Source organism: Archocentrus centrarchus, chromosome 21 (assembly GCF_007364275.1).
Source record: "Archocentrus centrarchus isolate MPI-CPG fArcCen1 chromosome 21, fArcCen1, whole genome shotgun sequence".
Lineage (NCBI taxonomy): Eukaryota > Metazoa > Chordata > Actinopteri > Cichliformes > Cichlidae > Archocentrus > Archocentrus centrarchus.
In genome coordinates, this window is record NC_044366.1 from 31637421 (window position 1) to 31709210 (window position 71790).

Genomic DNA, 71790 nt, shown 5'->3' on the forward strand with positions numbered 1-71790 from the left:
CCTGACATCTCCTGCACACAGTGGTTACTGTCCTCAGCCTATTGCAATAGCTGAGCTCCTCCTAAGCTGAACATAGATGAAATGTCAACTGGCAGCTTCAACAAGCAGTCCTGGTCACCCTGCTGGAGCTGAGACTGGGACAGCCATAAATGACGTTACACTACCCAGGACAATGCTAAGGCCATGCCAGCTGCATCTGCCTGCTCCTTCATGATGAAAGAGAGATTTGAGGAAGCAGCCTGGAGCTCACCCAGTCTGCTGGTGTCTCCAGAACCTCCTTGTACCTGATGAGACAGGTGACGAAGGTGGAGGGACATAATGGCCCCAGATGGGTCTGGGTAGCCATGGCACTGTGTAGTTTAGTCAGCAAGCAGTTCCAGCTAGGGCTAGTGGCTTTGCCAAGAAAGGAGCTAGAGGGGGAGACCAACAGAGCGAGACCTTGATCCACAGGGGGAGTGGACAACAGGCAGTCTATTCCCAGTCATTCATATTAGCAAATCTCCTACATGCAGTTGACCACTTGTGTGTTGCAGTGGGTGAGTCAAACTGTCTAAAAGCCAGGTCTTTAAAGTCAGCAAGAAGCAGCACCTGGATTGGTGAGTGCTGTGACTGTACAGTTTCCTCAAACCTTTAAGCAGATACCACAGGGTTCTCAAAGAGGGCAGTATTCAAAGGTCTGATTGCTGTACAAATAACCCCCGAAAAGACCTAAAATCAGGGGGAGGCAAAGACACCTGCCAGGGCTTGAACACGGCCCCCTCACATGTAAGGCAGCCACCTTCTAAATTTTGCTTATAGGAATGTTAGAAAGTAGAGATCCTGCACACTTCACCCCAAAAAAGCAACAGCGTGCCTCTCTAGATTGTGCAGGCATGATAAAATAGTCCATACAGGACAATGGATTTTCTTGGGTCAGCATAGCATACTGCTGTTCCAAACACAGCACACATTTATCATGCCCATTCTCTAAGGGCAAAGAAACACCACATCCCAAACAAAGTGACCCTCATGGCTTGCCATACTTGCAGGGGCTGAGACAACCACTAGTAACAAAGGAAGCTTGAGCTAACAGCTGACACAGCTCAAGACTTGCTACTAATAAAAACACTCAGTAGAAGTGATTTTGTTTCTGTTTTCACACAGTGTGCAGAGAGTGTGGGTGCTTGGTAGTAAAGGTGACAGAGTGAAATGCAAAGGATGTGCGTCAGTGAGCATTAAGCACTGAAATGAAAAAAGTAACAATCACTAATGACCTACAGCTAAAGAAAATACAAACAAGTTATTTTGAAGGAGATTTTAATGGTACCATTCACAAAATATCTTCTGTCCCTTAGTCTAATGGACAAAAGATATTTCCACTCTGTGTCCTCTCTCAGAGGACAATAGACTAAGTTCACACCCTGGACACGGAGAGGGATCTTTGCGCGAAGGGTTGGAAATAGTGGTCAGCGGCGGCTGGGAGAGCTGTTTGCATGGAGACTGGGTTGAATGCTGATTCTCTCCTACAGTATAGTACCTATCAGCATATACAACTTTTTGCACCTAAAAATAAATAAATGGATAAATACTGCAGTAGGAGGTTGTACACTGGTGGGGACATGTACAATACTGTATTTTGCGGACCATAAGGTGCACCGCATTATAAGGCACAATATCAATGAACTGGTCTATTTTCATACATAATGAGCACCGGGTTATAAGGCGCATGATAAAACATATGTAGAGTGAAGCAAAAGCGTCAGGTAAGTCGAACTTTAGAATATTGTTCAGTTGTTACAAATACAGAGAAATATACTCACATTTTAAATACTTCATCGTCCATAAATCCATCAAATTCCTCATCTTCAGTGTCTGAGTTGAACAGTTGGGCGATTTCGGCATCAAGCATGCCGGGTTCCCTCTCGTCATTATCCGAGTCAGTGTCGTTGTTGTTACTGTTTTGTTTTGGTTGCGGCACACAGCAACCATTTAATTGTTAATAAAAGGGCAACTTTTGCTGACAATCTCTCACCATCTTAGTCAACGTCTTAACGGATGCAACAATATATTCTTGCAAGCCAGCATAAGTGAAAACAGGCCAGGAACATGCAGAATAAAATCCATCATCGTTTTCTGCGGTTTACTGCGTATGTTTTCCATTTTTGGAACAATACTTCCACTTCTTGTTGAATTTATCTCTGGCAACTTTGGCTGCTTTCCACACCTGCTGCGCTGCACTCACAGCTTGTTCCTGTCTAATATCATCAGTAGAGTCATTTTGTGACTTGATGATGGCCTATTTTAGAGAATTCAGTGAGGCCTTTGAACTGATCTGCCAGACCAGAGGAAATATCGCTGCAGACCACGCAATGGTGCAGCGGTGTGGATGCCTCAGCCATCGGCAGACGGCAGTGCTCAACTATTTGAAAAGCGTACGCTGGGTGTTACCGCCCTGTCGTACGCTTTGTACTCTCTGGAAAATGTTGATATTTGTTAACAGTCTCTTACCAATTTCGCACTAAAACTAAAACAGATTTTTGAGCGCAGTGTACCACATAAAATTAGTTCAAGGTCAGTAAGCACAACAAGAATTCATACATAAGGCGCACCGGATTATAAGGCGCACTGCCGATTTTTGAGGAAATCTAAGGATTTTAAGTGCTTTATAGTCCGAAAAATACGGTATATTGTTGCATTTGGAGTATTCCTTTTATAGAGCATTGATTTCAGACTATTAAAATTAATCACACAAAGGAGATACACACTGTACTAAGATTAGCGACAGACATCTTAGTGTACTGAGTAATGCTAAACATGCGTGACATTGACTGGTGGAGCTATGGCTGTTGCTGAAATATATCTGGAAAGACAGCGTTTCAGTGTCTGTTTTGCTTGTTTGGTGTGCACTTCCTATACTTTATTTGCTGCAAGCAAGTATCTATATCAAATATCTATATCAGTGTTTTACAGGGAGATTCACCTTAATGATTCTGTTATAATTATAGAACCCCAGAGCAAAAATAAAATGTATGAATATACAGCATAGCAGGCTGTAAATGAATGCACTTCCATTATCACTCCTGCTCATGGTGGATACACAAGACATTACCACCAGTTTTCCTAAAAGCACAGTAGAGCTAGACAGGTGGACTTTGAACCAAGTTCAACATAGCCAGGCTTTCTTTGCATTAGCTGACTTGACTAATTGCTAATAGTTAAGCGGCTAACATTAACATGTTCACCAGCTACAACATTCATGATCACTGTTCAGTATTTCAATATTTTGTCAGGAGCTGTGTGAATATCTATGTCAACTGGACAAGGCAAAGATGGATGGCACTGTGGGTATTGATACTGCTGCTAATGAGTATCTAATGATTTATCAATTTTTGAAATTGATTAGTATCTGAGAATGGATTTTTCTTTACAATCCTATGATCAAGACTTTAGTCTTACATAGAGTCAGTAGATAATTTCACTAGTTTGAAAAATCTGTTATGTTCACAAGTGTTTCCCACGTCAGTAAAAAGTGCAGTGGCTCACTGAATCCTTGTGAAAAAGAAGGTCCGGGCCCAGGTCATGTTTGTGAATGAGAACTGGTTCTCAAACATTTTACCTGGTAAAATAAAGTTTGTTTGTTTTTTAAGTCACTGTAAGGAAAAAAGCAGCTGAAGTTTAGCACTACCCGCTAGCCACTGTGGTAGTGCACATCATTTTTCAGACAGGTCCAAATGAATGTTTACTTTTCATATGAAGTTCAACCTTTGGCATTGACGTCCCATCAAAGTTAATGCCGAGTTGCTGCGATAGTTTCACTTGATTAAATGATGACAGTTAAAATGATTATTTACATAAAACTCTATATCTCCACCCTCCATTGCTAATATTACACAAAAATGGCTAATTGTTACAAGTTTGTATTTGATTCTTTGCTCTCCTTGTGAAACTATCAAAGGCGAAGGCAGTGACATTTGGCAGGGCCATGGTTTCCTGGATGAAAGGCTATCCCAGTCCAGGCTTCAAGATGAAGATAAGTCTTGTATGCTCAAGCTGCCTCTGGTATCGTCTGAGGACGTGTTAAAAATAACTGAGAGAACAAAGTGAAAGTTCAGCAGGCTGTGTAGAGGGTGAGGGGTGGGGGGATTAGAGTGTATAAAATCAGCGCTTTGAGAAAAAGTTCTGATCAGAGCTGCAGAAGCTGCAGCTGCCTGATGATGGAGATACAGAAAGCAGCTGAACTCTGTTTTCCACAACTCCTCAACAGTTCCTGCAGGAAGCCGACACTTCACTGGTCCAGAGCTGTGCTCCTAAACACTGTGCTGTCCTTCATCTCTCTGATCACTGCTGCATTAAACCTGCTCGTCATCATCTCAGTCTCACACTTCAGGCACAGATGAACTCAACTCAAGTCTTTGAAACTTTAACACCATGATTTAGTAATGAAGTGAATATTACACATTCTTGGTGCATTTTAACCATGACTGTAAAGTTTTATTTTCCTAAACTGAATCATGCCTCACTTATGGACATTTTAACTCATGGAATTTACACTGAAGACATTCTGACATTATGTGTATTATTTTCTTTTCTTGTCTCCTTGCAGGCAGCTCCACACACCCAGTAATATCCTCCTCCTCTCTCTGGCTGCCTCAGACTTTCTCGTGGGTCTCCTGTTGATGCCATTAGAAATGTTTAGAAACACAACCTGCTGGGTACTTGGTGATCTTGTGTGTTCTGTTTATTGGTATCTGTCCGCCATTCTAATCTGCACTTCAGTAGGGAACGTAGTTCTCATATCAGTTGATCGCTATGTGGCTATTTGTGACCCCCTGCATTACCACACCAGAATTACTGTAGCAAGAGTCAAACTCAGTGTTTGTCTGTGTTGGTTTTATGCTATTTTGTACAGCATTCTTTATACAAAGGATTTCCTACTTAAGCCAGGCAGGTATAATTCCTGCCATGGAGAGTGTCTGGTTGTTATCACTGAGATTGCAGGGATTGTTGACCTTGTTTTAACATTTATTGTTCCAGTTTCTGTCATCATAGTTCTGTATATGAGAGTGTTTGTGGTGGCTGTGTCTCAGGCTCGTGCCATGCGCTCTCATGTTACAGCTGTCACACTTCAGCTTTCACTGAATCAAACAAACAGATCTGAGCTGAAAGCAGCCAGGACTCTTGGGGTTCTTGTAGTTGTGTTTCTCACATGTTACTGTCCATCTTATTGCTATGCTTTTGTTGTACAAGACATAGCCAGTAATCCATCTACATTTTTGTTTATCATTGTCTTTTATTTTAACTCTTGTCTAAACCCTTTGATCTATGCCCTGTTTTACCCCTGGTTTAGAAATGCTGTTAAACTTATCATCACTCTGAAGATACTGCATCATAACAGCAGTGAGGCCAACATAGTATAAAAAAGACCATGAAACCTACTCCAGAATATTTCAGATGTTTTACTTTGTTTAAATTATGACAGTTAATTGAATTTGAACATCTAGAGTATTTATAAATTTTTTTGGATTAAAAAATAAATGAAATGCCACTGATGTTAACAGTTTTATTGAATAAATTCAAAATACTGACGTATTTTATTGAGAGAAAAAAATACATTAACATAAGTAAAAGTATATTATGTATCTGAGGAGGAAGGAAATTACCATTAAAATGACTGAAGTACCTTTTCTATTTTCTGATGTCCTGAGTAATTAAAGAATGTTTATTTCTGTGCTTTTCATTTATTTGTTTGTTCTTACTATTATGTACTGCTGTTATATTTGTTTCATAAGCACTGATTTATCATGCATGTAATTTTTGCAGGCCTATATCATGTCATGATAAAAAGAGATGTTAGAGGCCCATAGCAACAGTTCCTGCATAACACAGCAACTGCTTTACAAACAAGGGATGGGCTGTTGGCCCGTTCTCTTGGGGGGTGTTGCCTGGGGGTGGCTTGGGCCTCTTCAGCATGGAGGAGGCTCTGCTGGGTGTCGGGCGGTTCTTGGGCGCCCGGTGCTTTGAGGCCACGTTCTCGGCTTGCGCTGGGGGGGCCGGCCTAGGGGGGAGTGGGCTGCTCATTGCCTCTGGCTCTCTGGGGCTCTTGCCCTTTGGCCATGAGAGCACCTTCTAGGATCTCTCTCCTTCCTCCTCTGGGGTGTGCGCGCACTTATCATTGGGATGTGTGGCCACAGGTCTTCTGAGCTCCTGGTGGGCTGTGGATGGCCTGGATTCCCTGGGTCTTTCCCTATTTACCTCTAGATCCCGGCTTATCACCCTCATTATTGAGTACATTTCATGACAGAGACATGCGCATGCATACATTACAACATAACACAGCAAGATTGTGTGTGTATATATAATATATATATAAATTTTATATATATATATATATATATATATATATATATATATATATATATATATATATTCCGTGAACAATGACCAAAATGAATGAATAAATAAAAGAAATAGACAAACATTAACAAGAATAGCCTATAGACAACTTATGGAGCTCTTCTTGTAAAAGCAAATACGTTTGGTACAACAATGTATTAGGATCACGATTCTGTTTGTGAAAACTGACAGACATGACAGGCTAAAAAAAAAGTATCATGTTCCAACAGTAATGATTGATGCCCCCTGTCACACGAGGATGACCAGTTAGATGGCCGTGTGACAGCACTGCTACAAATGTTGTCAGATAAATACAAAGCTAAAGCAGACAGTGGTACAGTGGTAAACTGCTGCACCCAGGGAAAAAATATTGTTTAGTTATTATTGATGCATTCTCTAAATGGGTAGAAGTTTTTCCATGTGCAAATCCAGATGCACAGACGGTAGCAAAAGTGTTACTTGGAAGTATCAGTCCTCGTTTTGGGATACCAAAATACATCTATTCTGATAATGGTACTCATTTTGTAAATGAAATCATAAAAAATTAGCTACTGCCTTAAAAAAAAACATGGAAAACATGGATTGACTGCCTCACCTTAGTAACGCTGCACATGAGAATTACACCAACCAAACATAGATTAACACCTATTGAAATCATGTTTGGTAAGCCTTACAGGATACCTGAACTAGGACAATTTAATCCTGATCCTTTAAAGGTAGAGGGGAATATTGCCGAGTACATGAGGAAAGTCTGTGTCAGGGCTGGCTGTGTGGGTAGCAGGACTAGACCCCAGGATGCAGACTCCAAGATCTGAACTTAAAGGTGAGACAACACCAAGAGAAAAACAAAACAAGGCAGGGCGCAACACAGGAACAGGCCCAGGAACACAACAAAAACGGGCAAAAACAAAAAGCGCCGACACAAGGCCGGAAAAACACAGTCCAAATCTGGGCGTCTGAATGAGGTAGAACAGAGGTGAAACAGTTCAGGGGGGCCTTCTGGCCAAGGGGCCAGAACAGAAACAAAACAAAAACAGCAGCAAAGCTGCTGCCGAGGCAGTGCAAGGCCAGAACAGTCCAAAAGTTCAGGGGGCTGCCCAAGCGAAGGGGCCAGACAGCACAGTCCAAACAGGTCGGGAGGCCGTCCAGGCCAATGGGCCAAATCCAAGAGCTGGGGAACCTCACAGAGGCCGACTGCAGCCCCAGCAGCAGTGGTGACGAGGCAGGAGAGGATGCCAACCGCGATCCCTACCAGTAACATCAGAAAAGTGACTCTTAGGCATATTAGGAAGTGGAGAGTCTGCACCCTTCATCCCAATAAACCAACAGCCGGCCTCTCTAGTTCGTGCTGGCATGATAAAACAGTCCATGCAGGACTGTGGATTTCCTCTGGCCAGCAAAGAGTCCTGCTGTCCAAAACACAGCATGCATTTATCATTCCCATCCTCTAAGGGCATAGACACACTACATTCCACATAAATGGGGAATGTAATGTTCCACGTAAATGGGGAATGGGGCTTCCTGTTGAGTGAATGCTAGCGTTTCTTGCTGCCGTTGCTTGCCAGTGTAAACTTTTGGTTGTTTTGATGGTTTTTGTGTTTTGTTCTTTGGTCGAATTGAACTTCTACACACGAGCTGCCATTTTCCCCCTAACCCACTCCCACCATCATTACCACAGTTTACCACCCCCCGAACCCACACAGTGACTTCCTGGATGATTTTGCTGCTCTTCTCTCTCATCTGTCTGCTCTCTCACCTAATGTTATATTACTGGGGGACTTCAATATTCACACTGACAACAATAAACTTTCTCTCACCAAAGACTTCACCCTGCCTTGATAGTTTTGGATTTCATCAGTTCACCAATTTCCCTACTCACACCAAAGGACATACTCTGAATAGTTGTTGCTCTGGCCTCACCCCTTCCAACTGCTCTGCAGATGAACTTCCCTTTAATGATCAATTCTTGCTCTCATTCAATGTTTCACTCAGTCTCTCCCTAACTAAAGCACCATGGCCCATCTCATTCAGGAACATCCATCTCATTCAGGATATCCTTTCTGCTAAAATTGCTAGTGCTCTGATTCCTGACCATTTTTCCACCCCAGATGTACTGGCTGCTCAATATAACACTTGTTTAACTGACAGTCTCAATTCTCTCGCCCCAGTGAAAACAAGGTCTCTTTCCTTCACTCACCCTGCACCCTGGTTTACCCCTGAACTCAGGTCATGGAAAACCAAAGGGTATCAATTAGAGCATCTCCATAAAAAAATGGTCTTGTTGTCTATAAAGACATGTACAAATCTCACATATTGCATTATAAGGACTCAATTACCCAAACCAAATCCACCTACTCCTCCTTATTTCCTCCAATGGAGACAACACCAAGACCCTGTTTTCACTGCTACGTAACATTCTCCACCCCCCTGACTTATTTCCTTCTCATTTTTACTCCACTGTAATCTGTAACTCCCTTAGGTTGTTTTAAAAAAAAAAAAAAAAAATTCAACAAAATCCACCAACACCTATGTCCCGTTTCTCCTCCCCTCCCCTCATCTAAACCTCCCCACCTCTGTCAGCTGCTCTCTGGCTTTCAGCTACCATCTCCCTCTGAAATCTCTGACCTCATCCAGAAATCCAATCCTTCTACATGTCTACTTGATCCTCTCTCCACAGCTCTGGTTAAATCCTGCTTCTCCTCTCTCCTCCCCTTAATATCTGCCATTATTCACTCATCTCTTACCACTGAAATTGTTCCCACTCTCTTTAAAACTGCAGTCATCCCCCCAATTCTGAAAAAACCTGGTTCTGATCCAAACAACTACAATAATCTTCACCCCATCTCTAATTTACATTTCATTTCCAAAATACTTGAAAAAAACGTTGATATTCAACTTCACTCCCATTTAACCCAAAACAGTCTGTATAAACAATTCCAGTCTGGTTTCCTCCCCTGCCATCGCACAGAAACTACTCTACTAAAAATCAATAATGACCCTTCTCATGGCAGCTGATTCTGGCCTACTCTCCCTCCTCATCCTCCTTGAGTGCGGCCTTTGACACTGTCTCCTACAGCATCCTTCTCAATAGAGCAATCTTCTATTGGCATCACTCACACCCCTCTTGACTGGTTCCGTTCTTATCTCACAGGCCACACTCAGTTCATCCAGCTTAAGTCTTTTAAATACCCCTCCTCTCCTGTAACTCCAGGTGTGCCTCAGGTTCTTTCCTGGGACCCCTTCTTTTCATCACTTACCTCCTTCCCCTTGGCAATATCTTCCTCAAATTCAGCATCCATTTCCATTGCTTCGCGGATGACACCTCACTCTACTTATCCACCAAACCTAACTCTTCCTTCCCGCCCTCCTCCCTCACCACCTGGTTATCTGAAATCAAATCCTTGTTCACCTCAAACTTCCTTAAATTAAACAGCAACAAAACTGAGTTCCTCATTGTCGGAACAAAATCCACCTTATCCAAAGTTGGCAGTTTTTCTCTCTAAATCAACAACTCCTCAGTTTCCCCCTCCCCTCAGGTTAAGAGTCTGGGTGTCATCCTTGACAGCACTTGATCTTTCCACTCCCACATCAATAATATTACCTGGTCTGCATATTTCCACCTACAAAACATAAATCGTCTTTGCCCCTTCCTTCTTCCTACATACCACCGCTATCCTTGTTCATAGTCTTGTTACCTCCCATATTGATTACTGTAACTCCCTTTTATTTGGTCTCCCTCACAAATCCCTCCAGAAGCTTCAAATGGTTCAAAACTCAGCCGCTCACATTATCACCACAACCCCCTCATTTCACCACATCACCCCAGTCCTACAGGAACTCCACTGGCTCCCAGTTAAATTCAGAATTCATTTCATAATCCTCCTGTACACATTCAAGGCCATCCACAACCTCCCCCCTCCTTATCTAGCCAAACTTCTTCACATCACCTCCTCCTCCTGCACCCTCCGGTCTTCCTCTTATATCCACCTTACTATGCCCTCTGCCCACCTCAGTACCATGGGAAACAGAGCTTTCTCCCGCTCTGCTCCCCAGCTGTGGAACTCTCTCCCACCAGACCAATATTGACTCTCTTCAAGTTTTCAAATCACTACTCAAAATTTACTTGTTCAAGATTGCATACTCGCTTTAGTTCCTTTGGTTTGTGCTTTATGTGCTTTGTTTCATTTTAACCCCTGTTAAGTGACCTTGGGTGTCACGAAAGGCGCTTACAAATACAATGTATTATTATTATTATTATTATTATTATTATTTAAGGTAATCCTCATGGCTTTCCATATTCACAGGGGGCAGAGACAGCCATGAACAGGACCTCAGCTTCACTGTTTACAAGTAACAGAGGATGCCTGAGCTAACGGCTAACACAGCTCACTACTTTCTACAGTGAATAAGACTTGGTAGTTATTTTCTCTGGAGCTTGAAATGGTCATAGTAGTCTCTGAAGCTTGAAAAAAGGCGAGTGGAGTTGTTTTTGTTTTTTGAAGACGTTTCACCTCTCATCCAAAAGACTTCTTCAGTTCAGGTGGAGAGACCCAGGTATTTAAACCTCAGTGGGTGCAGCCCCCTGGAGGTGGTTGGGACCTACTATTGTACATGTGCATAATCACATGCGCCAAGGTATGAAAGAAGGTGTGTGTCATGACAATCAGTGGTTTCAGGTGAAACCAATTTGGGACTTCGCTCCATTGTATCATGTGACCTATTGAGGTTACCAGAACAAAGGTGTGAATGGGGGTTGAGGGGAGGGAGCTCAGGACATTATTGTAGCGTGTGAAAGTTGGTGACATAATCCACCTCCTCTGTTCAATGGTTGTTCACAGTGGACATAGATGGCTTCTTTTACTCCTCTTTTAAACCATCTGTGTAGAGGCAAGATTAAGCTTGCTAATTTTCCTTTATTTCACTTTCTTCATTCTGACATATTCATCTTGTGGTGTAGTTTCAGGTATTGAAATTTAAGTAAGGGCCTAGTTGATATAAGTGTGTGTGTTTTATTGAATTGTTGTCTGTTATTCTTTTCTGCCTAAAACAGGCTGTTCCATTAAACTTTGTAATTTGGGGTACTGCAGCTTTAAGAAAGCCAAGGCTTGAGACGGGCCCATGAGCAGAGAGAGCCTAGACTAGCTGGGGAGAGACACGGTTTTCTTACCGTGTCCTGTTCTGTTTATTGTGTTTTCTTATCAAAGTCAAGACTGTGGATTTTGTGACACAGGTGGAATAAATGGTTGTTTACACCTTACCAATTGATCTTGATGTCAAGTTGATTTATGAAACACAATAGCAACAGAGCACGTGTAAACCAGGACAACCAGCTAGCGAACAGCCGGGAGCCACAATCTGTTTGTGAACATAGGGCACTCTTTTGAGGATGCCATTCTCCTTCAGATGCAGATGTACAGCTGATTCTTGTCCTGTCGAGGTGGCTCTTCAATGTTGTGCCATTGGTTTGTGAAGAGGCTGTTTGGTTTCTCCAATGTAGAGTTCTGAGCACTCTTCACTCCACTGGACAGCATACACTACATTGATTATCTTGTGTTTGGGTTTTTGTACATGATGGACCAGTTTTTGCCTTAGAGTGTGACTTGTTTTGAAGTATACTGGGATGTCATGCTTGGAGAAAATTCTGTTTTTCTGACAAGCCTGCCAAAAAAGGGATGACAATATTGTTTCTCTTGTTATTCCTATTCTCCCCAGTTTTACTTTGACCTTCTTTCTTGTGCATTTTGGCTGATTTGATGAAGGCCCAGTTGGGGTAACCACATGTTTTGAGGGCTTTTACATGTGTGTGTTCCTTTTGTTTCCCTTCTGCCTTAGAGGGAACACTTTCTGCCCAGTGTTGCAGGGTCCTGATCACCCCAAGTTTGTGTTCCAGTGGGTGGTGGGAGTCAAAGAGTAGGTTCTGGTTCATGTGTATGGGCTTTCAGTAAACATTAATGTTGAGGTTTCCATTTTCCTCAATAAGCACCGCACAGAATGGTAACCTATCATCCCTGGTGTCCTCCCTGGTAAAAGTTATGTATTTATCCACTGAGGCTTCTACTTCTTGGATTTTGATTTTGACTCAGGTGTCATCCACATATCTGTACCAGTGGCTAGGTGCCATCCCTTTGAAAGAACCAAGAGCTTTACTTTCCACTTCCTCCATGTAAAGGTTGGCTACAATGGGTGACACTGGGGAGCCCATGGCACATCCATGCCTCTGTCTGTAGAATCCGTCATTGTATTTGAAATATGTTGTGGTAAGGCAGAGATCTAAAAGTGCACAAATCTGATCTGGGGTAAAACTAGTTCTGTTTTGTAAGGAGTCGTCTTCCTGTAGTCGTCTTCTGATGGTCTCCACTGCCTCACTTGGATTTGCAAGTGAAAAGTGAAACCACATCAAAGGACACCATGGTTTCATCTGGATTCAGTATAAGATTATGGACCTTGTTTGTAAAATCTGTGGAGTTTTCAATGTGGTGGGATGTGTTGCCAACAAGCGGAGATAAGATGGTAGTGAGGAGCTTGGAAATGTTGTAGGTGACCGAGTTTAAACTGCTGATAATGGGTCGGAGTGGGACTTCTTTGTGGCTCTGTCCAGGGTACAGATGTTAGTAAGTGGGGCGTTTTATTCTTTTTGAGCTCTTGTAGGCAACAGATGACTTTTTACTTGTAGTTGCTTGTGGGGTCTCAGCTTAAGACCTCATAAGTATTGTTGTCACTGAGGAGTGTAGTAATTTTGTTGTGGTAATCAGTTGAATTCAGAACAACGGTGCACCTTCCTTTGGCTGGCAGTATGGTGATGTTTTGATCCTTACTCAGGGCTGTGATGGCCTTCTTTTCTTGAACAGTGAGGTTGCATGGAGGAATTCTTGTACTGGAGAGGGTAGCTGAAACTTTCATCCTGATTTGCTCTACTTCTGATTATGATAGTTTGTTATTTCTTATTGCTGTTTCTGTGGCCATGATGAGGTCATCTATGGGCAGCTGTTGTGGCCATATGGCAAAATTGAACGATTTGGTTAGCACATTTTCTTCTGGTTTAGTGAGGACCCAGTCTGATAGGTTCTTCACCCACTTCATTGATTGTGGTGTCTTCCTGTTTGTTTCCAGATGTTTTGTGTACTGACTCTGAATGGTATGTTTTTGTTTGCAGTGTTTGAAATTTACAGAGTTTTCTTTCCTTGCTTTTGATATGTTGTGCCAGCTGGGCTTTGTCCACAAACGTAGAAACTTCTTCTATGATGACGGGAGGCAAGAGTGATAAGAGTTTCTGCTGGGTCTGATGGACTTTGTTTTGGAGTGCATCTGTGGTGAAATGGACCTGTCTGATCCTTTCACTCAAAAGGTGGTTCTCGTTAGGATTTGTTCAGCTCTATGTCCTTTGACTGTGGACCCCAGGCGCAAACTCTTGGAAACCAGTCTGGACTGTGTGCATCTCAAGTTGAAATGGAAGTGCTTCCTGTAGTCCGCTAACTTCCTTGATTCCCTTTCATACTCCTTCACCAAGTGAAGGGTGTTCCTCCCAAAGTGCAAGGCAACATGTCTGTGTAGGTTCTCAGTCATCCAGGTCATAGTAGTCTCTGGAGCGTGAAAAAAAGAAAAACTGGACTTCTTTTTGTTTCTTGAAGATGCTTCACCTCCCAACCAAAAGGCTTAATAATTATTAAAAAACACAGAGTCTTTTAATAATTATCAGCCAGCCTAAAAGTGAAAGTTCTGTGTGGAGAGAGAGAGAGAGAGTGAGAGTGTGTGTGGGGAGATAAATGGGCTTTATGAGAAAAAGTCATCATCAGAGCTGCAGCTGCCTGATGATGGAGATACAGAAAGCAGCTTAGCTCTGTTTCCCACAACTCAACAGTTCCTGCAGGAAGCCGACACTTCACTGGTCCAAAGCTGTGCTCCTGAACATTGTGCTGTCCTTCATCTCTCTGATCACTGCTGCTCTCAACCTGCTGGTCATCATCTCAGTCTCCCACTTCAGGTGGAGATCAACTTTTCAACTGAAACTACAGTTTAAGTTTTACATATGTGGACACTCAGATTTACATCATATGATTTAGTGATAACAGGATGAAGTGAATTTTCTACAGTCTTGGTGTATTTTAACCATGACCTTAATGTTTTGTGTATGTAGTCTGCAGGATACATGCAATGCAGCATTTTCACTGAAGACATTTTGAAATTGTTAATGTGTATTATTTTCTTGTCTCTCTGCAGGCAGCTCCACACACCCACTAACATCCTCCTCCTCTCTCTGGCTGTCTCAGACTTTCTCGTGGGTCTCCTGCTGATGCCGTTAGAAATCATTAGAAACACAGCCTGCTGGGTTCTTGGTGATCTCATGTGTTCTGTTTATGTTTATCTGATGGTCAACATTACCTGTGCTTCAATAGGTAATATAGTTCTAATATCAGCTGACCATTATGTGGCTATTTGTGACCCTCTGCATTACTCCACCAGAATCACTGTGGGGAGAGTCAAACTCAGTGTTTGTCTGTGTTGGTGTTGTGCTATCGTCTACTGCAGTTTTTATACAAAAGACATAATGACTGAACCAGGCAGGTATAATTCCTGCTATGGAGAATGTCTGTTTATCATCAGCAATATTGTCGGTATAATTGACCTTGTTTTATATTTTATTGTTCCAGTTTCTGTCATCATAGTTCTGTATATGAGAGTGTTTGTGGTGGCTGTGTCTCAGGCTCGTGCCATGCGCTCTCATGTTACAGCTGTCACACTTCAGCGTTCACTGAATCAAACAAACAGATCTGAGCTGAAAGCAGCCAGGACTCTTGGGGTTCTTGTAGTTGTGTTTCTCGCAAGTTACTGTCCATATTACTGCTACTCTCTTGTTGAAGAAAACATTATGAATGATCCATCTGCATCTACTGTGATCATTGTCTTTTATTTTAACTCTTGTCTAAACCCTTTAATCTATGCCTTATTTTACCCCTGGTTTAGGTGCCGTTTACACGAGACCGTTTTCATTTTGAAACGGTGTCGTTTTGATGCGTTTCGGCCTTGCGTTTACACGACAACGGTGTCGTTTTGATGCGTTTCGCCCTTCTGTTTACACGACAACAGAGTGAAAACGATGTGTTTCAGAAACGGGGTCCAGAGTGGAGCGTTTCAGAAACGCACCAGCTTGCGTTTTCGTGTAAACACTTGAAACCGGGGTGATTTGAAAACGCTCGACTCGCACATGCGCACTATGGTTGCGACGGCCAGTTTTTCGCGCACGCGCAAACTGATAAACAGTACTCGCGGATTCACGAGTGCTTCTTATGCTTTTCCTGTGTTTTTACCGTTTTGTAATTCAGCGTTGTGTGCAGCAGCGATCCAACCTCATCATCGGTCCACACAAAACCTCTCACATTGGCCGTTTTGTAAGTAATGAACAATTTGCCGCACTACCTACTGTCACTCCACGCATGCGCGTCTTGCGTAAACAAACTTTGCAAAGAGAAAACCAACGCCAACTTGTGGCCTGGCATGGGAACTACATCGTTTTCATCGTTTCACATGTCCTCGTGTAAACGCGGATCGTTTCTGAAACGCCATCGTGTAAACGAAAGGCTGAAACGCATCATAACGACACCGTTTCCAGTGAAAACGGCTTCGTGTAAACGGCACCTTAGAAATGCTGTTAAACTTATCATCACTCTGCAGATCTTCAAACATGATATCAGTGAGGCAATCATACTATAAAAAGACTTCAAAATTTGCTCTACTATAGTACCAGTGGTGCAATGGTTAGCACTGTTACCTCACAGCAAGAAGCCACTGGGTCTGAATCCAGCCTGTGGTCCTTTCTGTGTGGAGTTTGCATATTCTTCCTTTGTCTTTGCAGGGACTCCAGTTTACTCCCACAGTGGGGTTAAGGTAACTGGGGACTAAAATGAACACAGATGTGAATGTGAATGTGACTGTGAATGGTTGTCTGTGTCTACTTGTTAGCCTTTGACAGATCCACATGTATCCTGCCTCTGCCCCTCAAGAAAAGGACAAGCAGAAGAGGATGGATGAACATATGGAAGAAAACAGATGGATGGATTTTCACTGTGTTACTGAAAGTGACTTTGAATTATGGCTGTATTTAATGATAAGATATAGTAACTGTGACTGGAGTATATATCCAAACAAGGAAATTACCAATAAAATTTTGATAAGTACTTTTTATCATTTGTTAAGCAAAAACTCTTGGAAATGTGGAACTATGTGGAAATTGTTACCTATTAGCTCTCAGTCCAATATTTCCAGTGTATTTGGCTTTTAAGACCACATATCTTTAAAGAGAAAGAAAGAATGAAAGACATAGACACCTTGGTCCTTCAGACTTTGAAAGACACGAGCTTTCTTACTACATTCAGGTGATTAGTAATGTTCAGCTGTAGATAGTTTAGCTCACAGCACTCCATAAAACTATCCACCACCCTTCTGTATTCATCCTCCTGCCCATCAATGATATGGGCAAAAATACCAGTTATCTGAAAATCTATTTAAGTGGCATGACTCTGATCTGTACCTGAAGTCTAGAGAATGAAGAGTAAATGTGATAAGACAGTCCCGTGTGATACTCATGTGCTGCTCGATATGCTGTCTGAGCAACAGCTCTTCAGCCTGAAATACTGTGGCCAACCTGTCAGGTAGTCTTTAATACAGGTTATGCGTGGAACATACACCTGTATGTCTTTGCTTATATTCCCCAGCACTGATTGTACTGAAAGCACTGTAGAAGTCAAACATGATCCTCACAGGGTTTCCTGTCATGTCCAGGTGGGCCTAATGCAGCAGATAGATGATGGCATCCACTATTCCAATCCAGGCATGGTTGACAAACTGGGATCCAGCCAAGGGTCCACCAGGAAATACAGATACTTCATGACATGTGAAGACAGAGCAACTGGCCTGTAGTCCCTGGTAGTAGTTGGGTGACATTTTTGGGGGACAGGGACAAGACAGGATGTCTTTGAGAGCCGGGACCCTTTGGAGTTTCAGACTCAGGTTGAAGATCAGATACAGAACTCCACACAGCTGAGCAGTAGCAACTCCTGGAAACTCTGGGGTTGATATCAGCAGTTTTGCTACGGTGGAGTTGGTGTAAGTTGGTGTATTAGTAAAACAGCTGGTTAAACTTAGAACATTCCTTCAACCAAAGGATTTCTCATGGATGATAATCTGAAAATGCTGGTTGAGCTTTCACCTGTTTAACTTTCCTGTTTTATCAGACCAGACAAAGGCAAGAGTCTCCATCATCAAGGCTTTCCTGGCTAACATGTTAATGGAGTTATTAAAGGTGTTTTAGATCACACATGTTGGCCAGGGTGGTTAGAAAGAGGAAACTTATTTGTTAAGATAAATTAAAGAGAAGTGTTTAGTTGTGTCTGACCTGTCAGACCCTAGCAGGACCTGCTGTGACTTTTTGACCCACAGGGTGTGGCTTGCTCTCTCCAGCTCTAGGAACTACCCCTTTTGTACAGCTGACTCAACTCAGCAATTAAACTGGTGTACTTTAAGGCCAGAGAGAGGCGAGCTCCAGGGCCAGAGATTGCGAGAGAGTTCCATTGTGAAACAGCTTGGGAACTGTGTCTGTTGCAGCTGCTTACTCCTGCTCTGTGGAGAGGAGGCCTTACTTTGTTGATTTGGTGACTAACTCCTTTGTTTTGTTTTTCCTTTCTTTTGAAGGTGACAGCAGCCTTTTTGTCTCTTTTTGTTAAATCATCAATAAAAATCTTTTATTTTAACAGTTTTGCCTTGATGTCTCCTTTCTGTCAACCCGGGCACTTTTTGTTACTTCCCCAAATCCCCTGGACTCTTTAGGGGAACATAGCACTAAACACCTCTCGCTAATTTTGTTGTGATGTCAGAGCAATGAATGCAGAGCTAGTGGCTGTCAGGTAAACAGGTTTTTTGTGAAGGAAGACACCTGAAACACTTTAACTAAAAAAGTAAAACATTTAATATATTAAAGGATCAGAAAAAATACACACATGACCATGTGGGGAATCAGAGTAAGAGTGTGCACTCGCTCTCTCTCTGAGCCCGTGTTCCTGTCTAACCAAAACATTTTTATACTCCTGTTATCTAAGCATAAACAATCTCTGGGCGCTATGAGTTGACCTTCATCATCCAGGCTCGTTCCAGCTGGTTTTTATGACTCAGATTCCTCTCAGTCATAGGCACATCTTCTTCCTGATGTTCTAATGTAATCAATACAGAGAAATCTTGTCCAGATTAATGACAGAACATGGTTGGTGATGTTCTAATTGTACGTTCGGTGGCCGGTCCTCAAGATAAGATGCTCTGAAAGAGAGAAGTTAGTCTAGAACTTTCTGATCAGTTGCTCTCTGTCTAATGTATTATTTAATTGTTTATTGTTTGGTTGATCCACTGTTTATTAATTAATTTACTGGAGTTTACCTTTAAGCATTTGTCCTTTTTTCACTGAGTAAAAATAATCCCTAACATGGCAAAGACCATGCGTTTATCTTCAATATACATGCACAGTGCAACCATGACCTCTTGAAAAACTCAAGCTATTTTTAATTAGACACGGACATGCTCATTCTATTAAAAGCTGCTACGGATTCCAGTGGAATCAGAGACAAGTAGAATCAAGCCTTCTTAAGGACCAACTTAGAGCCACAAAGATGGCAGTGATTTAAAGAACAGTGATGGTGCAAACTAATGTTTCTAATAAGCTGTGTGTGTCCCTGCTTCTCTGCAACTGCTGTGTGAATTTGGTATTGATACTGTTGCAAATGAGTATCTAATTGGATAATTAATTTTAGTATTGATTATTAAAAAAAAGTTGCTGATGCTTAGTGTGAGTTGCAGTTCAGTAAAATAAATATTTATTTAAAAGTTCAACGTGGCTAATTGTTATTCAGTGACATTGATAACATTGATTGGCATAAACTCCAGGGGTCTCTGGCTTCCCTTCTCACACCTGTGGCTTGTCGCAGAGGTATGACTTTAGCCTAATCTGATTAGTCAGTCATTATTATTATTATTATTATCATATTTGTTACTTCTTTTGGCACTTCTGATTTGAAGCTTTCCTTTTCAGAGGAGCCACAGTATCCAAAGTCGTATGCAGTGAGGATGTAAAACTATTGACCAGATAATCGACCTCACTGGGAGCAGAGTTTAGGTAGCTGCTCTGCACGTGGCACTGAAGAGCATAATAATGAAGGAATTAGATCCTTAAACTTAGTTACAGCACTTTCAGAAAGACTTCTACTGTAATAAAACTTATTCCCCACTGCTGTGTAATCCATCAAAGTAAATGTAAATGTTACTAAGAAATGATCAGACAGGAGGGGGCTTTCAGGGAATACTGTTAAGTCTTCAATTTCAATGCCATATGTTAGGACAAGATTCAGAGTATGATTAAAGTGGTGGATGGTCTCCTTAACATTTTGAGAGAAGCCAATTGAATCTAACAATAGATGAAATGCAGTGTTGAGGCTGTCATTTTCAGCATCTACATGGATGTGAAAATCACCCACTATAATTATTTTATCTGAACTGAGCACTAAATCAGATAAAAAGTCTGAGAAATCAGACAGAAACTCTGAGTAAGGACCAGGTGGACGATGGACAATAACAAATAAAACAGGTTTTTGAGTTTCCCGATTAGGGTGGACAAGACTAAGAGTCAAGCTTTCAAAAGAATTAAAACTTTGTCTGGGTCTGTGATTAATTAATAAGCTGGAATTGAAGATTGCTGTTACTCCTCCTCCTCGACCTGTGCTTCGAGCATTCTGACAGTTACTGTGACTCGGGGGTGTTGATTCATTTAAACTAACATATTCATCCTGCTGAAACCAGGTTTCTGTAAGGCAGAATAAATCAATACGTTGATCAATTATTAAATCATTTACTAACAGGGACTTGGAAGAGAGAGACCTAATGTTTAACAATCCACATTTAATTGTTTTATTTTTTGGTGCAGTTGATGAAGCTGTATTATTTATTGTTTTTGAATTTTTATGCTTAAATAGTTTTTTGCTGATTTTAGCTTTGTTTTTTTGGTGGTCTGGGGACAGGCACCGACTCTGTGGGGATGGGGTTTTGAGGGGATGGCAGGAGGAGAGAAGCTACAGATGCAGCCACCGAAAATTTCCGGCCGATCCGTGACGCGACCTTGGCCGGTCCTTGGCCGATTCGTGGCCGAACCTTGGCCTAAACGTGATCCCCCGCTAATGACGTAGGAATTCCGGCCACTGGTGGGAACGCCCCTAAGCAGCATTTGGGGAAAATGGTGGTAATGTCTTGTTTATCCACCAGGAGGAGCAGTAATAGTGGAAGCGCATTCATTTACAGTCCGCTGTATACTGTACCAAGGATCCTCACATCATTGAACTGTAATTGTAAGCGGAACTGTCCATTAAAACCAATAGAAAGATGAGATTAAAGCGGTCATTATAGTGGAGCGGTGAGTATTGTCTGGAGGGACGGGCTGTGCTTGAAGTTCAGCCTGGGACCTCGGACAGGCTGTGAGCGCTGCACCGCCAGCGACACTGGGTAAAAAAATAAATATAATAATTCTGATCACCAGCTGGTTTGGCCTGGGAATGACCTGGGAAGCCTAATCCTCTCATCAGTGTCACATTGTTCTTCCAAGTCTTCACAATGTTAAGCTTTTTGTTTGTTTATATTTTCGCTTTTATTTTATAATCAAAACTGCGACCAAAATGACTCTGCTTCTCAAACTAATAATACTGGCAGTCGTCATTGTATGCTGAGCTAGGGTTAGGGTTAGTAATTCAGACTAAATGTCATCCATATTACCTTTGCTGAATCTAACAAAGCATTCTTAGACTCTCCTCCACCTGCTTCATCAAACCTCAGCAGTAAACATATATGAAGGCAGCAGCTGACACAGTAACAGTGAGCGCAGCGCACTGTGCAGTCTAAACTCTGCTCTGATTAATTATATGAATGTACAGCGAGTCAATCAGGATTGTGAAACGTCAGCTGCAGAGCCCCAGTCTCCATCATCAGATCAATGCCCGGTTCATTTTCCATTTTATAAACAATACTTTAGAGGTTTTCGTGAAGTCACACTGTGACAGTGACGTGCATTAGTGTGTGTGTGTCATCAGTGGCTATAAAAGGCCTTTTCTTAAAGGATAAAGTGGTGTTTGAGCCACAGTTACGGCGGAGCGGCGGCTCCTTGAAATGGGACGCAGCCTTCCTGAGGCAGACAGCTAGCAGCAGGAACCGGACGCGCCAGGTTAGCCTAAGAAGCTACTGAGGCGTCCATGACAACCACCATAGAAACAGCCTTTTAAGACCGTTTTAAAAACATCCTCAGAGTTCAAACGAACAAAAATATATGATTTGAAACAGTTACAGCTGCAGAGCTGTGGCGGCTTCTTTAAACGTTGTTTACACAGATGATCATGAATGATACGATGTAGCTAGCAGTGAATGACGTGACGTCATTGTGTGCGCATTTCACAGCTTTCTCTGGACCATCTCAGGTCCACCGTTACAATTTCAGCCCACAAAATGATTTAAATATGAACACACACTCTAACATCAGTGCGCTTTATGAAGTCCAATCCTTAAAATAAATATTATGTTTGTAAACATTCGTGTCTCTGAAATAAGTACAGCTGTTCATGTTTGTCATTACCATTTTATTTGTTTAGAGAATTGTGAACTTCACATTGTGTATCTAATCAGAGTCTCAGCAACCTTCAGTCAGAGACTGAGACTGGATCACAGCTTTAACCTCTGCAGAGTCACAGACAGACACAAACCTTCCAAATCACACACAAGCAGCCCAGTCTCATCATTTTTGGATGCCTCTACTGTACACTACTCTGTGATCAATATATTAAAAATTATAAATGAAAAGACAACATTCACATAAAGCTGTTTGAAAGTAAAATTTATAGGTACTTTCCAATAATATTTTTAAGGATCTCTGTCAGAGACCAGACAGAGCCATGACTCTCAAGAACCAGAGACTGAAATATGGAAAAAAAAAATCCCTATGAGAAATAAATGTGTAACAGTAAATATTTTGTCCACTGGAAAATAATCGTTTTGAAACAAAAGCTTGGGATATCATCAAACCAGAAAAATAGAACTCATTTTTTTCTTTAATAACACACCTTAGCATGTAGTAATGTGACACATTTCCAAACAACAATACATAGATTTTGTTCAATGTTTTGATTGTGGCAGTGAAAACACATGTTGCTGTGCACTGAGACCATGAAGCACACTTCTCTGAAGGAGCTTCTTCTTCTTCTTGGCATCAAAACAGAGGTGGGAGAAATCTACCAAAAGGAGAAAGAACATCTGAGGTGAAACCAGTCAGGACAAATGATTAAATTATATATAGTAGTTCAATACAGCCTCTCAGGTAGCTTTGTGTTGATTTCAGCTCACTGCTCCTGTCTGTGGACCCGTGGTTTTTATGTTTGTAACCACTTAACTTCCATTCATCTATTTAACTCAGGGAGGAGAAATGTCAGGTTGGTGCAGGCTGGTGAGTTTAGGAGGGAGGTGCGTTTGGTTCTCTGTTGTCATTATCTGAAAGATTTGGTTCACCCTGTGGCTGGGCTGTATCTGGGGTTACGTTGGACCTGTCACACTTAGCAAGTTTCCCAGGTTGGTGTTTATGGTTTAGAACTTCTAGCTCTGGAGCATCATCTGTGGCTGTGTAGGGTCCCGTTGGTTTTTGCTGTTTCTCCAGATCTGCGTTGGAAATTAGGTTATTGATCTCAGTGCATTCCTAAACAGGCTGAACAAGGTTATATATCGTCACCCTCCTAAAAAAATGGTCAAAGACATTTTTAAAATTTTATTTTTGTCTAAATTAAATTTTCAACATTCGGTTCAGTTTTTTGTGTTTTCTGAAAAGCCTGAAAAAATAAAGTAGACCATAATTTTGGGAGGGTGACGACATGTTTCATGGCTAAATAACATAACTGCTGCAGTCTGATGGTGACAGCAAGATCTGAAGCAGTGGGTAAAGAGGAAGAGGAGGAATACAACAATTTGAAGAGATCCCTCAGTCTACAGTCAGCACAATGGCTACATTAGTGGCTGTTTGAGTTTCCTTCCATCTGCAGTGAACCTGAAGCACGGAGAACACAAAACATCTCTTCCAAATTTGAGATCACAATTACAAATATGTTCTTATTAAAGGTGAAATATGTGTTGTGACCTGGCTTTTTATACACCTGGCAACCCTGGGTCATCAGTGGTAACCCATCCCCACCCCCACACCCATCCCACACACATTCCGATCTACTGGCCCCGTGTACATAACAAAAGGTGGCCTAATGAGATGTAAACTGCCATTTGGAGGCGCTTGGTAGAAAAAGGAGTAGTGTGAAAATGCTGGTAGTTCTAGTGGTCCAAGTTGTTCACCCACTCCTCCAACCTCCTACAACAGTCTCCTAAATCCTTAGGGCTTGGTTTGTGGCCTGAACTTGAGTTCAAGCTTCTCCAAACTCCACTGGTGTTGCTCTGCAGTAGCTGGTCCTCCATCTTCTTTCTGTAGGTGTTTTTTCCATCCCTGATTTTCCTTCTGAGATCCTTCTGCACAGCTCTCAGCTCCTCCTTATTTCCTGATCTAAAGGTTCTCTTCTTCTCCTTTAGGAGAGCCTTTGTTTCAGAGCCACAGTTATGTATAACAAGTAATACTCAAGTGAATGTTAAACATGTATTAAAAGGAAAATGATTCAGCTCAGCTCACAAGAAACTGCTGGATACTATTCTGGAAATGCCTAATGAATACAAGGCCACTGTGAGCAATGACAAACCTTTAAACATGATAATCAAAAAGTACACATTAAGTATCATTGCTCACCTTTATTTATGAGAGTGTCACTTCTCAAAATGATTGCATGCTGTCAGCTCTCATGGGTGAAGTTTGGCTTTGAGGGTTGGAGAAGAAGCTTTCCAGCACCTTTGGATTTCCAATTCAGTTCTGAAAGAGCAAAGACACAAACTACAATGATGTATGAAGCGGAAATATTTGATTGTTGCTGCAGCACTAAACAGGTTTACAAACTGGTAGCTGATATAGCCTGAAGTATTAAAGATGAACCTCCTCTTCCACAAAAAAAAAAAGATTTAGTGGTTCTTTTTGCTGTTCTCAAATCTGCTCCCTCCACTGATAAACAACAACAATGTAAAACATATTAATGAATCAGTAACAAAATTATGGTGTTGAAAGTAAGTAGCCTGATGCTTCTAGATTAGTGATTCCAAAGCAGGCTGAGTCAAAACCTGAGATGGAGACTGGGTTTGTTTAAAGCTGAGGACAGTGAATCAGTCCCTGCTCACTGACAGGATTCCCAGAGTCTGGAAGCTAATACACTGTAAGTAATACACTGTAATACACTGTAAGTTTCAGCTCATTGTCAGGTGCTGGCAGGTTTCATGGATCCTTAGGTTTGTCACAGAGGATTAAAGGCAGCCAGACTTTCAGTTTTATGTGTATAGTGCCAAATCACAACAGTCACCTCAAGGCTCTTTCCACAGAAGAGCTGAAGGCTCTGCATCCCATTCTACTCTTAAGTATCATAGGAACCACAAGGAAGCCAGCAGTCTGAAGTATAAACAGACTGCTCTTTGTTTAAATAGTGAATATAAGAAACTTGCTAATATAAGGTTTGTTTACAGTGAATATAAAGAAATCACGGGAACCTCCCCAGCAGTCTAGGCCTATAGCAGCATAACTAAGAGAGGCTTCAGGGTCACCTGATCCAGCAACTGTGTTCAGACCAGTATCATTTTATTTTACATTGTGATAAGCCTGGGTCAGTTCAGTGCAGATTAAATGAAGCACTGTACTCGCAGATATTGAATATGCACAGCAAATTGTGAAGTGTATATTTTACACTTTAAGAGTAAAGTTTACACCGAACTCGGTGATCATTTGGGTCCAAATTCCGAGTGTTGAAAACACACTGGACATTGGAGTTAAATAAATAACACCAGAATAGTGTAAAATTCTTACACTTTAAGAGTATAAATGAACTCTTTTAATGATATCATTCGACTCTTTCCAGACTGACAGAGAATAAAAATAAACTCTGACAGGGTGTCTAATCTATATGATATGGAGTACAATGTACCATGGAAAAGAGAGCCTATTCATCACCAAAACAGAGTGAATTCTAGCTTTATAGATTTGATCTTTGACACTTGTATCACTGCGTACTATAGCTTTAACCCTTCTACTACCACAGGGGTCACGATGACCCTGACCCCTGCGGTAGTAAAAGGGTTAAAATCCAACAACTCCCTCTTTTTCATTTATGCACACCTACAAAGCTACAATTTAACATTAATTAGAAATATTAACTCTTACTTTAAAGATAATTTTACACATGAATGAGCAACCAACAACAGAAAGTCCAAGTAGACTTTATTTTTAAAACAGGTAACTGAAGTGTTAAAAATAGCATTATGTCATCAGAGTTCAAAATATACAGCAATTTGAGGAAAGTAAGTTTGTACTGAACAAGTTTGTGGAAAGAGTTAGTCTAAAACAAGAACAAATTCTCTGTCAATGTCTTCTACAACAGCACATGTACAAGAACCACATACAGATCATTCCTCTCAAAACCATATGTTGTCTGAAGGTCAAAAGGTTGGAAAAACTGCAACTGGTCAACCCTCAGAAGAGAAGCATCAAACTCATTTCCCTTCGCCACATGGTAGGAGTGAAAATGCTCATCAAATCCAAGCGTCTCAAAGTGTTCAACAACAAGAAAATAATTCCCAGCAAAAACAATAATGTCACTTATTTGACTAAATATTGGCATTCCATCTTCAATCTTGGAACACACAATGAGACCAGGGCGATACTCTGTGCCATAACAGGCAACCCAAGACACCACATCCACCTCACAGTTCATGTCAGCATGCAGGTTATCTGCCACCATGTCCCCATTTGTTAACTCATATACTTTCACTGTCTTTACAGGTCCAGAATCAACGCCTTTCAAAGGCAATGACTCCCAGTGGTACGCTATTGCCATTTGATGTTTTTGGGCTAATGTCTTAGTGATGTTTTTGAAATTTTTTACAGTGTTCTTAAAAAACTTGTGCTTTGCCTCAAATCTGGTTGACCAAAAGTGAAGAATTGGGCCAATTTTTCGTATGATCCTGGGATAATGGATCATGAAGTGGTGTTTGGGTATCAAGTTTTGCTGTGGGTAGAGCTCTTTGAACAGCTGATGATGATCAATAATGAGATGCTTCAAACAAATGGTCATCCCTTCTGTAATGGCTGGTGAAAACACAATATTGAGAATTTGAAGCAGCAGCAGCAATAGTCTCCAATAAGCATTGCCTTCTGGCACGACATCTCCAAATATTAGTGGGACATTTCTAATCAAACAAAATGTCTGAAGAGCATTTAGACCTATGGAATTACTCATCTGCTCCAAGTTTATTCTGTTGGGACGATTCTTTCGTTCAAGATATCCATAGTTGTATGAGTATATTCTTTCAGTGGCCTCATATTTGGATATGATTTTATTGTCCGAGAGGTGACCAAAAAGTAACTTAAACTCCAATTGCCCGACACCCTCCAGTATGTCATGCATAATGTCAACAGCATAGTTGTCAGAGACATTAAAATACTGCAGATCATTGAGTAAGCAAATTCGCTTCACCCCAAATGATGACGCCACTGTCGGGTCCTCTATATCAAGGCAATGCTGAACATGGAGCTCTTTGTTGCGCAGTATCAAGTCTGGTTCATCATCAGTGAAAAGCTTTTGACAGACATCTTTGTTAGCCACACAAAAACGGCAAAAATAGTTAGCACTGAAAGATTCAACATATCCAAGCAGTGTATGCAAACCTAAATTGTCCCCAGTGACTTGTGCTACTGTTCCATGAACTGGATTTTTGGAAAAAGGGACACCGATTCCTGAGGACTCAAGGATTTTCAGATCATGTACCAGGGGCTCCAGGATTGAGTTGATGCCATACTTTTTAACATCCTGACTGTGAAATAGTGCAACAAGATGGATATTCATGAGAGCAGAATTAATTTTTGGACTCAAGTTTCTAAGAACAAAGTAGATGCTTCCAATTTTATGAATTCCATGTTTAGACCAAAGTGGATTAGCAGTTTCAAACTCGTCAAAGAAAATCTGAATTTGAAGAGCATTTTTGTTGTTGGAGAAGAGGGGATGAGATTTAAAATAACTACCATCACAGAAATCTTTGTACACTCCATGTTGACCTGAAGGCTGAACAAAATGGCTACATATCTCTTTGTTGGAAAAAATAAATTTTAAAGTCTCTAATATGGGAATGTAAACAAACTTGTCTGTTACTGGAACCTGATCATATGTACAGGAGGTTTGATTTCTTCGTGCATCATACCGTACGCCAAGGGCAATCTCGACAGGTTCGACCACCCCCCATTTTTCCACAAAATGTTTCTTCCATTTTGTCTCTGTGTTAACATCACTGAATGGATTTCCTACACTTCTGAAATAATCCTCGAATTGGACTTTCAAATTCTCATTGTCAGAACATATGTTTAGAACATCATCTTGTATATTTGTTTGAACTTCATCTACAAGTTCCTCTACAGTTTGTACAACAGACTTTATTACAGTGGTTGCCACACCGCAGCCAAGCAGTTTTCCAATCAGAGATGCACACATCTCTTGAGTATTTTGCCTATTTCTTTCACTGCTTTGCAAACTATGTGGTGGCTCTTCAGAAGAACAAGGTGGCTCTTCAGAAGAACACTCAAATGACTGATCTACTGCTAAATTAGGGCGTGTTACCTCAAAATTATCCACAATACAAGCTCTGTGCCTGTTATGAAGATGTTTTTGAAAGCCTGAAAATGTGCAAAATCTCTGACAACAGCTGTCTTGGTCACATAACAGTTTAAATTTCAAACCGGGGTAAAAGCCATGAGAGAACTTAAGATGGCGAACCAAATCTTTGACAGAGCAAAACAAACACTTGCAAACAAAACATTGAAGCATCTTGTTCGATTTGTTAATTTAGTTCACTCCGTTAAGGAGCTTCGCTCTAAGATCCTTCACCCTGGGGCTTTCATGACACAGACCAACATCAATATTGTAAATGGTGGTCTGCACAAATGTGTACATATTGTGCAGGGCCTGATCATAAGAAATGCCAAACACATAGTGTGCTTTGAAAAGTTCATCAAAGGCTGAAATTGAAGACTTAGCCTTGCAGGGAATGAGTTGACGATCCACAACAATGTAGTAGTCATTGATGGTGCGACGCGATGTTCCAACTGCTAAAATGTAGGGCTGCCTCCCCTGGACTGAGCTTGTTGTCTCTTGAAGGTTGCGGCATGACTGAAAGAAAATTTTAAGTGGAACAAAAATAAAAATCAGATAACAGCTTTCCAACTTCACTATAAACACACACTTCACTCAAGGTTGGGGCCACTTACTTTGTGAAACCAGACAACGTGGCTCAGAGCTTCTCGAACAGTGATTTTCACAGCCCTCTTCTTCCCACTAGGAGGTGGAGGCAGAAGGTACACCAGCAGCAACAGTGCTGCCATGTCACTGTTCCAGGCAGACTCTACAAGATTTAAATGAAACACTGTCAGATATGCTATTCATAATTGCTCTATAAAAAAAGACATTTGTTGGTTATTTGCAAAAAATGCATCATTCAACTAAGTTGTGATATTTTGTCAATGTAATGGAAAAAGTGATTCCAATAATCTGCACATTTTAAAAAGAAGTATGCCAAAGCTAGGACTAACCTGATGATTCTTTGTTGTCCTCTGGGTTCTCCTGAGCAGACTGAAGGAGAGACTCCAGCATCGGCGTCCTAGTGAGGTTGTTTGCTTCTTTGATGACTTTCTGCCTCAAAGAGGTTTCCCACTTTTCCATTAGTTTTGATGAGATTTCCTCTCCAAACATCATTTGGAAATCCTGCAGCACCTTAAAGAAAAAAAAACAAAAAAAGAACAAAGAAAAAAATCTACATTAAACTATAAATTACATGGAACATCAATGCAGGAGAAAACAAGACAAGATACACTGAGTTGAGGTGAAAAGATAACGTTCAGCTAGCCACTATTACTGATGTGACCTAAAGGAGGTAAAATTAAAAGGAACTGCCAAACTTGATTGGCGTGTGCACATGCGTACATGTCAGCATTAAGAAAAGGGAGATGCTTTGCTGGATTTATTAATGTATCAAAGCAGCTGTGAAGAATAAAAAAATTTTAGAGCAAAGCCTTCATCTTAAGATTTTCTGTTCAAAGTGGACTCACCAGGCCTCTTGTATCAAGGAATCTTGGGAACACGCTGAGGAGGGTCTCACACTTCTCAGAATCATGAATCAGTGCTTGTCTGTACTGAAATGTTTGTTCTATTTTCAAGAAGATCTGCCTTTCATCTGTGGTGTGCCTCAGAAGGGAAATGGCCTCTCTGCACTGGTCACCCTCCAACTGATGCTCCGCAGTCACAGCCCTTGCAAACTGTGGTCCTCTCTTGCTCGATGGATCGCGACTGGTGCTGCTGCCCCTCCTGCTGCCACTGCTGAGTTCGCGCTGCATGTTTTTCAGTTTCCAAGCGATGTAGCCTTCATTACTTTTGGAATCAAAAAAGTGCTCCTGCAGTGAATAACATTATTTGCCAGGAAAAAAAAAAAAAGTTTAATCCTTAAATACTTATCACAATATTTCTCTAAAACTTTTTACTCAATGGGAATACTCACATATCCTTTTTCAGAGTACGGATCTTTCAGACAAGGGAACAGGGTGACAATTCCCAATGCATAACGTGTCCTGACATCCATCGGTGGAGCAGTCCTTAACATGATTTTAATATTAGACTCTGATGAGGATTTCTTTTTTCCATGGCCTGACATTTTTATTTTCATGTGTATCTGAGTATCCTGTCCTTACAAGTGTAACAAAAACAACTTACCATGTTGACCAGTTTTCGTCGTAATGGGTCTTTAACCTCCCCTGTTTGTGTGTATTCTTTGAGTATCTTCTCTCCTCCTGGCTTAGCATCCAGGAATGTTTTGACAAGCTTAAAAGTGTGAAACATCCAAAGTTATTGAAATACAGGTTTATTCAGTCATCCAAATACATTTGTCAACCCACTCACATTTTTTCAGTTTGCAGCTAATATATGCAACTGTGTTAAAATAAGAATGTAAAGTTTAATTTGAAAGGTAAAATAGTGGAGAAATGCAGTATCTGTGTCTCACACAGCTATTAGATTGGCCCCACTCCATTCAGAAACTATTTCCCACATAATTAAACCAAGTAATTTTATATAAATAAAGTGAAAATATCACCTCTTTGGCTTGTAAGGAAATGTCATCACTTGAATCTCTTCTTGGGGACATCATCAAGGTGTCATCAATGCATCTTCGTTTAGGGGACATGAACGAAAGATCACTGTCCGATGAACGTGATGACACAGAGAGAGTGTCTGTGCATGAAGACTGCATTGGAGATTCTAAGGAGAAACCAGCAATACAAAGAGATAGTGGACCACCATTACATAATCTGTGCCTACAATGAGAGAATGATTTTGTCTGTGATGTAATTGAAGTACTAAAAACATAAATAAAAACAAAACCTTCTGAACTTTCTATACTTCAGTTTTAGTTGTATGAAATAATATAGGCCTAATTTTGTAGTGCTACTGTTACCCTCAACAGAAGAGGCATCAGTGAGAGTCCAGACAATGTCGGATTTCTCCTCCAGAATGTCACTGAAGACGTCTTCATCCACCTCCGTCCCAGTTTCATCCACAAGATATACATTTGTTTCTTCAAGGATGTCAAACTTCTCTTTGGCTGTAAATGCACATACATTTTTGGAGATTACTAAATTGTTCAAATATAGAATTCTGTCAGTTCTTTATGTATCACTAATATTCCTGCAAATTTACTTCTATGACAAAAGGTGAACAAATATATAAAAATGCAGGCAAAAATATAATGTAGGATTTTAAGCAGGTCAACTTGAATAAACCAAAAAACATTACCTTGTCTCAAAAATGTTGAATATGACACTCCATTGAGTTTGATGTAGCGTTTCTTTCCTGCATATTGGACTTTAAAGAGCATTGTCACAGATATCTGAGAAAAAAATATAAGTTCAACATTACTTAAACGGTGACCTGGTCATGTTAACAGTGTCACCACCATACAAGCAGAGCAAAACTGTTATGGGTTTTAACAGTCACTGGTTCATAGAGTGTAAAGGCAGACCCTTGTCGTCATGCCTAATCTAACTAAGAAAAAAAATAAAATTGAGGCAGGGGAGCAGCTATGCCATGTTTGCCCATCCCCAATGAAGGCTGAGAGACAGCTTCCATTAAGTGTTGTTTTTTTGTTTGTTTTTTTCTTGCTGCGTTTAAAATTTTTAAGTTTTATATAGTTTGTGTGTAGCATTAGCCATTCAGCGCCGAATGATATGCTGCTTGGCTACCATGCTGGAGACTAGGTGTGTTTATAGAGTCTGTGGTTATAGCAACCTGTTCTGGTGGCTACAGCTGCAATAAAGAAAAAAAAATAACAGCTGACCTTCTCAGCACAGCCAGCACAACAGCGATGATCCACTCGTGTGAAAGGGTCGTTTTTTTTTTGTTTTTTTTTCAAATAATGGAAATCCGTCACAGCTACAGAGAGTATGGAATGCTCTGCTTACACAGTGATACTCGAGCTGCAGAATTAAAACGAAATGCAGTAATAGCGATAATAGCGTTTCGTCATTAAATTCAGTGACAGCAGAGTTCCGAAAGTGAAGCGTGAAATCCTCAGCCCAGTGCAAGGGCATCTCAGCAAGGCGCCTGGCGATCAACCGCTAGCTAGAACAGTGCAACAGGGTTGGGTCAAAATGGCGTAGCAAGTTTTTCAAAATTGCGGAAGAACTAGGGTGTGGATGGGATAGTGGCTTTCATTGCATTATATCGGCTATGACTGGTACTCTTTAGGCGCCCTAAGTTACGCTACAAGACAAGAAGTCACTAAAGGTGGAAATGCTAATCAGCAGCAGGTGCTAGATCTCGAGAGCAACCGGTGAAGGAGCAGGACAGAAGGGCAAACACAGCGAACAGAACATGGAGGGAACAGAAAGTACAGTTTTTGAGAAAATCAGTGGGAATAATGACATGTCTGTCTCCTTAGTTTAAAAAAAAAAAATTTTCAACTAGCACCGATAAATTGTACATCTGCCTTGAGTTGACATTTAGCACGTCTTGCGATACATTTAATTGTCAGCTGATGCCACTAACATTTGGTGAAAATTAAATGTACATACATAACTGTCAATGTACTTACCTGTATTTTCTGTTGTGTGAAAAGGCATTATATCCAAACTAGTTAATCCCGCCGAAAAATAACCGCCGTCTGCTTGTTTGGCGCATGCGCATTCAGAGTACGTCGCAACAGATACGCACCCGACGTGCACACGCACGGTACGTAAAATGCGAACCGTGAAGACTCAATCACAAATACACACCGTGAGAGTTAGTGAGTTTAATATAAACTCTTCACTAACACTGCAGAAATACCTGACACCAATAGGAGACACTGTTGCAACACTGGAAGTGTATCTAATTACTAATGAACTCCACAGTGTAAAAATAACAACTCTACATACTCGAACTCTGGAAAAGTAACACTTTTGAATTTGCTGTGTGGATGCACTGAAGCTCATCGGGATATTTATTTGGAATCTGTGGCTGAAAATAATCATTTTACTTAACTAGTAAGTCCAGAAGCTCATATTTCTGTCATAACATTGTGTAAATAGTGAACGCTTTCCTACGATATCCGCTAACATTTGCACAGAAAATTTAAGCTAGCGTCTCAAAGACGGCAAAACCCGCAATAATCTCTACAAATGCATCTCAGAGTTGGGATATCAGCGCTCTCTTACACCACATTAATCTAATTCCAAGTGCTTATTGAACTCACTGCCTTAATAATATCACTATATAAACGCTGTCCATTGAAATCCTCTTACCTGAACACTGCAGCATCCGCCGGAAGTCAGCGAGCATGGCTTCTGTAGTCCTTCGTCTGTAGTCCTTCATCCCTCTGTCAGTGATCCTCCGTTAGAACGATAACTACCTTCTCGACTGACTACGAGGTGCAGACGGCCCTTGCTGGCCCATATCTACGGGCCTGAAAACCGCTAATAAAGTCAGTAATTACCTGATAACACCCGAAGCGGGTGAACTAATGCAATTTACCTGGACAGCAACGGGAATACGCGTGACCATGGTTACGGCCGATGGGGTGATGGGTACTGTAGTTCATTTATTTATTCATCGTTGGTTCATGGATTTAACACAGAGGAAAAACGGCTTCAGACCACGGAACTCACAGAAAAAATTGGACACCGAATATAGCACTAACCATAAACACGTAAATATAAATTTAGACCTAAAAAGCCCCACAAATGTCATCGTTACAACCATAAGCAGCACCCCACATTAAATGAAACAAGGAGAAATTCATGTCAAAAGGAAAAGTGGCGGTTAAGGATCGCAATTAAAGGCATAATTCAGCTTCTGAGCTTCCAGTTCAAAAGAAAAGGGGGGAAAAAAGGGGGACAGGGGCAAAAAAAAAAAAAAAAACTATACTGCAGCTTAGAAGCCGTGCTCAGAGGCACGAACTTTATCCCACTGCCTTTCAGGCAGAATAGAAGTCGTGCCGAGTAACACGAAAAAAGAGGGAATTCGTGTTCATGAGCACGAATCAATAGACTAAATTTCGTGACTACTGCACGAACTGCCGTGAGACCGGGTTGGCTCAGCGCAGCACCGCTTCTTTTTTAACCTACTGTATTTATTTACTTATTTAGTTAAAAGATGAAGTGAAACAAAGGAATCTTTTGGTGATTCGCAATGGAAATGTGTGAAAGGTCATACTGACAAAAATTTTAGGCATCTATTTTAGGTTTTCAAAACTTGATACTTCACCAAAACTTTTTTGAATCACAGAACTCAACGTTTTTGTTAAGAAGGCGCCACCTTTTGGTGACAGTCTACAATTGAGGGAAAGGGGTGTGTTCATGCTGGAAAGTAGATACGCCCAGGAGAAGGAGGGGGACTTCCAGCCCTATGACAGCCGGACGTCGGCCTGCTGGGAGCTGGACTTCAGCTGGCCGACGTCTGGCTGGATGCGGCAACATTAGGTGGCTGCATCTGTACAGAGAGGCGTGTAAGACTGCAACTCTGCTTCCTGGTCTCAACCCTGGGTAGTCAGGTTTTAGGAGGGTTAATAAATTTGGCCAGATTTCTAGAAATGAGAGCTGCTCCATTCAAAGTGGGATGGATGCCGTCTCTCCTAACAAGACCAGGTTTTCCCCAGAAACTTTCCCAATTATCTATAATTGGTTATCTATCTCTGTGTCTTAGCCCTGAGACACATTGGTGACTTTTTGCGGGTGTACCCTGCCTCTCGCCCTGTGACAGCTGGGATATTTAGATCAATAAATACTTTATTCATCCTCAAGAAGAAATTCAAATATTCAGCAGCTCCATTTTAATCAATACATAAATAATAAATAAATAAAATATAGTTAAAAATAAAGGTCCAAAAACTACAATAAAAACAGGATAAAAGATCATAGTGGGAAGCTAAATGCTTAAAAGTGAGAGATGATTTGAGGGCTGGGGAGAAGTCAGAGGGTGTTAAAAAGTCTGATTGTAGTGGACAGAAAAGGAACCCCTGAACCACTCTGATCTGCAGAGCGAGGACTGTTGCTCCTCTGCCCCAGCCGGAGGATTCGGAGAAGTTGCCTGCTTTTGTCCATAGCTTTCTGTTTTTTCATTGTGCCCCTCTCCTCCACAGTATTCAGTGATTCCCCCCTCCTGCCAAGTACAGAGCTGGCTTTTTTCACTAGCTTGCCCAGTGACTTGGTGGTTTTGCCTGTCAAGCTGCAGCCCCAACATATAGAAGCATAAAAAGACAACGAGCCAAAATATTTGCAGCAGCACATCACACACAACATCTCCTTCCAGCCTCCGCAAGAAGGACACACAGCTCTGCCCCTTTGTGTCAAGAGCATTGGTGTTAAAATGTGCTGCATTCACTTCACTCATCACTAAATCAAAATGTTAAAAGTTGCTAAAACTTAAACTCAAGTTTTCCTTTGTCTGATGTGGAAGACTGATGAGACATCTCATCTCTGCTTTTTGAGGGTGTGTTCCTGTTGGCTTCATCAGGTGGTGGCTGATAGGTTCAGATCTTTTTATAAAACATGGAAGAAAGCACTTAATTTACTTGCAAGGGGGACCGTCCTCCAAGCTCTCTCAGAACGAAGAGGAAAAGATCTCCGAAGGACGGCCTCCTTCGCAGCTGTTTTATTTCACTCGCTCACATGATTAAATCACGTATGTTTACACAAAGCTCAGGTAACAACATCACTCACTTCACATGATGAAATCACATATGTGTATGTGTGTGTCCTCATCAAGATATAAGGGACCACAATATAACATAGAAAACAAATGATCAACTTATAAAAACTGAAGCTATGATAATTCATAACAACCAGAATAAAGTTACATACAACAATTCCAACAGTGGCCTCCAGCTTGCACTGGAACAGTTTGCAGCCAAGTGTGAAGCAGCAGATAGGAGAATTAGCACCTCCGTGGTACTTAACCAGAAAAGGGTGGAGTGGTCACTCCTTGTCAGGGATACATTGCTGGCTCAAGTGGATGATTTTAAATATTTCAGGGTCTTGTTGACTGGGGCTGTGACTGCAGTGATGCAGATGCTGTACCAGTCTGTTGTGTGAAGACAAAGCTGAGCTTTAAAACAAAGCTGCTGAATTACCAATCTATAACCCTACCCTCACCTATGGTCACAAGCTTCAGGTTGTGACTGAAAGAATGAGATCATGGAAACCAGCAGAGGAAATGAACTTTCTCCAAAGAGTGGCTTACCTCTCCCTCAGAGATAGGATCATTCGAGTGCAGTCATTTGAGGGTACAGTCACTTCTCCATATCAAAAGGTTCCAGTTGAGATGGTTTCCACATCTAATTAGGATGCCTCTTGAGTGCCTGAGCACCTCCTGGGTGAGGTGTTCAAGGCATGTCCTACTGGGAAGAAGCCACGAGGTAGATCCATGACATGCTTGAGAGATTTAATCTCTCGACTGGCCTGGGAGATTTAATCCCTCAGTTTATCCCCAGGATAAACTGGAGGAAAACTTTCTCTGCTTAGGCTACTGCCCCCTGATGGAACCCTATCATCATCATTAGATATTAGATTCAACTCATTGTCAATGTGCACACAACAAAATGATCGTTCCAGATCACTCATCCAGAGACGAGCATCTGCGGTCATTCAGCCAGAGACTGGCACTACCGTTAGGCAATGCAGTTTAAGTGTCTTGCCCAAGGACACAACGCAGCACAGGGACAGGGGTTCAAACCCTCTGGCTGCAAGGCAAGCGCCTACCTACTGCGCCACTGCCACATGCCCACATTACCATCTAAGAATCAGTTTTTTGGCAACCCTATCATCAAGACTTTTGTTCTCCATAGAGTCAGTGGCTATTTTGGCTACGTTGAAAAGCCTGCCATGTTCACAAGTGTTTCTCACATCAGCTTTTTTTTTTTTTTTCAAATGATCAGTGGCTCGGTGAATCCTTGTGAAAAAGAAATGATGGCAAGGAAAAAAATTACTGAAACTTAGCACTACTGACTAGCCAGTTTGCTAGTGCACATCATTTCCATACTGACAAGTCCAAATCCACTTTTTTCTCTACAGATGACTTTCAAGGGTTGGTATCAGCCTGCCATCATAATTAACTTTCAGTTGCTGCAGTAGTTGCAGACTGGTAAAATGATTTATTAATTAAAAATCCATATTTCCACCATCCTTTGCTAATTTTCCAAAAAGTGGCAAACTGTTATTCAGTATTTTTGATAACATGCTATGAATTGATTGGTTAAGGTCAAGAGGTGGTTGGCATCCATTGTACTAATCATAGAATGGCAATGGTATGACCTTGGCCACATCTGATTGGTCTGTTTACCTTGGACACTGGAATACAGTGCTGACCACATAATAACTGCACAATATTCAGAGAGGTGCTATTTCAAAGATTTTGTATTTTTGAAACAATGTATTTGAAAGTGTGGAGTTTGCATGTTCTTCGGTGGTTTGCATGGGTTTGCTCCAGGTTTCCTCCCACAGTCCAAAGACATGCACTAAGTAGGGTTAGGTTAACTGGTGAGTCTAAATTGCCCACAGCTGTGAATGTGAGTGTGACTGGTTGTCTGTCTGTCTGTGTTTGCCCTGCAACAGGCTGGCAACCTATCCAGGGTGTACCCTGCCTCTCGCCTTATGACAGCTGGGATAGACTCCAGCCCCCTACGTCCCCGAAAGGGATAGGTGGAAGAGAATGGATGAATGGATGTATTTGAAAGGGATGTGAGGCCAGCTGTCTACATGCCTATTAATTGTATGAGGTGTGATTAGTGCCACTAAATATTTTCTCTCAGTTTCATAAGCATTATCATGGCAAACCCAATGGCCCACAACTTTTAGGTTGTGGGATAAAGGTGCTTACTGTGTGTATTGCAATTCATGCAGGTTAGCAGGGATCCAGTCACAATGCATGAATTGTTTAATCTTAGACTGAGAGAGGCAAGGACATTTGCATTTTCTTGCAAACATCCAGCCTCTGTCAGACTGCCAAGAATAGTGGATTGGACTCACTGAATGGAATCTCTATCCCTTTATAGGAGAAAGTGCACTAACCAACACCTTCCTGTTAGGGTTTAATATTTTTCCCGAAAATGGCATGAATCAAATCCCGGGAAAAGACGAGCAATTTCCCGGGAATCCCGGGAAAAAGTGGGTTTTATTTATTTTTATTTTAATTAGGCCTTCTGTAGCCTGTGTCGGGCTTAACCTATTTTGATATTGTAGATATTTTACTCAACTCCATTTTAAAAGCGAAATATGTTTAAGTAATCTATTTCATTCTATTTCATCTATTTCACTCCTCCGTGAATCGCCACCTTATCGTGGTGGAGGGGTTTGTGTGTCCCAGTGATCCCAGGAGCTATGTTGTCTGGGGGCTTGTCCCCCTGGTAGGGTCTCCCATGGCAAACTGGTCCTGGGTGAGGGTCCAGACAAAGAGCGGTTCAGAAGACCCTTATGAGTGAAAAAACAAGGGAACAGTTTACCCTGCCCGGGATAGGGTTACCGGGGCCCCACCCTGGAGCCAGGCCTGGGGAGGGAGCTCGAGGGAGAGCGTCTGGTGGCCAGGCATTAGCCCGTGGTGCTTGGCCGGGCGCAGCCCGAAGAGGTTACATGGGCCCGCCCTCCTGCAGGCCCACCACCCACAGGAGGTGTCGTAGGGGTCGGGTGCAGTGTGTGTCGGGCGGTGGCCGAGGGCGGAGGCCCTGGCGGACCGATCCCCGGCTATCGAAACTGGCTATTGGGACATGGAATGTCACCTCTCTGGTGGGGAAGGAGCCTGAGCTAGTGCGTGAGGTTGAGAGATACCAGCTAGATATAGTTGGGCTCACCTCAACGCATGGCCTGGGCTCTGGAACCAGTCTCCTGGAGAAGGGCTGGACTCTGTTCCAGTCTGGAGTTGCCCTCAGTGAGAGGCGGCGAGCTGGGGTGGGTATTCTTGTATCCCCCCGGCTTGCTGCCTGTACGTCGGAGTTTTCACCGGTGGACGAGAGGGTAGTTTCCCTGCGCCTTCGGGCTGGGGAACGGGTCCTGACTGTTGTTTGCGCTTATGCGCCGAATGACAGTTCAGGGTACCCACCCTTTTTGGAGTTGCTGGGTGGGGTGCTGGAGAGTGCTCCATCTGGTGACTCCATAGTCTTGCTGGGAGACTTCAACGCTCACGTGGGCAATGACAGCGAGACCTGGAGGGGCGTGATTGGGAGGAACGTCCTGCCCGATCTGAACCCGAATGGTGTTTTGTTATTGGACTTCTGTGCAAACCACAGTTTGTCCATAACAAACACCGTGTTCGAACACAAGGATGTCCATAAGTGCACATGGCACCAGGACACCCTAGGTCGCAGGTCGATGATCGATTTTGTAATCGTATCATCAGATCTGCGGCAGTATGTTCTGGACACTCGGGTGAAGAGAGGAGCTGAGCTGTCAACTGATCACCACCTGGTGGTGAGTTGGATCAGGTGGCGGGGGAAGATGCTGGACAGACCTGGCACACCTAAACGTATTGTGAGGGTGCGCTGGGAACGCCTGGCAGAAGCCCCAGTCCGGGAGATCTTCAACTCCCACCTCCGGCAGAACTTCGACAGCATTCCGAGGGAGGCTGAGGACATTGAGTCCGAATGGACCATGTTCCGCACCTCCATTGTTGAGGCTGCTGCTCAGAGCTGTTGCTGCAAGGTGGTTGGTGCCTGTCGTGGTGGTAACCCCCGAACCAGATGGTGGTCACCGGAGGTGAAGGGAGCCATCAAGTTGAAGAAAGAGTCCTATCGGGCTTGGTTAGCCTGTGGGACTCCGGAGGCAGCTGACAGGTATCGACAGGCCAAGCAGAATGCAGCTCAGGTAGTGGCCAAAGCAAAAACTCGGGTGTGGGAGGAGTTCGGTGAGGCTATGGAAAAAGACTTTCGGACGGCATCGAAGCGATTCTGGCAAACCGTCAGGCGACTCAGGAGGGGAAAGCAGTGCTTCACTCACACTGTTTATAGTGCGGGGGGGGGTGCTTCTGACTTCAACTGAGGCTATAGTCGGACGGTGGAAGGAATACTTCGAGGACCTTCTGAATCCCACTGACACGCCTTCTGTAGTGGAAGCAGAGTCTGGGGATGAGGGGGATGACTTGACCATCACTGGGGTGAGGTCACTGAGGTAGTTAAACAACTCCTTGGTGGCAGAGCCCCTGGGGTGGACGAGATTCGCCCTGAGTTCCTGAAGGCTCTGGATGTTGTAGGACTGTCTTGGTTGACACGCCTCTGCAACATCGCGTGGAGATCTGGGGCAGTGCCATTGGATTGGCAGACCGGGGTGGTGGTCCCCATCTTTAAGAAGGGAGACCGGAGGGTGTGCTCCAACTTTCGGGGTATCACACTACTCAACCTCCCCGGTAAGGTCTATGCCAGGGTGCTGGAAAGGAGGGTGCGTCCGTTAGTCGAACCTCGGATTCAGGAGGAACAATGCGGTTTTCGTCCTGGTCGTGGAACGCTGGACCAGCTCTTTATCCTCTCAAGGATATTCGAGTGTGCGTGGGAGTTTGCCCAACCAGTCTACATGTGCTTTGTGGACTTGGAGAAGGCATTCGACCGTGTCCCTCGGGGTGTTCTTTGGGAGGTTCTGCGGGAGTATGGGGTGTCTGGCCCATTGTTGCGGGCCATTCAGTCCTTGTACAACCACAGTGAGAGCTTGGTCCGTATAGCCGGTAATAAGTCAGATTTGTTTCCTGTGGGTGTTGGACTCCGTCAGGGCTGCCCTTTGTCACCGATTCTGTTCATAATTTTTATGGACAGAATTTCTAGGCGTAGCCAGGTGGCGGAAGGCTTCTTCCTTGGTGGCCTCAGAGTCTCATCTCTGCTTTTTGCAGATGATGCGGTTCTGTTGGCTTCATCAGGGGGGGGCCTCCAGCTCGCAGTGGAACGGTTCGCAGCCGAGTGTGAAGCGGCTGGCATGAGAATCAGCACCTCTAAGTCTGAGGCCATGGTCCTCAGCCGGAAAAGGGTGGAGTGCCATCTCCGGCTCAGGAACGAGTTCTTGCCTCAAGTGGAGGAGTTTAAGTATCTCGGGGTCTTGTTCACGAGTGATGGGAGAAGGGAACGGGAGATCGACAGGCGGATCGGGGCTGCTTCTGCAGTGATGCGGACGCTGCACCGGTCCGTCGTGGTGAAGAGGGAGCTTAGCGTAAAAGCGAAGCTCTCGATTTACCGGTCGATCTACGTTCCTACCCTCACCTATGGTCACGAGCTTTGGGTAGTGACCGAAAGAATAAGATCGCGAATACAAGCGGCAGAAATGAGTTTCCTTCGAAGGGTGGCTGGCCTCTCCCTTAGAGATAAGGTAAGGAGTGCGGCCATCCGGGAGGGGCTCAGAGTAGAGCCGCTGCTCCTCCACATCGAAAGGAGCCAGTTGAGGTGGCTCGGGCATCTGAATAGGATGCCTCCTGGCCGCCTCCTGGGTGAGGTGTTCCGGGCATGTCCCACCGGGAAGAGGCCCCGTGGTAGACCCAGGACACGCTGGAGAGATTATGTATCTCGGCTGGCGTGGGAACGCCTTGGGGTCCCTCCGGATGAGCTGGAGGAGGTGGCTGGGGAGAGGGAAGCCTGGGCTTCTCTGCTTAGGCTTCTGCCCCCGCGACCCGGCCCCGGATAAGCGGAAGAAAATGGATGGATGGATGGATGGATGGATCTATTTCATGATACCTTCTTCACACATTAGCCCCGTATTCTAATTCATGATTGTTAGTAAGTGGCTGCCAACGAGGAAAAGAAACACTCGAAGTTAAACAGATATTTCTTTATTGTTCAGGCATATATTATAGGCTATATAATGCAAGATAACAATATATAATAATATAAAATTAACAACAAATTAAAGAGGAAAAAAGTACAACTGTGTATTAAAACGCTTGAAACGGAGGCTGAACGTGCCTGAAATGAAAAGTAATGCTTTTCGCATTAAACGAACCCTTCTGTCAATATTTCCTTAACTTTAACATTCGGAAGCTTTCTTTTTTTTCTGAAAGTGTGCTTTTAAGAAGCAGAGAGCATCGAGAGAGTCTGCGCTTAAGCGATTTCGGAGTTTAGTGACAAATTGGCCGCAGATAGAAAATGCTCTCTCCGCCTCCACGGATGTAGCCTGAACAGAACGCAGGGCATCAAACAACTGCTGCAGGTGGGGCGGTCTCCTGTTTGTAGCTTCGAACAGAGAAAACTCTTTGGTCAGAACTTTCATGAGGTCACCCTCTTTGATTTCATCTGACACCGGCGTAGTGGTCATTGAAATGGCCTGCTGCAGATCCAATGCTAGGTTGAGGTTCCCTTCAGTTGAGACGTCTTCAGTCGGTGATGTAGGTCTGGCATCTGCATCACCCTCACTCGCGCTCTTCTCGGAGAAACGGCCGAGGAAAAGACGCTCCGCAAGTCCATTAGCCGTTTTGAACATGATGGCCTTTCTTCGTGTTTGTCATGTTTGGACTCTAAATGTCTGCGTAGTCCGCTTGTTGATCCACCAGAACATTTGACGACTCGGTCACACAACATACATTTGGCGCTGTCATTATCTATTTTTGTAAAATGCCCCCACACAAAACTGTTCATAGACATCATTGCCTGTATGCGCCTCGCTTCTGCTGAGTTACCGCAATACCATAAGTACTGTTGACTCATCACCCCATCAATGTTACCGTATGACAACAAATCGACGTGTGTGACTTTTTTCCCGGTTTCCCGTCTTACGTTTCCCGGGAAACGGGAAATGGTTCTGATCGCATTTCCCGGGAATCCCGGATCCCGGGATTAAACCCTACTTCCTGTAGGCCAAGTTTATTCTTTGCTGTCACTGTGAAACTTTCAAAGGCAGTGGCATTTATCAGGATTGTAGTTTCCTGGCTGAGATGGATCATCTTTGGCTATCCTATTCCATACAATTCTTCTTCTTCTATTGTTAAAAAGAAAATAAGTTTTGAAACTGGATAATAATTATTAAAAGACCCAGAGTCTTCTAATAATTATTAAATGTTTTTAAGTAACTGTTAAACTACAATATTGTATAGTCTTTACCTTACAATATAAAGCACCTTGAGGGGACTGTTTGTTGTTCTTTGGTACTATATAAATACAGTTAAATTGAATTAAATTGATTTTAACCATGACAATTCCAGTAAGCATAACTTGTAAGGCATAATCTACTGATATTCAGCGTAGTGAGTCCAGATAAAGAAAAGATTATTAATTCTGTGTAAGTTTGAAAAAGTGAAAGTTCAGCAGGCTGTGTAGAGAAAGATAAGTGGGGGTATAATATCAGCACTTCATGAAAAAGTTCTGATAGAGTACCCAGTAACATCCTCCTTCTCTCTCTGGCTGTCTCAGACTTTCTTGTGAGTCTCCTGTTGATGCCATTAGAAATCTTTAGAACCACAACCTGCTGGATACTTGGTGACTGTATGTGTTCTGTTTATATTTAGGAAATAGGTAGTCTTATCTGTGCTTCAATAGGGAACATTGTTCTCATATCAGTTGACCACAATGTGGCTATTTGTGACTCTCTGCATTACCCCACCAAAATCACTGTGGGGAGAGTCAAACTCAGTGTTTGTCTGTGTTGGTTTTATTCAACTTTCTACAGCAGTCTTTATACAAAGGATTTCCTCCTTAAGCAAGGCAGGTATAATTCCTGCCATGGAGAGTGTGTGTTTGTTATTACTGATATTACTGGGAATGTTGATCTTGCTTTATCCTTTATTGTTCCAGTTTGTGTCATCATAGTTCTGTATATGAGAGTGTTTGTGGTGGCTGTGTCTCAGGCTCGTGCCATGCGCTCTCATGTTAAAGCTGTCACACTTCAGCGTTCACTGAATCAAACAAACAAATCTGAGCTGAAAGCAGCCAGGACTCTTGGGGTTCTTGTAGTTGTGTTTCTTGCAAGCTTTACTCCATTTTACTGCTACACTCTTGTTGAAGAAAACATTATAAATGATCAATCTGCATCTACTGTGGTCATTGTCTTTTACTTTAACTCTTGTCTTAACCCACTGATTTATGCCTTGTTCTACCCCTGGTTTAGAAATGTTGTTAAACTTATCATCACTCTGCAAATATTCAAACATAACATCAGTGAGGCAAACATACTTTAAAAAGACTTTGAAATTGCTCCACTATAACATCAAGGGTGCAGTGGTTAGCACTGTAACCTCACAGCAAGAAGGGCCTGGGTTTGAATTCAGCCCGAGGCCTTTTTCTGTGGAGTTTGCAGTTTCTCTCTGTATCTGTGCAGGGACTCCCAGATTACTCCCACAGAGGGGTTAAGTTAATTGGGAACTCTAAATTGACAGTAGGTGTGAATGGTTGCCTGTCTCTACATGTTGGCCTTAGACAGATCCAGACGTATCCTGCATCTGTCTGCTCAGGACCCTGGATTGGATAAGCAGAAGAAAATGGATGGAAGCATGTTTACTGTATAACTGAAAGTGACTTTGAATTATGGCTGTATTTAGTAATAGGTAAAATATACTAAATGTGACTGGAATATATGTCAGAGGAAGGAAACACAAAAAAATAAATAAGTACTTTTGATCATTTCTTAAGCAAAATTATAAATAATTTCTATGTGGAAATTGTTACACAATATATCTCACTCCATTTTTTTTCAGCATATTCAGCATTTGGCTCAAAGTAATTAAAGAATGTTAACTTCAGCAGTTCATTTTTTTTCTCTGGTTATTACATAGTGTTGTTATCTTTGTATTTTATAAGCACCATATTATCATTCATAGAGTCTGTACTGTTGCACTCAATGTGACCCCGTGTCCTATATTGAGATTCACAGCCAGCTAAACTCTCTCTTACATCACTTCCTCCAAGGAACAGGCGCGTGTTGTAGTTGGACAGGATTTAATGTAAAAAAGTGTGAAACTGAAACAATACAAAATACAGAAAAAGTACTCAGTATACAATTATAATATGATCACTTAAATCAAATTAACATCTCCTTTGATATATAAGGCACATTAAAGGGTTCATTCCAATTTAGCGGTCGCACTGCATGAACTCAGATTGGATTCACTAGATTGACACATATAGCATATCAAACATCTCAAACTTATTTGAATAATCACACGCATAATATCTTACAAACACATACAACCTTGAAACTTACTCATATTGCCACTCAAAGGGATATGAAGGAGCGGATGGCTTTGGATTGTCAGAGATGCACCATGCTTTCTCTACCTTCTGAGAAAACTACTTCCGTTCACTTCTTCTATTTACAAATCAGCCTAACATAGCGCATTGTGAAAACCTGCGCCCCCCACAGGCTCGGAGAGGCAACAACACAAAAACAGTTCCAACACACTCCCCACCTGGGATTATTGTAAGAATGCCACTATAATCTATTTAAACATTGAACTAATCTCTTAGAGACAAAAGAAGGATACAATCCGAAATAGGTCTATAGAAGATCTTGGTAGTCTTGTCATGCGTAACCTTCACTTCCACTTTCCTCACAACTCCATCTCTGCTTGGAAGGGTCTTCACAATGACTCCCATAGGCCATTCATTTCTTTTTAGTTGCTTGTCTTTTAGAAGGATCACATCCCCTTCCTTCAAGTTTGGTCTGTTGCGCTGCCATTTCTGACGACTCTGGAGCATGTTGAGGTATTCTTTCTGCCATCTGGCCCAGAATGTGTCAGCAAGGGCTTGAACTCTCTTCCACTGATGTTTATACATGTCGGCCATGGTGAAGTCCCCAGGTGGAGTTGGGATTGGACCAAACTTCTGGGTGAGTAGAGTCAAGGGGGTCAGGATCAAAGGGGCCTCTGGATCTGAAGAAACAGGTACCAAGGGCCTCGCATTAACAATAGCCGTGACCTCGGCCATTAATTTTGTCAGGACCTCATGAGTTAGAGTAGGGTTCCCTGCTTGTAGGAGCATTGAGTCTAGGATGCGTCGTGAGATGCCTATCATACGCTCCCAGGTGCCACCCATGTGAGATGAGTGGGGAGCATTGAACACCCAGGAACACCTCTGTTTGTGTAAGTAGTCCTCCACACTCGTCTCACCAGACTTGGGAGGATCCAGCTTCAGTTCCTTGGAGGCACCAATGAAATTGGTGCCACAGTCTGATCTTAACTGCTTAGCGGGGCCTCTGATTGCAAAAAATCTACGAAGAGCATTGATAAAACTGGATGAGCTCAAAGTTTCAATCACTTCAATATGAATGGCCCTTGTAGACATACAAGTGAACAAGACTGCCCATCTCTTGCTGTTAGCTTGACCACCTTTAGTGCGGCGTGTTGTAACATCCCACGGTCCAAATACATCAAGGCCAACAAAAGAAAATGGCGGACTACTCTGTAAGCGTTCAGCAGGCAAGTCTGCCATAATTTGTTGCTCTGTTCTGCCTCGAAGCTTTCTGCAGGTGACACATTTGTGTATTACACTGCTGATGGATCTCTTAGCACCAACTATCCATAAGCCACTTGCTCTCACCGCTCCCTCAGTGAAGTGTCTCCCTTGGTGCTGGACGGCTTCATGGTGATGTCGAATGAACAGTGGAGCAATGTGATGCTTTCCTGGTATCAGAAGAGGGTTGGCTTCATGACTTGGCAAGTTGGACTCTGCAAGTCGTCCTCCCACATGCAGTAAGTTTTCATGATCAATCATTGGATTAAGTTTATGAAGGGAACTGTTACGTGGTATGTCTCGTTTTGCCATGATACACTTTATTTCCTCTGCGTAAACTTCATGCTGGACACACCTGATGATTGTGTGCTCTGCGTGAGTTAAAGCTTCACCTGTGAGACTAGCCTTACAAAGGTGCCAGCCGCTACAACCACCACCATCTTTGGACTTGAAACTGTGAGAGATGTGATGGAGGTAGGCCACTGCTTTGACGAGGGGAGTCCATTTTGAAAACCTTTCAAAGCGGGATGAACCTAAGGCATCTGGAGCAGTTGTGGTCACAAGCACAGTCACATTCTGTCGAATTTCAACATCTAACTCTGGATCAACAAGTTCAAATGGACCTTTTTCTAGGGAAATGCTCTCATGGTTAAGAAGAAATGCTGGGCCGTACAACCACGAGGTACTAACAAGTTTCTCTGCTGCTACAGACCGGGAGCCATGATCAGCGGGATTGTGCTCTGTTGGTACATATCTCCACTGGTCTGGTAGGGAAGACAGCTTGATCCTCTGTACACGATTGTTTACATATACATGAAATCTTCTGTTTTGATTGTTAATGTATCCCAACACCACTTTACTGTCACTGTAAAACGTTGTCCTGTCAATCTTTATTTTCAGTTCTTCCTTGAGAACCTCCGACATCTCCACAGCAAGCACTGCTGCGCAAAGCTCCAATCGGGGAATGGTGAGCTCTGGCACAGGAGCCAGTTTGGCCTTACCTATGACAAACCCAACTTCGTTGTGCCCATCTTCATGTGTGACCTTCAGGTAGGCCACTGCTGCGATGGCTTTCACCGAGGCATCTGAGAACAGACAAAGCTCGATGAAGGTGGCTTGTGAGATGGAGAACGTTACATAGGTACGAGGAATGTGTAGGGTTGTGAGACTCTGTAGTGAATCGTGCCATCTTCTCCAATCATCATACATGTCTTGTGGCAACGGGCTGTCCCACTCAAGGTTGCTGCTGGAGAGCTGTCTGAGAAGAAGTCTGCCTTTGATGGTTACAGGTGCAAGCAAGCCAAGAGGATCGAACAAGCTGTTTACTGTCGAGAGTACACCACGGCGAGTGAAGGGTTTCTGCTCCTGTGGAACATGAAATGTAAATGTGTCCGATACAGGGTTCCAACTCACTCCTAAGCTGCGTTGGACTGGAAGCTCGTCAGTTGTTAAATCGAGATCTTTGATATCTTTGGCCCTATCCTCAGGGGGGAAAGCATTCACAACTTCCACTTTGTTGGAAACAATCTTGTGGAGAAGTAGATTTGAGAGGGCAAGCATTTTTTGAGCTCTCTGTAAAATGTCATCGTCCACAAAGAAGTCTTTCTCTATGAAGTTTCGGGCGTCAGTTCCGTATTCACTTTCTGCCTCCTTTGCTGCCATTCTCAGCCCATAGATCGCCACTGCTGGGGAGGGACTGTTACCAAAGACGTGCACCCTCATTCGATAGTCTACTACATCTTTGGTGAGGTCGTTGTCTTCATACCACAGGAAGCGAAGGTAATCTCTGTGATCTTCCTGGACTACAAAGCAGTAGAACATTTGTTCGATGTCAGCAGTGATGGCAACAGGTTCTTTCCTGAAGCGAAGCAGCACACCCAAAAGTGTGTTGTTCAGGTCCGGGCCAGAAAGCAGTATGTCGTTGAGGGACACTCCATCAAACCGCGCACTCGAATCAAACACCACACGTATCTTTCCTGGCTTTTGCGGATGGTATACACCAAATATCGGGAGGTACCAGTTCTCTTTGTCTTTGTTGTGAGGTGGTGCAAGTTCTGCATGTTGGTTGTTGAGCATTTTCTGCATGAATTCAACGAAGTGTGCTTTCATTTCTGGTTTCTTGTCAAGCATACGTCGCAGGGACATGAGCCGCTGGTAGGCATAGGACCGGTTGTCAGGAAGTTTGCGTCTGGGGGTTCGAAATGGGAGTGGTGCAACCCAGCTGTTAGTGTCGTCTTTGAAGAATGCCTCCATCTTCTTCAGGAAGATCATGTCTTCAACGGAATGAGCGAGCTGGTTATCTTTATTGGTGCGACAAAACACAGCCTCTCCTAAATTCTCAACTGTGAGCTTTTCGTGTGGGTGAACAGGTAGCAACTTATTGGAAATGGTTTTGGCTTGGCTCAGACTAAAGTCCTCCTTCACACTGAAGCGACTGTTGCAGGGAGTGAGATAGCTTGGGCGGCCATTGTCTAATACATGTGTTTTCAGAGCGTTCACTTCACTTGGCTTGTGAGCGTTGCCAAGACACACCTCCCCGATGATGACCCAGCCCAGGTCAAGCTTCTGTGCAAATGGGTCGTTGTGTTTGCCGTTAATTTGCTCCCTCACCTTGTGAACTCTCAGAAGGTTTCGTCCTATTAGCAACAGTATATCTGCACTTGGGTTGAGAGGCGGTATTTCAGCAGCTATTGCTTTCAAATGGAGGTGGTGTAAAGCAGCTTCTACAGTGGGTATCTCTTCTCTATTGTTGGGGATGGCATTGCACTCTATGAGAGTGGGGAGAGAAAAACTAATTTTTCCATCTAATGACTCAACTATGTAGTCACACGCTCTTCTACCAGTCACTTGTGCTATACCACTACAGGTTCTCAGTGTGTATGGTTCAGTTGGGCTTTGTATATCGAATATGTCAAAAAACTCTGTCTTTGCAAGAGACTGGTTGCTTTGATCGTCGATTATCGCATACATTCTTTTGATGTTGTCTCGCTGACCTTTGGGATAGACTTGCACCAAGCAGATCTTAGAACAGGATTTCCCTGCAATCTTTATTTCCACATACCTCTGTACATGTGGCAGTAACATCTGAGTCCTGTGCAGTTGTTTGCTCCCCGCCATGCTCTCTATGGAATGAGGGAGGCTTGGACATCTGTGGAGCAGGGCCAGGGTGAAGAGCTGCCAGGTGTTTCTCACTGTCACACTCTTCACACTTAATCGTGACTGTACAGTCTTTGGCTCGGTGGCTGGTGGAAGCAAGGCAGCGATAGCAGATGTTATTGTCTTTGAGCAGCCTTTTCCTGTCATCAAGCAGCATAGTTCTGAAACCCCTGCATCTTTTAAGTGGGTGGGGTTTGTGATGTATAGGACACTGTCTTTTAATGTCTTCACCTGCTTCTTTGGTCCTGCATCCCTCTGATGCTACGTCTGTCTTGTGCACTGTGACTGATAGCTTTTGGTTGTAGTTACCTGTTGATTTCCCTTTTTTGTAGCTGGATGTGTGATTGGCATGCGAGAGAGTCATTGTGTTGAAAGTTGTGGCGAAGCTTGGGTCATTCCTTGCTTTGGCTTGACCTTTCACAAATTCCACAAAGACTGAGAAGGGTGGGAAGCTAACATGGTGGTCTTCTTTAAACTTTGAACCCACCATTGTCCATTTTTCTTGGAGATGAAAGGGCAGCTTCTCCACTATTGGTCCTACTCCCCTGGCTGTGTCAAGGTAACTTAACCCTGGTAAATATCCATCTAGTTTCGCCGCTTGGAGTTCACACAGCAGATCTGACAGATCACGAAGCTTGTGTGGTTCTTTACTGGAGAGCTTTGGAAAACTTTGTATCCTAGCAAACAGGGAGTTTTCTATTGCCTCTGGTGAGCCATAACATTCTTCTAGTCTTGACCATATCATGTTCAAACCGGCAGGTGGATGCTTTATGTTAACTGCTTTCAGTCTCTTGGCATGTTCAGAAGACTCAGGTCCCAACCACTTTATGAGTAGATTCATTTCTTCACTGGCTGTAAGACCAAGGTCCTTGATGGTGCTCTGAAATGTGGCTTTCCAGCTAAGGTAACTCTCTGGCTTATCATCAAATTCCGACAGTCCTCCAGTTACTAGCTGGCTCTTAGCTAGAAATCTGGCTAGGTCACTCGTTGTGCTGTCAGCATTATTGTGTGGGCTTAGTCCCCGTTGTGGCATAAACAGGTATTGCATCAGTTCCTGTTTGGGACTGCGAGGTGTGTACACTACTGGTTGTTCGCATTGTTCATTTCGATAATTGCTGTCATCATGCTGAAATGTATCTCTATTGTCTTGAGCCAGGTCAGTATAATTGTGCTTATTCACGTACTCACTCACTTTTTCCTCTGGGGTTGTTTGTTGAGCCAAAAATGTCAAGTCTTCTTTTGGTTCCGCTATGCCAAATTGAGCTGCTGCTGCCTCCATCACCCCTGCTTTAGCCACGGCTGCATCAGCTTCCTTTTGGAGATTGAGTACGTCAAGAGACGCTTCTAAACGGGCCTTTTCTATCTTGATGCTCATTTCCTTTTGCGCGTAGGCTAATCTGGCTTTTGCTGCTTGCGCTTCTGCTTGTGCCCGAGCTGCCTCCATACTAGCTCGGGTTGAGGCTGATGACTTACTTGAACATCCTGCTGATGACCTAACGGTAAGTTTCCCCGAAGACTTTGCAGATGCTACTGAGTGAGTGGACCTTGTTTCCTCGTTGCCTTGCTGTTCAGCGTCTGACTTCTCCATGGTCAAGTCGACTGCCGCTCGTGGACCCTTGTCGAGTGCTATGATTTCACTGTACTGTTGCACTCAATGTGACCCCGTGTCCTATATTGAGATTCACAGCCAGCTAAACTCTCTCTTACATCACTTCCTCCAAGGAACAGGCGCGTGTTGTAGTTGGACAGGATTTAATGTAAAAAAGTGTGAAACTGAAACAATACAAAATACAGAAAAAGTACTCAGTATACAATTATAATATGATCACTTAAATCAAATTAACATCTCCTTTGATATATAAGGCACATTAAAGGGTTCATTCCAATTTAGCGGTCGCACTGCATGAACTCAGATTGGATTCACTAGATTGACACATATAGCATATCAAACATCTCAAACTTATTTGAATAATCACACGCATAATATCTTACAAACACATACAACCTTGAAACTTACTCATATTGCCACTCAAAGGGATATGAAGGAGCGGATGGCTTTGGATTGTCAGAGATGCACCATGCTTTCTCTACCTTCTGAGAAAACTACTTCCGTTCACTTCTTCTATTTACAAATCAGCCTAACATAGCGCATTGTGAAAACCTGCGCCCCCCACAGGCTCGGAGAGGCAACAACACAAAAACAGTTCCAACACAGAGTCAATGAGGTTAGAGGCTCAGTTACAGGAAGCAGTCCACACTGTTAGGACCACTGTTAAAACCATGGTTTTAAAGAAAAATTAAATGATAGAACAGACACAGCATGGTCCTACAGACCTTGAAAGACTTGAGTCTCATCAGTACTTTAGTGATGTTCAGCAGTAGATAGTTAAGCTCACACTACCCTTCTGTATTTATCCGCCTGACCATCAGTGATACAGCTAACAAAAGTAATTGAAGTTGGCATGACTATCATCTGTACCTGAAGTCTGAAATATAGATAGTGAAGAGAAAGGGTCACTGTCTTGTGTGGTGCTCCTGTGCTGCTCAGTATGCTGTCTGAGCAACAGGTCATCAGCCTGACATACTGTGGTCAACTTGTCAGGTAGTCTGTAATCCAGGTTATGAGTGGAGCAACTACCTGCGAGTTTATACCCCAGTACTGATGGTCTAATGCAGGGGTAGGGAACTCCAGGCCTCGAGAGCCGGTGTCCTGCAGGTTTTAGATGTGTCCCTGATCCAGCACACCTGACTCAAATGACTGAATTACCTCCTCAGTCTGCAGTCAAGTTCTCCAGAGTCCTGCTAATGACTTCTATATGTGATTCAGGTGTGCTGGATCTGCTAAAACCTGCAGGACACCAGCTCTCGAGGCCTGGAGTTCCCTACCCCTGGTCTAATGGTATTAAAAGCATTGGAAAAATGAAACAGCATGATTCTCAGTCTTTCCTGTCATGTCCATGTCGGAATATGCCTAATGCAGCAGGTAGATGATGGGATCCACCATGCCAGTCTTGGGGTGGTTGACAAACTGCAGGGGGTCAGGTCAACGCTCCACCAGCAGACACAGATGATTGAGGATTAGTCTCTCCAGTGTCTTCATGATGTGGGAAGCCAGAGCAACATGCCTGTAGTCCCCTGAAGTACTTGAGCGAAACGTTTTAGGGGACAGGAATAAGAAAGGCTGTCTTTGAGAGTCGGGATCCTCTGCGGTTTTAAACAGGTTGAAGATCAGATACAGAACTTCACACAACTGAGGTGCACAACTCTTGAGAACTCTGGGATTGATGCTAGCAGGATCAGTAGTTTGCCAAGGTGGAGTTGGAAGAGGTTAAACTCACATTCCTTCAACCAAGTGATTTCTCATAGATGGTAATCTGAAAATGTGGCTGAGCCTTCACCTGTTCAATTTCCATGTTTTATTAAAACAGACAAAGGCAGGAATCTCCCTCATCAATACTTTCCTGGCTAACATACTAAAGAAGTCGTTAAAGGCTTTTTTAGATCACACATGTCAGGGCATCACACATCACACATGCCAGGGTGGTTAGTAAGAGTAAACCTGTCAAGATAATTACAGAGGGATGTTCCCTCTATTGCTATCGCTAGCTAGCGCAGATCATAACTGATCTCAGTCTGAAAGCAGAGCCACTGGTATTCAATTTCAATTCACTTCAATTTTATTTATATAGCGCCAAATCACAACAAACTGTCGCCTCAAGGCGCTTTGTATTGTGGGTAAAGACCCTACAATAATACAGAGAAAACCCAACAGTCAAAACGACCCCCTAAGAGCAGCACTTGGTGACAGTGGGAAAGAAAAAGTCCCTTTTTAACAGGAAGAAACCTCCAGCAGAACCAGGCTCAGGGAGGGGGGGTCATCTACTGTGACCGGTTGGGCTGAGGGGAGAGAAAAGACATGCTGTGGAAGAGAGCCAGAGATTAATATCAATTAATGATTAAATGCAGAGTGGAGTATAAACAAAGTAAATAAGGTGAATGAGAAGAAACAGTGCATTATGTGAACCCCCCAGCAGCCTAGGCCTATAGCAGCATAACTAAGGGATGGTTCAGGGTCACCTGATCCAGCCCTAACTATAAGCTTTATCATAAAAGAAAGTTTTAAGCCTAATCTTAAAAATAGAGAGGGTGTCTGTCTCCCGAATCCAAGCTGGAAGCTGGTTCCACAGAAGAGGCGCCTGAAATAATATCAATTCAAGGCCACCACTCCAGTCTTCCCTAGGCCACCACTCCACATCCCCCATTTGTGGACGTCAGGCCCTCATACCATCGTCATGGAGTCAGTTTCTAACTGTTTGTGCAGACACATGCACATTTGTGGCCTGCTGGAGGTCATTTTGCAGGGCTCTGGCAGTGCTCCTCCTGTTCCTCCTTGCACAAAGGAGGAGGTAGCGGTCCTGCTGCTGGGTTTTTGCCCTCCTACGGCCTCCTCCACGTCTCCTGGTGTACTGGCCTGTCTCCTGGTAGCTCATCCAGCCTCTGGACACTACGCTGACAGACACAGCAAACCTTCTTGCCACAGCTTGCATTGATGTGCCATCCTGGATGAGCTGCACTACCTGAGCCGCTTGTGTGGGTTGTGTGGGTACTGAGAAGTGGTCTGTGGTCCCCACCTGCAGAACCACTCCTTTATTGAGTGTGTCTTGCTAATTGCCAATAATTTCCACTTTTGTCTATTCCGTTTGCACAACAGCATGTGAAATTGATTTTCAATCAGTGTTGCTTCCTAAGTGGACAGTTTGATTTCACAGAAGTTTGATTTACTTGGAGTTATATTGTGTTTTTTAAGTGTTCCCTTTATTTTTTTGAGCAGTGTATGTTCCCTGGTGTAGGGCTGTCGGTCAAACACCTTCCACCTCCACGCAGAGAAATTACGAATACGAATACCTTTATTAGTCCCACAATAGGGAATTACAGTAAACAGAACACCCATCCAAGAAATACAAACACAGAGACAAACACAAAAAGGGGGGACAGGTGTCTGAGGTCATGCAGCCGTTTTACCGGAGCTACCTTTAGCAGGAAAACAGAAAGAGATACACTGGGATTGGTAGGTTCAAAAAAAATCATCTCGCACTGTGTTCATTATAAATACCTTACAAGGTTCCAAAAAAACACGAGTCCCAGATTAATTAATGAGTGTGACAGGCTGTGTTGAGAAATAGAGGAGGGTCATCATGTTGCAGACTGAAAAAGGTTGCTGGGAGGGAGGATATAAATCAGCTTTATGAGAAACTGTTCTGATCAGAGCTGCAGGAACTGCAGCTGCCTGATGATGGAGATACAGAAAGGAGCTGAGCTCTGTTTTCCACAACTCCTCAACAGTTCCTGCAGGAAGCCGACATTTCACTGGTCCAAAGCTGTGCTCCTGAACATTGTGCTGTCCTTCATCTCTCTGATCACTGCTGCTCTCAACCTGCTGGTCATCATCTCAGTCTCCCACTTCAGGCAGAGATTAACTTTTCAACTGAAACTATAGTTTGAATTTTTGATATGTGAAAACTTCAACTTACATAATTTGATTTAGTGATGGAAGAATAAGTGTGTTCATTTGGTTAGAGTAAATTGTGCTTAAATCATGGAACATTTTCACTGAAAATGTTTTCAAATAATTATTGTGTAAAACATTATTTTCTGTCTCCCTGCAGGCAGCTTCATACACCCAGTAACATCCTCCTCCTCTCTCTGGCTGTCTCAGACTTTCTTGTGGGTCTCCTCTTGATACCATTAGAAATCATTCGAAACACAGCCTGCTGGGTACTTGGTGATTTTATGTGTTCTATTTATTATAATCTGGTTGCAAGTGTTTTCTGTGCTTCAATAGGGAACATAGTTCTCATATCAGTTGACCGCTATGTGGCTATTTGTGACCCTCTGCATTACCCCACCAGAATCACTGTGGTGAGAGTAAAAATCAGTGTTTGTCTGTGTTGGTTTTGTTCAACCTTCGCCAGCAGTCTTTATACAAAGGACATGCTGATTGAACCAGGCAGGTATAATTCCTGCTATGGAGAGTGCATGTTTTTCACCAGTGATACTGCAGGGATTGTCGACCTTGTTTTAACATTTATTGTTCCAGTTTCTGTCATCATAGTTCTGTATATGAGAGTGTTTGTGGTGGCTGTGTCTCAGGCTCGTGCCATGCGCTCTCATGTTACAGCTGTCACACTTCAGCATTCACTGAATCAAACAAACAGATCTGAGCTGAAAGCAGCCAGGACTCTTGGGGTTCTTGTAGTTGTTTATCTGGCAAGTTTCTGTCCATATTACTGCTACTCTCTGGTTGAAGGAAATGTGGTTAATTATTCATCTCTATATTTTCTCACCATGCTCTTTTATTTTAACTCTTGTTTAAACCCTTTGATCTATGCCCTGTTTTACCCCTGGTTCAGAAATGCTGTTAAACTTATCATCACTCTGCAGATATTCAAATACGACACAAGTGAAGCAAACATACTGTAAAAAGACTACAAAACCTACTCCAGTAAAACTTTAAATCAGTAAATTACCCTCATTTTTTTTAAGCTTATCCAAACTTGGCTCAGTGTAATTAAAGAATGTCTGTTTTCATGTTTGTCTACTGTTTTAATGCTGTTCTATTCATTTCATGCATCATTTTTACAGCCCTGCATCACATAATGATACAAAGAGACATCAGAGCCCCACAGTGACAGTTCCTGCACAACACAGCAAGTTCTTTATATGCACATGTAAAGGTCTTCCAAAAGTATGTTAATGTTAGAGGGAAGTGATTGTTTTTGCAATTTTAGAGATGGAGTATAAATTGGTTCAAACTTTGATTTATTACTTTATAGTTTCTATGCAAATAAAAATAAAATAAAAAACTAATGAAAAAAAACAGCTGTGCAAACAACAGTTAGGAGTGTGGCTGTTTCTCTATATGAGCCCGTACCATCAGTTGCAAAGCCAACAAACCAAATGCATAACATCTTCAGGGACACCCTCATTGCAAGGTTTTCTAACTGTGAGACAGCAGAACCAGCGTCTGAAACTGTGTGGATAAATCTTGCACTTCACTGAAGTCTCATTTCTCAGCACCACAGAGTCCCCAGCAATCTGTATCACAAGAGTTCTCCTTTGTTTTCAGAGAGAAACCTGTGTAAAACCTTCACTTCTACCATATTTTGTTAGTAGATTAGTTATTCCTTCATTTTTTAGTTAACAGAAACTAAGATATAACAGAAAGCAATAATGACTGAATTTATTTAAAATATTCTTTGACTATTTTTTACTCCAATTACTGCCTTACAACATGGTGTTCATAATGAAAATATTTCTATCAAGCAGAACGGCTGTAAAGGTGTGTCAAATTCAAAGAGAGGTGCAGTACAGGACAGTATCGCCATGTTGTTTCTACTTCCAGCCCCTGGAAGTCTCCCTGTTTGCTGGTGCAAAGTGTGCTATACTTTTCTTTTGATTTCAGGACAGCAACTACTATCCACAAACAAGATTATTTATCTCTCACTCATCTGGAAGGCTGCAGAGACCAAAAAAGAAAAGAAAAATTAATGCATTACACATTATTACTAAACGACTGCAGTATGTTACTTAATTACTCACTGACGCACATAATTCATTAGTTCTAGATAAGAGATAAGATAAGATAAGATAGTGTTTATTTGTCACATGCACAGTTATACACAGTACAATGCACAGTGAAATGTATTTTGTACCTGCAACCATGTATACACACACATATAAATAAGAAGAATAAAAATTAAAAAAAAGTAATTCACACTATACACTATACACTATACTCTATATACTATACACTATACACACTTTTTAAATTATAATATTTACATTGTGCAATAATGGTCCAGTTAGGGCTCAGAGTTGAGCAGACAGATGGCTTGTGGGTAAAAACTCTTCTTCAACCTTTCAGTCTTAGACCTCAGGCAGCGGTAACGCCGGCCTGATGGGAGCAGGGAGAAGAGAGAGTGTCCGGGGTGGCTGGGCTGTTTTAGGATCTTCATGGCCCTCAGCCTGCACTGCTTGGTGTAAATGTCCTGCAGGTTGGGGAGGGTGGTTCTGATGGTCCGTTCAGCTGAACGAACCACCCTTTTTAGGGCCATGAAGTCCTGCTTGGTGCAGTTTCCCATCCAGGTGGTGATGCTCCCACGCATGATGCTCTCGATGGTGCAGGTGTAAAAGTTCCTGAGCACCTTGAGTGGGAGCTTGAAGTCTCTCAGCCGCCTGAGGAGGTAGAGACGCTGTCTGGCCTTCTTCACAGTGATGTTTATGTGATGAGTCCAGGACAGGTCCTGTGAGATGGTCACTCCCAGGTATTTGAAAGTGTCCACTCTTTCCACCTCAGCACCACTGATGACAAGTGGATGGTAGTCCCTCTGCTGCTTCCTGCTGAAGTCCACGATCAGTTCCTTCGTTTTGCTGACGTTGAGCAGGAGGTGGTTCTCCTGGCACCAGTTCTCCAGGCGGGAGACCTCTCTCCTGTAGGCTGTCTCCTCATTGTGGGAGATTAGTCCCACAACAGCAGTGTCGTCAGCAAACTTGATGATGACGTTGGACTCTGACGTGGCCTCGCAGTCATGGGTGTACAGTGAGTACAGCAGAGGGCTGAGCACACAGCCTTGGGGGGATCCAGTGTTGAGGGTGAGGGAGGATGAGGTGAGGTGACCCACTCGTACCACCTGTGGTCTGCTGGTCAGGAAGCTGTGAACCCACCTGCACAGGGATGGGCCCAGGCCCAGGTCCAGCAGCTTAGAGACCAGCCTGGAGGGAACTATGGTGTTGAATGCTGAGCTGTAATCTACAAACAGCACTCTCACATAGTTCCCCTTACCAGTGTCTATGTGTGAAAGGGTCTTGTGGAGGAGGAAGGATATGGCGTCATCTGTGGATCTGTCTGGCCGGTATGCAAACTGTAGTGGGTCGAGGGTGGTGGGCAGTGAGGAGGTGATGAATGTCTTGATGAGTCTTTCAAAACACTTCATCACCACAGAGGTGAGTGCTATGGGCCTGAAGTCATTGGGGCTGCTGGGGTGTGGTTTCTTTGGGACAGGGACTATGATGGACTTTTTAAAGCAGGTGGGAATCACACACAGTTTCAGTGAGAGGTTGAATATCAGTGTAAACACAGGTGCCAGCTGGTCAGCGCAGGTCTTAAGGACACGTCCACTAATACCGTCTGGTCCAGCCGCTTTCCTGGTGTTTACACGTCTAAACGCACTCCTCACGTCGCGCTCCGTCACAGTAAGTGTCTCCGCCCCTCCGGCCGGGAGCGCAGCGGGCTGTCGGCTTCCCGACTCAAAGCGCGCAAAGAAGATGTTGAGTTCATCAGCCAGAGAAGCGTCGGCACTCACCGGGTGTGTGTGTGGTGCTTTGTAGTCCGTGATGGTGCATAGTCCCTGCCACAGTCCCCTGGGGTCAGACTGTTGTAGTTGCTGTTCCAGTCTGCGGCCGTAGCGATGTTTAGCCTCTTTCACCGCTCTGCGGACGTTGTATGATGCAACCTTGTAGTCCTCCATGTTCCCAGAGGCGAGGCCGGAGTTGTAGGCAACGGTGCGGGACCTCAGGGCGTCGCGGACAGATTTATCCACCCACGGCTTCTGGTTGGGAAAAGTCCTGATGGTCCTCCTAAGTGAAGTGTCTTCAACAACTTTCCCAATAAATCCCACAACAGTTTCCGTAAACTCCTCGATGTCTCCGCCCGCGCTGCTGCGAAACATGTCCCAGTCGGTTGAATCCAACGCACCCTGCAGAGCGGCCTCTGTTTGATCAGACCACCGTGTCACTTCTCTCACAGCAGGGGGTTCCTGCCTGAGCCGTTGTTTGTATTTCGGCATGAGAAAGACAGAGGTGTGGTCAGACTTCCCAAAAGGCGGAAGAGGCTTTGCTTTGTAGCCATCTTTGAATGGAGAATAGCAGTGGTCTAGGGTCCTCTCTCCTCTGGTGGGGCAGTCGATGTGTTGAATCAATTCCGGTATCAGCTTTTTCAAGTTTGCACTGTTAAAGTCCCCGGCTACGATGAGAGCCGCATCACGCTGGTTAGCCTGATAGGTGGAAATAGCCTCATGTAGCTCGGATAGTGCAGTGTTTGTGTCCGCCTGAGGTGGAATATAGACGGCGCTGAAGATGACCGAAGTGAACTCGCGGGGCAGGTAGTGGGGACGGCATTTCAGGGTTAGGAGCTCCAGGTTAGGTGAACATGATTGTTTCAGAAGGACAACATTCCTACTGTCACACCAGTTGTTATTAATCATTAGGCACACACCTCCTCCTCTTGATTTTCCAGACTCACTCGTTCTGTCCGTGCGATGAACACTGAAGAACTCCGACGGCTGTACGGCGTGGTCCGGTATGAGGGGGGTCAGCCATGTCTCCGTGAGACAGATGATGTTGCAGTCCCTTATGTCCCTCTGAAACTGTATCCTGGCCCTGAGTTCGTCCAGCTTGTTATCCAGTGACTGGACATTAGCCAACAGGATGCTCGGCAGTGGCGTTTGGTGCGCTCTGCGCCTCAGCCTCTCTCTTACGCCGGCTCTTTTCCCTCGGGGCCTTGTCCGTGACCTGGGTCCTTTGTTTGAGCTGGCCCACTGGAAACGCTGGATCTCCCGAGGCCAAGTCGGGTCGGGAGAAAAAGGTGTCAGAATACAGCCAGAGTGCTGTATTCTGATATTAAAAAGAGTCTGTCATACGTGATATGACACAGAGCAGGCGGAATTATAAAGTCCAAAATTAGAGCTAAACCTAATATATACAAACAAAGCGTAGGAGCAGGTACAACGGCTGCTGACCTCACCAGCGCCATCTACTGCTTTTGCATTATTCCATAACATGACCAGAAATGCACTGTTATATAATTATCAGTTACAAATACACTGCCTGGCCAAAAAATAAATAAAAGTTGCCACCTGGATTTAACTAAGCAAATAGGTATTAGCCTCCTATTGGATAATTAATTCAATTCAATTCAGTTCAATTTTATTTATGTAACGCCAAATCACAAGAAACAGTTGCCTCAAGGTGCTTTGTATTGTGAGTAAAGACCCTACAATAATAGAGAGAAAACCCAACAGTCAAAACAACCCCCTGTGAGCAGCACTTGGTGACAGTGGGAAGGAAAAACTGCCTTTTAACAGGAAGAAACCTCCAGCAGAACCAGGCTCAGGGAGGGGCAGTCATCTGCTGAGGGGGGAGAGAGACAGAGATTAATAATAATTAATGATTAAATACATAGTGGGATATAAACAAAGTAAATAAGGTGAATGAAAAGAAACAGTGCATTATGGGAACCCCCCAGCAGCCTAGGCCTATAGCAGCATAACTAAGGGCTGGTTCAGGGTCACCTGATCCAGCCCTAACTATAAGCTTGATCAAAAGGGAAAGTTTTAAGCCTAATCTTAAAAATAGAGAGGGCGTCTGTCTCTGAATCCAAGCTGGGAGCTGGTTCCACAGAAGAGGGGCCTGTACACAGGGACATATTCAAAAGCAGGAGTATTGAATGTCTGATTTTTCTGGCCATCAGGCTGCATTCAAAGCAGACACGATTCTGTAGTAAAAACCACCGTCTGTAAGCACAGTTCATAGCTGCCTCCTCAAATGCAAGAAAAGCTAAAACCTCGACTGAGGCAGCTCACTCTCTGGGCAGTATTTACTTTTAAGGAAATAGTGTTTTATATATTCACATATATTTATTTATTTATTAGAAGTTTGTAGTGCAGATGTTAACTTTTATTATACCAACATTATTTAGGAGCAGGTCGTGGATAATGGGTACTGATTTGTAAATTAGTGGACATGAAGAACTTGAGCTTATTATATAATATACTTCAGTATGTTTCTAACTAACTATGCACCTCATTCTCTGTATGTCGAGAATCATTTCTGTAAAGATGGAACCCCATGGGGATCAACTTGAAAGAAAGGCAGATGTAAAAGTGAGGTCAGAGGTCAAACATGACATGACATTTGGATGCAAATATAATGTGATATTTAGGATCCCCATATTCATTTCCTAAATGCTGCCAAATCAAACAAAGGCAGCAGAATTTTAAGCTGAGTTTTAAAGATGAAAGACATTTTATGAAAGTTTGACCTTATTTGACCTTGAAGGAGAGGTCAGAGGTCAAATGTGACATGATATTTCAAATCTTTATATGGTACTTTCTGTATGTTGACAATACACGCCACACTTGTAAGATTCATAGTTTCTAAGTTAGAAGACTTTTTTGTCCATTTTGGACAAAAATGGTCTCTGGAGCTTGAAAAAGGCGACTGGACTTCTTTTTGTTTCTTGAAGACGTTTCACCTCTCATCCGAAAGGCTTCTTCAGTTCTCAACCAAAAGGTGGAGAGACCCAGGTATTTAAACCCCTGTGTTTGGACAAAAATGGACAAAAAAGGAGCCAGATTTGAATGGATTGTTATCATGACCCCACTCTCCACCCCTTCAAAGTTTTATCAGAATTCATCCAAAACGTTTCGAGCCATCATGTCAAAATCTGAGTTTCCTTTTGGAAATCACAGAAGAAAAATCCTTCGGCTTAAATAGGTGTGGGATTGTACTGCTTGCTGTCCAAGGCCAGCATACATGAAGGTATTGGTGGGATTTTGTGCACCTGGCATGACGAACTTGCATGTTTGTGAATGCACCATTGATGATGAAACAGATGTTTCCATCCAGATGTCTTTTTGGCAATCCTTTTTTTTTTTATTTCAGCAAGACTGTGCCAAATCACATTTTGCATGTATTACAGCAGCACTGATATCAGACTGCAGCATGTCAGGTCTGGCCTGCAGACAGGTCTGAGCCGTACACTCAAAATGTTTGCTGCATTATGAAACAAAAAATATAATAAAGGAAGCTCCAAACTGGCCCTTTCTCAGTTATTCTGTGTTGGCTTTACATCGGCTTCAATGAGACTGATTTGCAAATAGTTACATTGTAGTTAAATTTAGTTAAAACAAATACACAAGAATGAGGTTTCCTAAATATCAGAGTCCACAACAAAAGATCACTCAAGATTTAAACAAGTTGTTATTGTATCATAAGGACTATATTTCATACTTTTTTTTTTTTTAATCACAAAATGTGCCAGTTGTTAGCCAGGCAGCCATAAAAGGCTGTGCTGTTGAACACTAGTGTAACCTTGCTCTTGTTCTCTAATTAAAATAAATCAAAAATAAAGTGGATATACATATGGAAATAAAGCTCTTGGTCTTTGGAACAGGAGGTGTTGTGAATAGAGGCCTCCTGTTTGTCCAGCTTGGACAAACAGGAGATATGGCGACAGATATGGTGGAGCCTTGCTTCCCTTTTAGCTTCACTCCCCTCAGCTCTAGTCAGTTCGGTCCCTTTAGTCCCCTCAATGGCCTCCACTTCGTCCTCAGTTCCTTCACCCTCAGCTGCTTTGGTCCCCTTAGTTCCTTTCCTCACTTTAGTGCCCTGAGCTCCCCCAGCTTTGATCACTTTAGTGCCCTGAGCTCCCCCAGCTTTAGTCCCTTCGGGCCCTTCAACACCCTCCTTAGCTTCCACTGTCAGAGGCCTTAATAAGATCATTTGTAACCTTCACTAATGCTGTTTCTGTACTGTGATGAATTCTGAAACCTGACTGAAACTCTTCAAATAAAACGTTCCTCTGCAGATGATCAGTTAGCTGTTTTACAAAGTTATCGTTCAAGAATCTTTGAGAGAAAAGGAAGGTTGGAGATTGGCCTATAATTAGCTAAGACAGCTGGGTCAGTGATGGCTTTTTAAGGAGCAGTTTAATTACAGCCACCTTGAAGGTCTCTAATGTCTAAAATTTTATTTGTAAAGAAATCCATGAAGTCACTACTAGTTAAAGTGAAAGGAATACTTGGCTCTACAGAGCTCTGACTCGTTGTCAGCCTGGCTACAGTGCTGAAAAGAAACCTGGGGTTGTTCTTATTTTCTTCAATTAAGGATGAATAGTAAGATGTCCTAGCTTTACGGAGGGCTTTTTTATAGAGCAACAAACTCTTTTTCCAGGCTAAATGAGCATCTTCTAATTTAGTGAGACGCCATTCCCTCTCCAGCTTTCGGGTTATCTGCTTTAAGCTGTGCGTTTATGAATTATACCATGGAGTCAGGCACTTCTGATTTGAAGCTTTCCTTTTCAGAGGAGCCACAGTATCCAAAGTCGTACACAGTGAGGATGTAAAACTATTGACGAGATAATCGACCTCACTGGGAGCAGAGTTTAGGTAGCTGCTCTGCACTGTGTTGGCTCATGGCACTGAAGAGCATAATAATGAAGGAATTAGATCCTTAAACTTAGTTACAGCACTTTCAGAAAGACTTCTACTGTAATAAAACTTATTCCCCACTGCTGTGTAATCCATCAAAGTAAATGTAAATGTTACTAAGAAATGATCAGACAGGAGGGGGCTTTCAGGGAATACTGTTAAGTCTTCAGTTTCTATGCCACATGTTAGGACAAGATCCAGAGTATGATTAAAGTGGTGGGTGGGTTCCATTACATTTTGAGAGAAGCCAATTGAATCTAACAATAGATGAAATGCAGTGTTGAGGCTGTCATTCTCAGCATCTGCATGGATGTTAAAATCACCCACTATAATTATTTTATCTGATCTAAAAAGTCTGAGAAATCAGAGAGAAACTCTGAGTAAGGACCAGGTGGATGGTAGATAATAACAAATAAAACAGGTTTTTGATTTTTCCAATTAAGGTGGAAAGACTAAGAGTCAGTGAGGCACATCAACAGGGAGAGGTCACTGAAGTAGTTAGATGGTGAATGGACTAGTTCCTATTTAGCGCTTTTCTGCTCTGAGCACTCAAAGCACTTTTACAGCACATTTTGCATTCACCCATTTTGCATTCACCCATTTGTCAGAATCATTTTGAGGCCATCTGAAAGTCTTTTTCAATGGCCTGACCAAACTCCTCCCATACTTGGCTACTGCCTAATTTTGCTTGGCCTGCCAGTACCAGTCAGCTGCTTCCAGACTCCCACAGGCTAACCAAGCACAATGCGACTCCTTTATCAGCTTCATGGCTCCCTTCACCTGTGATGTCCACCATCTCGTTCAGTGATTACCACTATGACAGGCACCAACCACCTTGCAGCTGAAGCTCTGAGCAGCAGCCTCAACAACAGAGATGAGAAACATGGCCCATTCAGAATCATTGTCCTCAGCCTTCCTTGGAATGCTGTTGAAGTTTTGCCGGAGGTGGGAGTTGAAGATCTCTGGCCTCTGGTAGATGTTCCCAGCGCTATAAAATTTCAGTGTGCTCATTCATACAAGCACTATTTCAAAGTGCTTTCTATCTGTGCTTTATGTCAACCCTCTTCTCTAACAGTGAAAACACCAATTCACAGGCAGTAAGCTGAGGGAATGTAAGAATACCGAGTCCAGCTTGGTGTCTCTCACCGAGGGCAACTCCAGACTGGAACAGAGTCCAGTCCCTCTCCAGGAGACTAGTTCCAGAGCCCAGGCCATGCGTTGAGGTAATCCCAACTATATCTAGTCGGGTTTATCTCTAGCCTCAACCTCATGCACCTACTCAGGCTCTTTCTCTACCAAGTAGATAATCCATGTCCCAGTAGCCAGGGTCAATAGCCGGGGATCAGTCCGCTAAGGCTTCCACCCTAGACTGCTGCCCGACACACATTGCATCTGACCCCTGCCTCCTGCAGTCGTGGGCCTACAGGAGGGTGGGCCCATTTATCTCTTCTTTGGGCTGTGCCCAGCTGGGCAACACAGGCTAATGACTAGCCACCACATGCCCTCCCTGAAGCTCCCTCCCCAGGTCTGACTTCAGGGTGAGGTCCCGGTAACCGGATCCTGGGCAGGGTTAACTGTTCCCTTGATGTGTGTTCCATAGGGGTTCTTGGAATCGCTCCTTCTCTGGACCCTCACCCATCGCCATTTTGCCATTAGAGACCGTAAATGGGGGCAATGCCCTCAGATAACACAGCTACTGGAATCACTGGGACACACAAAACTCCTCCACCACCACAAGGTGGTGATTCATAGAGGTGAACTAACTAATAACTAAAACTCAAAATATAAATGAAAATACATGAAAATGTAGCAACAAACTAAAAACAAAGCAGAAAATACAAAATAAACAGGGATGTAGGATTTATGATAATTCAAGGCCCAGAGTTTTGAATCCAAAAACTCAAAACTGATGGTCCAAAACCAACTACGTGTGAAACAGTGAGTGTGAAAAAGTAAAAGTGTGATAGGTTGTATTGAAAGAAAGAGGAGGGTTATCATGTTGAAGACTGACAGAGGTTGCTGGGTGGGGGAAGATAAATCAGTTATATGAGAAGTTCTGATCAGAGCTGCAGGAGCTGCAGCTGCCTGATGATGGAGATACAGAAAGGAGCTGAGCTCTGTTTTTCACAACTCCTCAACAGTTCCTGCAGGAAGCCGACATTTCACTGGTCCAAAGCTATGTTCCTGAACATTGTGCTTTCCTGCATCTCTCTGATCACTGCTGCTCTCAACCTGCTGGTCATCATCTCAGTCTCTTACTTCAGGTGGAAATAAACTTTTCAATTCAAGCTACAGTTCAAGGTTTACGTATATGAAAAGTATGAAGTGAATTTTGCACATTCTTGGTGTATTTTAAAGATGACCTGAAATGTTTTATGTATGTGCAGGATGTATGCATGCAGCATTTTCACTGAAGACATTTTGAAATTATGTGTATTATATTTTTTCTATCTCCTTACAGGCAGCTACACACACCCAGTAACATCCTCCTCCTCTCTCTGGCTGTCTCAGACTTTCTTGTGGGTCTTCTGTTGATGCCATTAGAAATGATTAGAAGCACAGGATGCTGGGTGCTTGGTGATCTCATGTGTTCTGTTTATTTTTATCTAATGACTAATATTGTCTGTGCTTCAATAGGGAACATAGTTCTCATATCAGTTGACCGCTATGTGGCTATTTGTGACCCTCTGCATTACCCCACCAGAATTAATGTGGGGAGAGTCAAACTCAGTGTTTGTCTGTGTTGGTTTTATTCAACTTTCGCCAGCAGTCTTTATATGAAGGCTATCCTGATTGAACCAGGCAGGTATAATTCCTGCTATGGAGAGTGTATTCTTTTCAGCAGTGATGTTGCAGGGATTGTCGACCTTGTTTTATACTTTATTGTTCCAGTTTCTCTAATCATAGTTCTGTATATGAGAGTGTTTGTGGTGGCTGTGTCTCAGGCTCGTGCCATGCGCTCTCATGTTACAGCTGTCACACTTCAGCTTTCACTGAATCAAACAAACAGATCTGAGCTGAAAGCAGCCAGGACTCTTGGGGTTCTTGTAGTTGTGTTTCTGGCAAGTTTCTGTCCATATTACTGCTACACTCTTGTTGAAGAAAACATTATAAATGATCAATCTGCATCTACTGTGGTCATTGTCTTTTACTTTAACTCTTGCCTTAACCCACTGATTTATACCTTGTTCTACCCCTGGTTTAGAAATGCTGTTAAACTTATCATCACTCTGCAAATATTCAAACATGATATCAGTGAGGCAAATATATTATAATAAGACTGTAAAACTTGCTTTTGTAAAATATAGCATCCGTGGTGAAGTAGGTAGCACTGTAACCTCACAGTAAGAAGGTCCTGGGATTGAATCAGGCCCGAGGCTTTTGTCTATGGAGCTTGCAGGTTCTCCCTGTATCTGTGCAGGGACTTCCAGTTTATTCCCACAGAGGGGTTAATGTTATATGGGACTCTAAACTGACTGTAGGTGTGAATGTGACTTGTTTCCTGTGTCTACATGCTGGCCTTTGACAGATCCAGACGTATCTTGCATCTTTCTTCTCAGGACCCTGGATTGAATAAGTGGAAGAAAATGGATGGAAGGACTTTTACTTTATAACTGAAAGTGACTTTAAGTCATCACTGCATTTAGTGATTAGTAAAATATACTAACTGTGACTGGAGTATATATCAGAGTAAGGAAACACAAAAAAAATTAAATAAGTACTTTTGATGAGATGATTGAGGATTAGTCTGTTTGGTCTTGATTTTAGGGGTTCTAAAACCTCTTCTATAAAAACACCTTTGGACAGTTCTCTCTTAGCTAAAGATTATACCCACACTAATTCATATTACACAAACATAGGTGGGTCTCCAGAACTCAACTTTTGGGGGGCCCACTGTCATAAAGTTACCTGAAATACATGAGGTGACAGTGTCGTGTGAACCAAAGATGCACCTGAATCCCACCAAAGCCTTAAACATAAACTGTCATTTGCGTGAGTGGAAAGTGTGGCTTGTGTGTGGAGGTGAGGACCCAGAAGCAGGACTCAGGAGCCGTCAGTTATAATAAATGAAAGGTGAGCCTTTATTGTGGCAGAAAAATGAAGTGGCAAACAAACCAAGGTAAATGAACAAACTAAAAATAGACCTAAACTGGGAGATATAGAAGCACTAGGAATACAAAGAATGGGGGAGCAGGGCACAGCCACAGAGACAACATGTGGGAAACAGGAATTAAACACAAATAACTATAACAGAAAACTATGATAAACTAAAAGTCTAACCACTAGCCAAAGTACAAACACAAGTCAGAGAAAGAAGGCACACTAGACCAGTGGCCAAGGATCATGACATAAATGATATAACAGGCCTCAGCTTTCTGTTGTTGTTGCCTGTGTGTTTGCTGCAACTGCTGCTCCCCTGCCCCAGATTTTATTCCCATCCAACCTGGATTTAAATCTGGGGTCTAAAACATGCTTGAATGCTTGAATATCATCATTCTTAAGTTTAAAATGGAGTACAAACAACATAAATTTAGTGGAAAGGGAGATTAAATATGAATGAAGTTTGGTGTATATGGTTACCAGTCATATAATGATTAATTAACAAAGGTCAGTCACTTTACCCTGTAATGTTTGGAAAGATCATTCCAGATGTTTTCTTTGATGCTCCTGGTGAATGCAGAGTCATCTGCTTGCACTGTGTAAAGTTTGCACAGCTTCTGAAGGATGGGGAGTATCTGGCCACATGTCGGACTTTTTTTGCTACAGACAGCAAGTGTGGATCTGTAATGCTTCTGCATCAGCAGCACAAACTCCTCTGCTTTCCTCAGGTCCTCATTTCCAAGTCTGGACAATCTGCACAGTATAAACAAAACACCTTTTAATAATAGCTTTATCCAACTAAGTTTTGTCTTTTTCCCTCCAAACATTACATACTTCCCATTCTCCACAGGCCTTCTTAGCTGTGGGTCTATAGCTGCAGCTTGGATGGCAGAAAACTGCTCACAGAACCTCTCCATCATCAAAAACAGAGAGTTCCATCTTGTCCTCACATCTAAGAGGAGCATGTGCTCTGAAAGGCCCACACATGATGAGATTAGTGTAAACACCATTAATATTACCATTAATTTGTTTTAAAATGACCATAATCTGTTCATTTACATTTTGGCTGGCTTTGATTAAAATATCTAAAATGTACTCTTACTGAGGAGTTGCTGCTTGTCCTGGACAACTTTTGCTATGTGGGATCTCTTCATCCACACAAAAACAGAACGAATCCTTGCCACAGTTGGAAAATGCACTGTAGTTGTATAGCTTCTGAGCTCCAAGGTTTAGCGTGTGTGCAAAACATGGAAACTTGATGATGTTCAGCTTTTTCACAGCTATGTCCACGTTTGCTACATTATTCACAGTGGCTGACGCCACCTTCTCTTTCATTCCAAACTCCTCCAGGATTCCCTACTGAGAATATGTAATGTGAATGAAACAGAACTGTACTGGTCAAAATAACAATTTACATTTCTAATTTTAATTTGAGCCATACCACATGTTATGCGGCAAATTATCCTACCGAAATTCAGGGGCTTCCACCGTGGCGAAAGTATGGTGGCCCTGAAGTGCAAACCACATCAACAAATCACTAGTCAACATTAACAACATTAACTAAGCACAATTAAAAATTACAAAAGCACAATGACATTAACAAAACAGAAGAGGTAGGTGCCAGTGGGAAACCTGAGAAATCGATTGGATAACTCCACTTTTGGGTTTTGAACTGGAAGTTAGGGCTTTAGCGCGTTTGGTGGACCATGTGGCAAGTTCTCAAACAAAAACACAAGCTAGATGTCAAACGTGAATCGCCCTGAGGACTCGCAGGAGGTTTACAAGACGCACGTATCACTCCATGGGGCCCAATTACATATGGCATGTAGATGGTTACGACAAACTGAAGCCATTCGGGTTGGTGCTCTCAGGATGTATAGCTGGTTTTTCAAGAAGAATGATGTGGCTTGTTTGTGGAATGACAAACAACAAGCCTTCTGTCATTGCTCTCAGTTTTATAAACTGTGTCAAGAGTCTTGGAGTGATACCAATGAGATTATGAACAGACCTTGGGACTGAGAATGGGGCTTTGGCCGCAATACAGTGTACCCTCCGTCATGCAAATACAGACTATTATGCTGGATCCTCAAGCCAGAGTCACAGATCATCAACAGAGAATTAACACAGTAAGTCATGGTGGCCCTTTCTCAGAAGAGGACGGTGGGTACATCTGTGTCTGGTTAATGCGATGTACACTGGAAGCTGGTCAACATTGATTTTATAACATTTTCTTGTTTTGCCAACTATCATGACATGTTGAGTTTGGTCCCAGAATTACTTAACATAAGCAAATGTTTTGTTTTCAAAATGAGTTTTTTCCATTGCCTGGTTACAGAAGGTACACCACCATTTTTAAACTGTGGAAAAGAAGCACTATTTTGATTAACATACTTTAAAAAATTTTTTTTTGCATTTTTGGCCACAGTGGCTTTTTATCAGCAGTGGAGGGAGACAGGAAACGGGGAAAGACACGGGGGAAGACAATTGGCAACAGGCCAGGACTCAAACCTGTGCCGCCCGCACCGCAACACGGCATATATACGTGGTCGCTGGCTTCACCACTAAGCCACCCGGGCGCCCCGTAACATACATTTATATCATACAATAGCAATATGAGCAGAAATGGAAAGAGGGAGACATTTCTTTAACTATGATTAAATGAAAAAGAACAGAACCATTTTGAATTTAATGTATCCCCAGGTCTCAGTTTTGTATGGACTTGTTTGGAGATCTAAGAGACTCCAGAAACTTCAATGGAAGCCATGAACATCAATGCTTGCTGAGATTCTGCTTCAGCAGTGTTCTGCAGAAAGACCTGGATGAATGGAAAGACCTCTGGAACAAACACAGGATCCGACCAAGCAGACTTGCATCATGTCTTGGGGGGATTCCAAATGAATTCTATCTCTTGCCTCACAGGTAATTGACATCTTCATAGAAAGAAATCACCTTTTGTATTACATAACAATGCAGTATTGTTATAGCACAAGTTGGGAAATATAATTTAATCATTGTACAAGTAAGATACAGTTGTTAATTTATGAGCTGTCACTTCTGGTGCTCACTTATACATATCCATATGGCCAGCAAACAAATCTGACATATTAAACTATTTGTAGTACATGTAGAAAATATCCTTCACAATTCTATTATTAATTCCATACTGATTTTGCAAATATGGTTCAAGAGACTGTGGATTTGCTGTTGAGGAGAGGAAAGTGGATGTGTTTCCTAAAGCAAGGCAAGCGACTGAATTGTGTGGTGATCAAAACATTGAGGAATACCTACAACAGGCTGTACAACAAAATGGACTACAGGAGCCACAAGACTGGGAATCAGCCACAGAACTGTATTTATTGCTCAAAGACATAGCCAGGTTTTAGACAAACTACCTGAACCCAAATTTTTAATCTTTTGGTTCCTGTTCCTTCTGCTAAAATGAAAAATGATACATTATTCAGAACATACAAAGTGACAGGTGGATTAAAACATTTAAAATGAACCGTGTATTCAGTCTAAACCCTGAAGACAGACTAATAATAATAATAATAAAATTGTAACAACATGTCCACCATTTGTTTCAACTTGCCTATACTGTAAATTATTTAGCTCTGAGAACCAAAAAACAGCAAAAATGTTTAGCAAAACAGTAAAGTAGCTTTTTGCTTCAATGTGTTACAAAATACTAGACTGTGTTCCCAGACTAGACCCCCACCAGTTTGCCTACAGAGCCAACCGGTCCACAGAGGACGCCATTGCCACGGCCCTCCACTCTGCCTTCTCTCACCTGGAGCAGGGGGGGAAC

The 71790-nt window shown here is 42.8% G+C and overlaps 4 protein-coding genes across 4 annotated transcripts; all 4 read left to right on the forward strand.

Annotated features, from left to right (window-relative positions):
- Nucleotides 1-4190: 4190 nt before the first annotated feature.
- On the forward strand, nt 4191-5396 carry LOC115801279 (trace amine-associated receptor 13c-like). The gene is made up of 2 exons (XM_030759057.1): nt 4191-4366; nt 4583-5396. Exons 1-2 carry the CDS (start codon nt 4191-4193, stop codon nt 5394-5396), a joined length of 990 nt encoding a protein of 329 aa, XP_030614917.1.
- An 8217-nt stretch (nt 5397-13613) lies between these two features.
- LOC115800207 (trace amine-associated receptor 1-like) lies at nt 13614-17286 on the forward strand. Its single transcript, XM_030757455.1, has 6 exons — nt 13614-13649; nt 14208-14353; nt 14590-15333; nt 16011-16060; nt 16223-16254; nt 17149-17286. The coding sequence occupies exons 1-6, from the start codon at nt 13614-13616 to the stop codon at nt 17284-17286; spliced, it is 1146 nt and encodes a 381-aa protein (XP_030613315.1).
- A 37621-nt stretch (nt 17287-54907) lies between these two features.
- On the forward strand, nt 54908-56097 carry LOC115800060 (trace amine-associated receptor 13c-like). Its single transcript, XM_030757312.1, has 2 exons — nt 54908-55083; nt 55284-56097. The coding sequence occupies exons 1-2, from the start codon at nt 54908-54910 to the stop codon at nt 56095-56097; spliced, it is 990 nt and encodes a 329-aa protein (XP_030613172.1).
- Nucleotides 56098-66062: 9965 nt separating this feature from the next.
- LOC115800208 (trace amine-associated receptor 1-like) lies at nt 66063-67159 on the forward strand. The gene is made up of 2 exons (XM_030757456.1): nt 66063-66148; nt 66346-67159. The coding sequence occupies exons 1-2, from the start codon at nt 66063-66065 to the stop codon at nt 67157-67159; spliced, it is 900 nt and encodes a 299-aa protein (XP_030613316.1).
- Nucleotides 67160-71790: the final 4631 nt, after the last annotated feature.

Excerpts from the sequence above, each read along its gene's own strand:
- LOC115801279 (XM_030759057.1), top strand. The coding sequence starts at position 4,191 with ATGATGGAGATACAGAAAGCAGCTGAACTCTGTTTTCCACAACTCCTC. Across the intron at positions 4,367-4,582 it reads ATCTCAGTCTCACACTTCAG|GCAGCTCCACACACCCAGTA; the intron begins GCACAGATGAAC and ends GTCTCCTTGCAG.
- LOC115800207 (XM_030757455.1), top strand. The coding sequence starts at position 13,614 with ATGACGGGAGGCAAGAGTGATAAGAGTTTCTGCTGG. Across the intron at positions 15,334-16,010 it reads TTATTTTACCCCTGGTTTAG|AAATGCTGTTAAACTTATCA; the intron begins GTGCCGTTTACA and ends ACGGCACCTTAG. Across the intron at positions 16,061-16,222 it reads GATCTTCAAACATGATATCA|GGACTCCAGTTTACTCCCAC; the intron begins GTGAGGCAATCA and ends TTGTCTTTGCAG.
- LOC115800060 (XM_030757312.1), top strand. The coding sequence starts at position 54,908 with ATGATGGAGATACAGAAAGGAGCTGAGCTCTGTTTTCCACAACTCCTC. Across the intron at positions 55,084-55,283 it reads ATCTCAGTCTCCCACTTCAG|GCAGCTTCATACACCCAGTA; the intron begins GCAGAGATTAAC and ends GTCTCCCTGCAG.
- LOC115800208 (XM_030757456.1), top strand. The coding sequence starts at position 66,063 with ATGTTCCTGAACATTGTGCTTTCCTGCATCTCTCTGATCACTGCTGCT. Across the intron at positions 66,149-66,345 it reads ATCTCAGTCTCTTACTTCAG|GCAGCTACACACACCCAGTA; the intron begins GTGGAAATAAAC and ends ATCTCCTTACAG.